The sequence below is a fragment of the Bos grunniens genome, chromosome 14 (genome assembly GCF_055505025.1).
Source record: "Bos grunniens cultivar Pamir isolate PY7600 chromosome 14, Bosgru_T2T1.0, whole genome shotgun sequence".
Lineage (NCBI taxonomy): Eukaryota > Metazoa > Chordata > Mammalia > Artiodactyla > Bovidae > Bos > Bos grunniens.
The window spans coordinates 8,712,707-8,784,795 of NC_141178.1; the positions used below are offsets into that span (position 1 = coordinate 8,712,707).

Below are 72,089 nucleotides of genomic sequence, written 5' to 3' on the forward strand. Positions count from 1 at the left end.
TGTTGACTGAAGAAATATTCACAACCTAAAAGTTGGAGTAGGTCTTATTTGGTGGGGTTTTTTAGGATTTCAGGACTGGGAGACCGCATCTCAAGTAGCCCTGAGACAACAGCTCTGAGGAAGGGAAGAGAAGAAGGAGAGGGAGGGAAGGGAGGACCCAGCTAATCTGAACACCAAAAGATTATTATTAAAGAAAATTAGATATCTCAAGCTAAGGAATTTAGTGCTTTTCTATATATGAAAAGTTGCAAGAGTCAGGGCTCACTGAAATCATTTCTTTCCTATGCATCTCAGCTATCCTGGCCAGTGTCCTGTGTTTTTCACATCCTGAGCTCCCTTGGGGTTCACCCTAGGGAGTGGCGGCAGCCACTTGCTGAGGGCTCTTAGGACGCATGCTGGAGGGCTGCAAATTGTGCATGACTGTGACATTCATGTTTACTGATGTGGCAGAAAATACTTCAGTTCTCAGCCATTCCGTTTAGATTAAAAACTAGAAATAGCAAACTATCAAACTTCCTCTCAGGAAAGCAGAAGGTAGAGTCCTGGGGCCCATGGTATGGATGAAATAAAGAGAACTAAGTCAGAAAGGCAATGATTTCAGCCTGCAGTCTTAGCTTATGTTAGGACAAGCCTTGCTAGTGGAAGGACAAATCAAGTGAAAATTTTCAGTTCCTAAAAACTATAGCAAGAAGCTGTGAGATGGTTGTAAGGAGAGAAATGAGAAACAGTCTCAAGGAGAAAGAGGGCTGGAAAATAAAACATACACAACCACATGCTTCTTTCCTAAAACTAATACTTGCCTGTGTGTCTTATTACACGCCACAAACCATTCACAAGTAGTCTTTATCTGCCTATTTTACAGAAGAAATACTAAAACTCAGAGATTCTAAGTTACTTGCCCAAGATTATTAAATGAAAATAGAAATTACAATCAGAGATGTCTCCTGTAGTTTGTAGAGATGATTATCCACATTAGAAAGACCAGGCTCAAAGGATCAAAGCTACGGAGAAAGAGTCTGCCCCTACATGTTTGTTCCCACCCCCCCCCCCCCCCCAGATTTTTAAGCAGCAATTTTAGGATGTTCCATTTGACTGATAATAGCCAAATTTGCATTGAAAAATCATTGAAGTAAGGAAGTAAACACCCAAGCGATTTCATGTAGATTATTTATTGCTACAAAAACAACTTGCTTGATACTTGATGGTTACAGGCTGAACAGATCTTGCTTTTTGTCCAGGAAATGAAAAACTGAAGGAATGCAAATTTGCCAGGCAAGGAACACATTAAGCTCATAAAATGAAAAAATGAAACCAACTGTGAGAAATTTTTTAGAGTTTTTTTTTTTTTTTTTTCCTGAGCAATCTTCTTTAGGCCTACATCCTGGTTTAATGATAAATGTTTATACCTTGTTGTCATCTATTTTGCTTACTGGCACCCTGAGGCTGACTACTAAAATGCTCTGAAATCTTTTATTCTCAGCCATAGTGAAAGCACTCAAGCATTTGAGCTACCTTTCAGAACCATTTTCAGATTCTATAGTCACCAAAGAAACCTGCTTCTGTGATGCTATGGAGATAGAATGGGCATCTAAAGCCCGTAACTGTGAAACTGTTTCCTATCTACTAAGATTGTGCCTATAATTAGTAGATACTATCAACAAGATGGTGGAATTTAGGCCCTTTGGGCTTCTCTGGTAGCTTAGCTGGTAAGGAATTCTCCTGCAACGCAGGAGACCCTGGTCCAATCCTGGGTTGGGAAGACTGATCAGCTGGGGAAGGGATAGGCTACCCACTGCAGTTTTCTTGGGTTTTCTTGATGTCTCAGACAGTAAAGAATCCACCTGCAATGTGGAAGACCTGGGCTCAATCCCTGGATTGGGAAGATCCCCTGGAGAAGGGAATGGCTACCCACTCCCGTATTCTGGTCTGGAGAATTCTGTACAGTCCATGGGGTCACAAAGAGTGGGATAAGACTGAGTAACTTTCACTTCCACATTGGGGCCTTTGGATTTACCTGGTGGCTCAGTGGTAAAGAATGCACCTGCAATGCAGGAGACATGAGTTTGATCTCTGGGTCAGGAAGATCCCCTGGAGAAGGAAATGACAACCCACTCCACTATTCTTGCCTGGGAAATCCTATGGACAGAGGATCTTGGTGGGCTATAGTCCGTGGATTTGCAGAGTCAGACATGACTTAGCAACTGAGCAAGCACATGTACACTGGGGCCTATGTAGTAAAGGAACTCCAGGAATCAATGACTAAAAAGTCAGGATTTAGCTTTATTAAAAAAAAAAAGATCTTAATTAAACCAGACACAGTAGGAGAAATGTTGTCTGATTCTACTTACATGAGGAACCCAGAATAGGAAAACTCGGGGAGACAGATGTATGGTAGCTATCAGAGTCTGGGTGGGTAGAGGAGAGATGGGGAATTATTGAATTCAAAAATAATGAATTCAAATGTATTCAGATAAATGAATACAGAGTTCCGGTTGGAAAGATGAAAAAAACCTGAAGATGGATATTGGTAATGTGAATGTACATTTTTGCCTCTTCATTGCATGCTTACAAATGGTTAAAATGGTAAGTTTCCTGTATATTTTATTTACCACAATAAAAAACTCTTAAGGCACAACAGTAATGCAATAATACCTGAGGAATGAAATACTTCCTGCCATATCAGCAAACAAGGATGTCCTCATCGGTGGTTGCATCCTCCAATGTGAGCTGGCGAGTCCTAAGGGCACTCAGGAAGAAGTACCTGCGACCTAGCAGCCATCAGGACTGCAGCCACTTCCCACAGTGAGCTCCAATGGGGCCAAAATGTGAAAAAAACCACACAGGATACTGGCCCAGGATAGCTGAAGTGCATATAGTAGGAATGGCTTCAGTGAGCCCAGGCTCTTGCATCTTCCCGCAGATAGAAAAGCACTCAATTTCTTGAGATATCTGATTTTAATTAAGAATAATTTTGATGTTCAAACTACCTGCCCTTTGTCGCAAAACTTCTCTATAACCTGGCGTCTACCCTCACCTCCTTGGAGCAGTTCTCTCAAAGTTACTTGAGATGCTGTCTCTTGGGCTTGACGTCCTAAAAATCCCCACCGAATAAAGCCTCCCAACTTTTAGATTGTGACTACTTTTTAAGTCGACATAAAAATGTATGGTGTTGACAGTTGCACTGGACAATGTGCTAAATGCTTTTCACCCATTCTCTTAGATAACTCTTAAAATAAGTACTAGAGAATGAAACATAAAAACTTAAGTCATCTATCTGGACTTCACACAGATAGTAAATGGTATAGGAGGCTTTGAACCTGGGCCTGTTTACAAAGCTCATGCTATATATGAGACTTTAGAGAACTTTTGTAAGTTTTTATAAAACTTTTATATTAGATGTATATTTCCATATCAAACCAAAGGCAAGGTTTAAATAAATAAAAACACTGAAGCTCAGTGTTCTGACAATTGGTTTTATTCTCAGGTGATGCTTTTTCAACTCTCCTTCATTTACAGAACCTCACACACATAACAAAAGCAAACTCAGGGGCCAGCACCCATCTTTCTGACAGTATAGCGTGGAATTCTGACAGTAAGATGGAGGAGAGGCAGAATGTATTTCTTCTTTCCCTTTCTGTTTCCGACTATTGTTTCTGATTATAGTGATGGCCTCTTTTATGAGTTCAAGAATGGACTTCTCACTTTGATTTTGCCCTCATATCACACTCTGCTCTCAAAACCATTCCCATCTCTACCTGGATAATCCAGCAGGGGCCCAACCTCCACCTAGAGGTGGGTAAATGACTGCAGCAGAGACAGAATCACTTTGAAGGAGTGTTGACTTTGCTACTACTTAAGAAAAACCTGCCTGAAGATGAGGCCAGTACATAGAAAACCAGAACCGAGAAATGGAGAGTTTCCTTGACACTGTTTTTAAAATGTCTGGCTTTTGTTCCAGGAATGCCTGGCACACAATGAGTACCGGGTTATATTTTCCGTGAAGTGACATTTTCTGACCAACATATGAGAACTCCAAGATCTTGATTTCTAAAATATGGCACTGAACACAGTCTCTTTTTAACCCACTTCTCCCACTCATTTAATCACTAAATATTTATTATGTAGCCGGTGAGACAACTTGATCACATGTCATAGTCTATGGTGAACATAGCATCAGAAACATTCACAGTATATTACAGGCCACAAGGGAAGCAACTCTGCCTCTGTGGGAAGAGAATTCCAGGTAAGGATGGAAGGTACAAGCCCTCAGGGGATTATGCTGGGTGGGTTCAAGGATATCATGGAGACCAGTGTGGACTGTCTCATTTTTTGCCTGCCTTTCTCCTGTGAAGGCTGTTATGCAGGCAATGTGTCCTTTAGTTTACCTTTTCCCTTTATTCCTTGGAGAGGTCTCTTTCATGCCTAAGGCTAAAAACAGGTGGCCCTTAACACAATCTTCCATCTGAATCTTTCCACACAACCCCAGACAAGCATTTTCAATTGCTTTCCCTGGCATCTCATGTGAATCACATACCCAGTTGTTTGGTCGCTCAGTTGTGTCCAGCTCTTTTGTGACCCCAAGGACTATAGCCTGCCAGGTTCCTCTGTCCATGGGATTTTCTGGGCAAGATAACTGGAGTGGGTTGCCATTTTCTTCTCCAGGGATTTTCCAGACCCAGGGATTGAACCTGTGTCTCCTCCATCACAGGTCGATTCTTTTACTGCTGAGCCATTGGGGAAGCCCAACAAAGAATACAATACCCTCAGCACTGAATTCACAGTTCCTGTAGCAACAAAGTTATAAAGTTCCAAGGATGGCACCCGTCAAGGTTCTAAACCAGAGTAACATGTGTAATTGGGCAATCATTCTCTGGCCATTGCAACCAAGGGGAAATTTTATTTTCCTTTTTGACTCACCTGCAATGTCGGGCTCCAGCCCCGGCTGATCCAGGGTATTCGAAGGGGAGACGGCTTAGGCGACTATTTAAATATTCATCAAAGATATAAAGAGTAATAGAATGAGGATAGCTCAGTAGGAAAATTCAGTGGAGAAAAGAGGCTGAGTAGCTTGGTTTACGCGGGAGACCAATAAAACTTCAAGACAAGAAGTTTGCGCCACTTACGTAGGCCACAGGCGTCCTTCCGTTCTCCCAAAGGAGAGGAGACACTGAGGCCTCCCCGGTCGGATCTTAGAAGCCCAGGCATAATTAGTAAGCATGGCGGGTTCCACACTCCAGATGGAGACTCAGCCAGAGTGAGAGAGAGAGACATGGGGAGACCAGTCTTTCGAGGAACTGATCCCAATTCTTTATTTTCCAGAGTCTGTTTTTATACACTGAGGTGTTATACAAAAGTCACGTGGGGACAGCAGTCCTGACTTTTATTAAAGTCAGGTGCTTCATACAAATGTATACAGAGGTCTTAGGGGTGTTACATCATCTTCTGGCCAGGGGGGCCTGCTGACAATTTATGACCCTCTCCTTGTGACAGTGGTCAGTCAACCAGAACACTTTTTTCTCCAAGGGTGATTATTCTTAAAACAGACGCCACCCAAATAAAGTTACATTCCTATAGGGTGAGGGTATAGTGGGTTTTAGTTAAGGAAAGAATTTACTTAGCCTAAGGTCTAATGTGATTAATATCAAAGGTTAATACTTATTTCTTCTATATATTCATTAATGTGTGTAAGGGCAGGGGATGTGGAGTCTTAGCAACAAACATTGGCTCAACAAATGAAAAACCCTTCACCAATACAATTTTTAATCAGCCCATTATACTAATAGTTTTCTGACTTTTCTAAGGAACCTGTTTTTAGAAGGTTTAAAGCATCTCGTGCCTCTCACGGTTGGGAGGCTGTGAGCAATCACATGTGGCCGGACAAGCCTGTCAGGCAGGCTAGAGAACCTTCAGAGGAGATTGTAGGTTGAAAAACTCCTATCACGCCCAGGAATTATTATTAACTGGAGCTCTAAGTTAACTCCTTCTCCGAAAGAGGTGGTGGGGGACAGCCCCCCGTAAAGTCAGAGGTGTAGGTGAGCACAAAGTAGTAAAGTAGGCAGGCTCTGGTTATGGGGGTAGATGCTCGAGGATTTCCAGGGGGACTCCTGAGGCTCAATCCCGCCTTTGCGTATGTCGAGCCTCCTTCCTCATGACCTTTGCCATGGGCGGAGTACCTCACTCTGGCCCCCAACACTGCAACATTTACCTTTACCTGAAAAGTTGTACTGAGGTAGAATCAGGAAAACCACAAACTGAAGCATGGATGAGCTTCCATGCTTAATGCATTGTGAGTAAATGATTTTAAACACTGTGAAAACACTGGAGTGGAAGTGTTTATGCATCACTACACTTTGATTTAAACCAGTTAGGATTGCTAGTTGTGTTCCTCCGTGCTGTTTCTAAGGGGCCCAGGGATTCTAAACTATTCAGTTTAGAATATTTCATCCTGGCATTGAAGTGATGTGAAGTCCCAAAATTCACTTCAGTTCTGTGCAAGGGCTTCTAAATAGCCCAAGTTTTTCCTTATTAAGACAGCATTCCTATTCTCTCCATATTTTTTAACTTTTTATTTTATATTGGAGCATAGTTGATGTGGTGATAGTTTCACCTGTACAGCAAAGTGGTTTAACTATACATATACATGTATCTGGGCTTCCTTGGTGGCTCAGATGGTAAAAAATCCTCCCAAATTGTGGGAGACTCAGGTTCAATCCCTGTGTTGGGAAGATCTCCTGGAGGAAGGCATGGCAACCCACTCCGGTATTCTTGCCTGGAGAATCCCCATGGACAGAGGAGCCTGGTGGGCTACAGTCCATGGGGTCACAAAGAGTTGGACACGACTGAGCGACTAATACATCTATCTATTCTTTTTCATTCCAATGAAGCCAGTTTTCATTCCAATCCCAAAGAGTCAATGCCAAAGAATGTTCAAAATACCACATAATTACACTCATTTCCCATTCTAGCAAGGTAATGCCCCAAATCCTTCAAGCTAGGCTTCAACAGTACGTGAACTGAGAACTTCCAGATGTACAAGCTGAACTTAGAAAAGGCAGAGGAACCAGAGATCAAATTGCCAACATCCATTGGGTTATAGAGAAAGCAAGGGAATTCCAGAAAACATTTGACTTCTGCTTCATTGACTATGCTAAACCCTTTGACTGTGTGGAGCAAACAAACTGAGGAAAATTCTTAAAGAGGTGGGAATACCAAACCACCATATCTGCCTCCTGAGAAACCTGTAAGCAGGACAAGAAGCAATAGTTAGAAATGGACATGAAACAATGGATAGGTTCAAAACTGGGAAAGGAGTATGTCAAGGCTGTTTACTGTCACCTTGTTTATTTAAATTATATGCAGATTCAGTTCATTCACTCAGTCGTGTCCAACTCTTTGTGACCCCATGGACTGCAGCACACCAGGCTTCCCTATCCTTCACCAACTCCCAGAGCTTACTCAAACTCATGTCCATTGAGTAGGTGATGCCATCCAACCATTTCATCCTCTGTCGTCCCCTTCTCCTCCTGCCTTCAATCTTTCCCAGCATCAGGGTCTCTTCCTGATGAGTCAGTTCTTTGCATCAGGTGGTCAAAATATTGGAGTTTCAGCTTCAACATCAGTCCTTCCAATGAACACCCAGGACTGATCTCCTTTAGGATGGACTGGTTGGATCTCCTTGCAGTCCAAGAGACTCTCAAGAGCCTTCTCCAACACCACAGTTCAAAAGCATCAATTCTTTGGTGCTCAGCTTTCTTTATAGTCCAACTCTCATGTCCATACATGACTACTGGAAAAACCATAGCTTTGACTAGACAGACCTTTGTTGGCAAAGTAATGTCTCTGCTTTTTAATATGCTGTCTAGGTTGGTCATAGCTTTTCTTCCAATGAGCAAACATCTTTTAATTTCATGGCTGATTATATGCAGATTATATACAGATTACACCATGAAAAATGCTGGGCTGGATGAATGACAAGCTGGAATCAAGACTACTGGGAGAAATATCAATAACCTCAGATATGCAGATGACACCACTCTAATGGTAGAAAGTGAAGAACTAGAGAGCCTCTTGAGGGTAAAAGAGGAGACTGAAAAAGTTGGCTTAAAACTCAACATTCAAAAAACTATCATGGCATATGGTGCCATTACTTCATGCAAATAGATGGGGAAAAAATGCAAACAGTAACGGATTTTTTTCTTGGGCTCCAAAATCACCGCAGATTGTGACTACAGCCATGAAATTAAAAGACGCTTGCTCCTTGGAAGAAAAGCTATGACAAACCTAGACAGAATATTAAAAATAGAGACATCACTTGGCCAACAAAGGTCTGTCTAGTCAAAGCTATGGTTTTTCCAGTAGCCATGTATGGATGTGAGAGTTGGACCATAACGAATGTTGAGCACTCAAGAACTGATGCTTTTGAACTGTGGTGCTTGAGAAGACTCTCAGAGTCCCTAGGACAGCAAGGAGATCAAATGAGTTAATCCTAAAGGAAGTCAACCCTGAATATTCATTGGAAGGACTGATGCTGAAACTGAAGCTCCAGTACTTTGGCCACTTGAGGTAAAGAGCCGACTCACTGGAAAAGACCCTGATGCTGGGAAAGATTGTAGGGGGGAGGAGAAGAGGGAGACAGAGGATGAGATGGTTGGATGGCATCACTGAGTTAATGGACATCAGTTTGAGCAAACTCTGGGAGACAGTGAAGGACAGGGAAGCCTGGTGTGCTGCAGTTCATGCGATCGCAGAGCTGGACACAGCTTAGTGATTGAACAAATAAACTGAAAAGACAGTGGAAAACTACTCAGGTTCCCTGTCCTTCCAGCTTTGGTCAACTTGGGAACAGGACTGTAAGAAATGAGTATGAAACAGACCATGTCTCAAAACATTTCTACTGAAAATGGCTTTATAACTATGAAAGGCAGAATAAACAAATCCACTCAAGGTTTCTACTTTATGGTGGTTATGAGTTTTATGCCATCCTAAGATAAAAATATTTATTAAAATATACTAGTCTAAATGTATACCTACTTTTAGAATTATGTAATTCTCAAATTGCTCTTTGTTTTGGTTCAGTATATATTCTATTCACTCTTTTCTATCCCACTTCATGCATATTTTGTAATTTTTAAGCCTTTCAAACAGCAGGTTAACCCACAGAATATTAGTCACTTTTAAGGCTAATCACTTAATTTGGATAGTCAACTTCATTGAAACATGACAATTACTAAATACAAATTTACCAATATATACACCATTTTAACACTACCACACCTATAACGCTTTCCCTAAAAATGTTCAATATTTAACTCATAATACAGTTAGTATTAAGATATGTTTTCCCCACACTCTGAGTACGGATAGGCAGCCTCAACCAAGGAAGGTGACCATGGCAGAAAGTACTGTACAGCCTCGCATAACGAATACACACACACTGCCAACGTATTTATTCAATGAGTGCTCCACTGTACCACCACAGCTGAAGGCAGCCTGCAATGTGTGGTAGCCTATTTGTGCTCTAGCAAGCAATCCTGATGTAAAATGTCTAGGAAAAATGTACATGCAACAGTATGGGATCAGCTCTTGATGAAAGTGAAAGAGAGTGAAAAAGTTGGCTTAAAGCTCAACATTCAGAAAACGAAGATCATGGCATTCGGTCCCATCACTTCATGGCAAACAGATGGGGAAACAGTGGCAGACTTTATTTTTGGGGGCTCCAAAATCACTGCAGATGGTGATTGCAGCCATGAAATTAAAAGACACTTACTCCTTGGAAGGAAAGTTATGACCAACCTAGAGCATATTAAAAACCAGAGACATTACTTTGCCAACAAATGTCGGTCTTGTCAAGGCTATGGTTTTTCCTGTGGTCATGTATGGATGTGAGAGTTGGACTATAAAGAAAGCTGAATGCCGAAGAATTGATGCGTTTGAACTGTGGTGTTGGAGAAGACTCTTGAGAGTCCCTTGGACTGCAAGGAGATCCAACCAGTCCATTCTAAAGGAGATCAGTCCTGGGTGTTCATTGGTAGGACTGATGTTGAATCTGAAATTCCAATACTTTGGCCACCTGATGTGAAGAGCTGACTCATTTGAAAAGACCCTGATGCTGGGAAAGATTGAGGGCAGGAGGAGAAGGGGACAACAGAGGATGAGATGGTTGGATGGCATCACTGACTCAATGGACATGGGTTTGGGTAAACTCCGGGAGTTGGTGATTGACAGGGAGGCCTGGCATGCTGTGGTTCATGGGGTCGCAGAGTCAGACACGACTGAGCAACTGAACTGAACAAACCAACAAGGACAATGTCATTCCAAGTACTAAGAAGAAAGTTTTATGGTGGCTGGAACGGGCCCTTAGGAAATAGTCATAGAAACAGGGTAGACGTCAATAGGAAATTAAGACTGGTAAAAGTCGTTTAACATTATGAAAGGCATCATAAAGATTTCTATAGCCTGGGCAAATGACTAACTGTTATTTGACTGGCAGGTAGCATTTCATGATTTGCGGATGTTAGAAAAAAAGCACACTGAAGATTGAGTGCCAATGTAAGATACCAAAATAATTTCTCCACAGGGCCTCTGCCATAACCATAACCACCCTCATCTAGGGTCAATTATGAGCATTATCACTTTTAGAAACATGTCCACCATTCCTCCTAAATTGCTCCCTCCCCTTGCAAATGGCCCTAAATTCATTAAATTACAGAGGGGAAGTAAGAGAAGAGAAAAGGAAAATAAAACATAACCTTTTATTTTCTCAGGCACACAAGTGATTTAGGATACCAATTATCAAGAGATTTTACTGATTTACCTTTAGAATTATCTATTTTAAACCTTTAGCTACCTTAGAAAATAGTTTACAGCAATCACTTTGCCATTCAGAAGTACCAAGTTATAATTCAGTTGCTGAATCAGTTAACAGTTTATAGTCAACATATGCGAGGTTACTGGAATTCCTTAGTTTTAAATATCCTGTGGAACAAGTTTTCCACTTCTTTTAAGTTTTTCAGGTTAAAGACATGACCACTAAAAAAGTATATCCTAAGCAGTTTATTATTAACAAAATTAGCAATGTAAAATTTAAAAACCAACTAGTGTTACTCTGACGACCATTCTGGTACACTAAGTGGCTTGTGTTTGAAACAAAATTCCATCACTGAAGTCAATAACTTAGTATCATTATTCCTGAGGTCCTCATTAAACCTCTCTTTTCCTCTGCACATGGTGACTGGTTTTGAACAGCATGGATTTACCATGTACCTCAGAATTTACCTGTATCAACCTAGCATATACATAGCAACTTTCAGCATTCTAAAGACAGTCCTACAACTGTAGATGTACATAAGCCACAGCACCCTTCCTAAGACCAGTTCCAATCAGCGTTGCACATTAACAAACGCATACTGGTATATGCTAATAGTCTCCACCACTTAGCTCAGTTAGAGCAATGGTAAATCAGAGTAGATACTGAATTCTATAGCTTCTCAAGGAAGGAAATGCTTTATAGTCATAAGCTTGACCTGATCATGGGAAAGTCTTCTTAGAAAGGTTTGCACTGGTTACAAAGTACATACAAGGAGAGTATGGCTGGCTCTGAACAAATCCACAAACTCACTTCTGAACATAAACTCAAAATATACATTCTAACGACAGAGATTTGGTTCTATTATTTTCACAAACCAAAGTATAGATTTCAAGTTATTTCACAAATCACATGATCAAATGAAAATGGACATGAAAACATGTAGTAAATTATTATGTACATGTTTTTAAAAGGGGATGTTGCTGTTTAAAAATAATTCACAAGACAAAACTTGGCAAAGAGTAAACAAAATCATTAATAATAAACCAGAAAATGTGGAAAACTAAGAAAAAGGTCCAAAGAATTAAAAACAGCACATATCTTTCAAAAGGTTTGAAACAAGTGTTTTGCAAGCTTTTAAAAATAAGCATAAAGCAACTTTAACTGTACTTTAAATGATTTGAGAATCCAAATCTTAAATGATTTGAGAAATAAAAAAAATCCAATATATATATATTATTTATATATATGTAAATATATATATTTAAGAAATCCAATATATAATATATATATTAATATATACTCTATGACTGGAGGCAATATTAGGGCAACATAAAAAGGATCCTATAGAAATTTGTTGCTGCCAGAAATCTGGCATGTGGGATTAAAGATGGAATGAATATAACATTGTATATGTTTTGTCAATACAGCATGTTTTGTACAATTTATAGACAGCACATATATTAATAAAAAAACAGCAACCAAATGCAGCTATCAAACAGCATGACTATAAGGGATAACAGTTTATGTGGAGGCTGGAAACAATGAACAAAAGGAAAACTGCAGTTTTAGATTAATGTTTTAAAAATAGTACATCCATACTATTTTAAGTAAAAATGGATGATTTTATTATATAAAATCATGTTGGCAGAATATAGAAAAGTTACTTCTCTTTTACCTTTACATATTTAAGTACTAAGCAAAATGCAACAGTTGGAAAAACTCATGACAAACTACCAATAGTTTTTCATTTGGCAAAATTATTCAAGTTACAAAATGCCAAAGTAAATAAATGCACTTCAAAATACATGAAGTGTAATACAAGTGTATGAAAGTAGTGATCTTAAATTATTAATTTCTTTATAAAAAAACTAAACAAACAGAAAGCACAAGATAGTTTCAAGTTAGACAAGAATAAATCAAATCATTGTTTATTAGGATAATTAAACTAAAATAATTATTAAAGAAACGAAACAATTAATTAGGATTTAAAAAAAGAATAACATTTCAATGGTATTTTTCTATCAATAAAAGAAGGAAAGATTTGTAGGTCAGTTGACTGCTATAGACCCAGGTCCCTATAAAATCATCTGGACTATACCAAAAGAACTTGGTATAGACATAAAAACAAACTTCACTGTTATTCAAAGGTGAGAAAACTTATTCATTATGAAGGAAAGGGAAATAATTATACCTGCAACAGGGCAAAAATTTATATACTAAAATGATTAAATGTATCCGTAGCATAAAATTAAAATAATTGCTTCTAAATAATTCTTTTGCACTTTAGTAAATCAGGGTAAAGATTTTACCCTAATGAAAAGGCAAATGGGAGGTCTCTGATAAGGTGGCACCTTCATAGCTAAAAAACAGATACATACCAGAAAATCTGCATTCATATCAATAATCTCCACTGTAAAATAAACTAATCATTAAGATCACAATTAAGCTACTTTAAAAATATAAGGTGATAAATGAATGTCATATGAATCATATACCAAATTATTATATTCTATACACATAAGTACTATTAATAAATACACTCAATTCATTCTACAGGAAAAAGAACTGAGACTTAATTTCACATTTCAGAATTCCTGAGTCTTATCAGAGGAAAACAAGTACCAAAAAACAAACAAAATAAGCCTACTCTATAGTAGGGCAAATATATAATACAAATCTGGGCATCAAGATAACATTACTTACAGTTGTAAAGCTGAAGACTATGGGGACAAATATATATGTACTTCAACAGAATTATAAACCTGATTTTAAAGCTTAATTTTTTAGATAGGCATTTTGATCAAACAAGGCCATCAGAGTGACATCTTCAGTGATTGTAAGCCCACCACTTTAAAGGAATAACATCTTTATTTCAAAGCCTAATAATGAATACAAAAAGAAAAGAAGTTTATTTTAATAAAATTTTCAGTAAGACTGTAATAGGACAGCCCTTTGATGGAAGACCTAAGGAGGCTAAAGCCAATGATGTGAAATTAGAACACAAGTTCTAATTTGAGCCACTACGCATTAAATAATTTCCCTTTCGCTTTGCATATTACACAGCAAAAATAAAAAAGGTATCTTAAGAGCACTTCAGTCCCACAATGTAGGATTTAAACTTGTGTGTATAGGTGTAACAATTTGATCCTTGCAAAAACACATTTAAACAAAAGTTCATGTCTATTTTCTAACTAGCAAGGAAAAGGAAAGCAAAGTAGTTCCAACTAAAACATTAAAAAAAAAACAAAACAAGACATGATTTATCCTTTCTGGAAACACTACAAAAGCAAAGAACATCCAATAATATTATACATTTAAAATTGCATACTTTTACTCATTTTTATAAGCAGGAAAGACACATACAACTATTCATAGTCTTTATAAATGAAGACACTAAACAGAAAAATATTTGGATTATTTTTCTGTTCGTAAGTACTCATAAAGAAAATGACAAAAAAAAAAAAAAAAAAAAAACCCAAAACCTAAAGTGCAGACTTATAGGCCACTAAGGGCATAATAAATGATAAAGAGCTGCAGCCAAAGGTGCATTGACATTTACACTTACATATCCAGAAAATGATTCCTGTTTTTAAAAACTGTGCAATTTAAAAACTAGTCATTTGTGTGTGTGTGTGTGTGCCATAAGACAATTAAAACTTGCATCCCTGCCCAGTAGTAAGGGAACTGCTAGATCTTGGACAGCACACTAGGCTCTTGACAATTACACATTTCATTAGAATTATACAATATTGATTCCATCTCCAGAAAATGTTAGGGTCCTCTTGTAGAATGAAGAGCCACTGATATTTGGTTGATTGCCTTTAACCAGAGAGGTTTTCAGTTCCATTTCGCAAGCTACAATAGCTGCATTCAATTCTACTTGAGCTCGATGAACTACATAAAACATGAGGCCTATACTTATAATAATCTGTGAATAAAAATAAAAATTACAGTTAACAATATTTTATATAGTAAAAAGGGAGAACTTTCTAAGCCAATAAATGTTGTCTTAGAAATATTGCAAACAGGATATTTATAATAATCTGTGAATAAAAATAAAACATTACAGTTAGCAATGTTTTACATAGTAAAAAGGCAGAACATTTCCAAGCCAATAAATATTGTCAGAAATGTTTCAAACAGGGCAGTTTTCAAACACAGTAAGGTAACATTTTTAAATAGTTTACACAAAGGTGTCATTTATTTCTTGTCTGCTGGGTGTAGAGGGCCAACATCTACACAGTGTTCCTAACAGTGTCAGGTTAACACAAAGCAAGCATATATCCCTTTTAGTCCATATTAAATGATGTTTGTTTGATGTCAAGCTTCTTTCTTTGTATCAAAAAGTTTCCTTCAATGAATAAAAAAATATATATTTCTACAATAAAGTTGGCTAAACTTTGTTAATGTAATTCATGTAGTATTACTTCTGTGCAAAACTATAAATGTCTGTAGGTATTTTTAAGTTGACTTAGAAACACTACTATTTGCAAATGACCTACCTGGTATAGCTGAAATGAAAAATATTAAAACACTTGAAAAATGAAATGCCAATAAGCTTTAAAAGAAATTAACAAGAGACTGTGAACATGAAGTTGTCTACCCTTTTCAAAATAAAAACACAGAAACGTGATAAGGGGAAAAATTCCAGTAAAAGGAACAGAAAAAGCACCAAGGCTCTAGTCTCAGTTCAGCCGCTCACTTAGTGATCTGATTTCAAGTAAGCGCCTGGGAACCACGTGGGCTTCTCCCGCTGTCCAGAAGCTGTGCTCCCTCTGTACTTAAAACATTCTACAGACAATTCAGCTCAATGACTGTCTAAGCAGTCTACATCTTCTAAATGATATTTATTCCAAAGTTCATTTGTAAAGCAGTTCTTCAGGGTTTGGAGCAAAATATTCTCAGTAGATGTTTAATGTTTCAGCATGCTTTCAAAAGCTGCTCTAAGCATAGTGATCCTGAAATACAATACTGTTTCAATTAAGCCTACCTATATTTTTATGGGAGAAATACTCCAGGTACAAATGTTGAGGGTGGAAGGGGAAGGTGGTGACCTACCTCACACTGATGGTGAGGCAGGTTAAGGAGATGAAGGAATCTGGAACTTGTACAAGGGATGTACATTAAGTGAGTACCCATTACTCAATACAATTCTAAGCAAAGTAGTTATTTTATCTTATTTTTTATGCTACAGGAGACAAAGATAATTAATTTTCACCCATAGTTAACATTTTTCTTTCTTTAATGTTACTATAGTTGATTTACAGTGTCGTGTTAGTTTCAGGTGTCTACTCATTCTCTTTTAGATTCTTTTCTCACATAGGTTATCACAGAATACTGAGTAGTTTCCTGTGCTGTACAGTAGGTCCTTGGCTGGTTCTCTACCTTATACAGAGCAGTGTTTGTGTGTTCATCCCAAGCTCCTGATTTATCCTCTACTCATCTCCTCTTTTGTAACTGTAAGTTTGTTTTCAATGTCTGTAAGTCTGTTTCCATTTTGTAAATAAGTTTATTTGTATCTTTTTTTTAAAAATTAAATTCCACATAGGAATATCAGAGAAGGCAATGGCACCCCACTCTAGTACTCTTGCCTGGAAAATCCCATGGATGGAGGAGCCTGGTGGGCTGCAGCCCATGGGGTCGCTAAGAGTAGGACACAACTGAGCGACTTCACTTTCACTCTTCACTTTCATGCATTGGAGAAGGAAATGGCAACCCATTCCAGTGTTCTTGCCTGGAGAATTCCAGGGACGGGGGAGCCTGGTGGGCCATGGTCCATGGGGTCGCACAGAGTCAGACGTGATAGAAGCGACTTAGCACGCATGTTGTTCTGTGTAGTGGCTGCACCAATTCACATTCCCAGCAACACTGCAGAAGGGTTCCCTTCAAATCAGTTATTTTAAACGTAGGCCTTTAAATCTTGCCATTGTTCTCTAGTATGTTATCTCTCTGGAAAATATAAGTTATACTTATTGAACACCCTAAGTCTGATACTATGTGGATGGTAATACCATAAAAAGAGATGGAAAAATGTTAGTTACCTAGTTGGGAGAGGGTGTGAATGAGATGCTAAGTTCTGCTCTGGATATGCTGAATTTGAGGTGCCAATTAGATATCCAAAGCAATTCAGTGAATAGGTCTAAAGGTATGGAAAGAAGACTAAGCTGAAGACGCATATTAGGGAGTCCTCACAATGTCCTTAATAATAGTAGCCACTATAGTAACTGCATTTGCCAAGAAGAAAAGTTTTCAGAGTGAGACTAAAAAGCTTTGGCTAGAGTCTTGAGGAGGACCAAGTTAGGAGTAAAAGGAGGAGGTGCTGATAAATGAGCCAGGAAAACAGTGAAAAAGCTCAAGATAGTGGTGTCAAAGAAGCTAAGAGAAGAAAACATTTTTAAAAAGCATAGTTGTGAGTCTTAGCTTGCTAAGATGAGAACTAGAAAGTGTATCTGATTTACAGAAGGTTAGTGATGAAAGCTCGAGGGAAGGATTTGGCAAGGCCATAGAAAGTAAGTTTACAACTAGTGAGAAAGTTTTTCAGGTTCCCCGCAAGGGTGAATTGGCTACCTCTTTACATGGGATTTTCTCCAGATGTCTTTCTGGAGCCCAGGGGTTGGAAATTTATACTGACTCTTCCTAACAGCCCAGTGAAGTGTTAAAATAATACAAAACAAAACCAAACCTTTTTACAAAGTTTCCCTACTAAAACAAAAGAATCAAACATAAGTAGAAAGACAGCCTTATACAAGAAAGTGATTTCTTCCACTGTTAACTGAAAAGCAGGCCAAGAGTATAAGCAGAACATAAGGTTAGGAGATTCCATAGCTGTAAATTGAGGGGTTTCCCATTTGAAGGCTTTTGATTTTTCTGTTAAGCAAGAAAGGTAATCTGTTGTGAAGAAGGAAGTTGGGGCAGGAGGAAGAATTTGTGAGGGGAGTGAGGATAAGTTTGAAAGTCATAAGGAAAATGGGGAAATGGGAAGACGAAGGGAACAGAATATACAGCAGTGTTGAGAAACCAGCTGAAGGCTTGCAACCATGAATTAAATATCACCAGTCTACTTAGATGCATTACTTCCCCAAAAGAGCAGGTGCAAGAGCAGATCAAAACTTGGATTTATCCAGGATTGGGTTTTGGTTGATGAGTACACACAAAAATATATGGAAAAGACTAAGTTGACAAACCATGGAATCTATGTTGAATTTCAGTACAATGAAGAGTTGTGCCTTCCTCTGAATATCTATGTGGTACTGCTCTAATGTTAATGGACACTCTGGATTCTCTTTCGGTGGCTATACTGGGAGGCAAATTTGTGGCTTACTTCTACCAAGTATGAGGAAGCTTATGATACTAACCCTTTCATGGATCATAGCTCTATCATGGCAAAGGGGCTTGTGTAACTCAATAAAGCTATGAGCCATGCCATGCAGGGCCTCTCAAGATGACGGATGACAGTGAAGAGTACTACTGTCCACTGGAGCAGGAAATAGCAAACCACTCCAGTATTCTTGCCAGGAGAACCCCATGAACAGTATGAAAAGACAAAAAGATACAAAACGAAAGATGAGCTCCCCGGGTTTGAAGGTGTCCAGTATGCTACTGGGGAAGAGTAAAGGGCAATGAAATAGCTCCAGAAAGACTTAAGAGGCTGGCCAAAGCAGAAACGATGCTCAGCTGTGGATGTGTCTGGTGGTGAAAGTAAAGTCCAACACAATAAAGAACAATATTGCACATGAACTTCAAATGTTTTTTGACCCTGTGACCTGTAGCCCATCAAGCTCCTCTGTGCATGGAAGTTTTCAGGCAAGAATCCTGCAGTGGGCAGCCATTCCCTTCTCCAGGGGACCTACTTCACCCAAGGATTAAGCCTGGGTTGCATGCGCTGCAGGCAGATTTTTTTTGTTCTACTGTGGGCAAGAATCCCTTAGAAGACATGAAGTAGCCCTCATAGTCAACAAAATAGTCCAAAATGCAGTACTGTGGTGCAGTTTCAAAAACAACAGAATTGTCTCGGTTTGTTTCCATGGCAAACCATTCAACATCACAGCAATCAAAGTCTATGCCCCAATCACTGAGGCTGAAGAAGCTGAAGTTGACCAGTTCTATGAACACCTACAACACCTTCTAGAATTAACACTAAAAAAGATGTCCTTTTCATCATAAGGGATTAGAATGCAAAAGCAGGAAGTCAAGACATATTTGAAGAAACAGGCAAGGTTGGCCTTGGAGTACAAAATGAAGTAGGACAAACGCGAACAGAGTTCTGTGAAGAGAACTCGCTGGTCACAGCACACACACTTTCCACAACCCAAAAGACAATTCTACATTTGGACATCATGAGACGGTCAATACCAGAATCAGACTAAATATGTTTTTTGTAGCCAAAGATGCAGAAGCTCTATACAGTCAGCAAAAACAGGACCTGGAGCTGACTGTGGCTCAGATCATGAGTTCCTTATTGCAAAACTCAGGGTTGAATTGAAGAAAAGTAGAGAAAACCACTAGGCCATTCAAGTATGACCTAAATCAAATCCCTCATGATTATATACTGGTGGTAGTGAATAGATTTAAGGCATCAGATCTGGCAGAGTGCTTGAAGAACTATGGACAGAGGTTGGTGACACTGTATAGGAGGCAGTATCCAAAACCATCCCAAAGAAAAAGAAATGCAAGAAGGCAAAGTGGTTGTCTGGGGAGGCTTTACAAATTGCTGAAGAAAGAAGAGAAGCAAAAGCAAAAGAAGAAAGGGAAAGATATACCCATCTGAATGCAGAGTTCCAGATAATAGCAGCGAGAGATAATGAAATCACTCAGTCATGTCCAACTCTTTGTTGACGCCATGTACCAGGCTCCTCCGTCCATGGGATTCTCCAGGCAAGAGTACTAGAGTGGGGTGCCATTTCCTTCTCCAGGGGATATTCCCGACCCAGGGATTGAACCTAGGTCTCCCCACCTTGCAGGCAGATGCTTTATCCTCTGAGCCACCAGGGAAGCCAGCAGGAGAGATAAGACCCCCTTAAATGAAGAGTGCAAAGAAACAGAGGAAAATAACAGCATCAGAAAGACTAGAGATCTCTTCAGGAAAACTGGAGATATCCAGGGAACATTTCATGCAAAGATGGACACAATAAAGGACAGAAATGGTAAGGTCCTAACAAAAGCAGAAGAAATTAAGAAGAGAATTAGACAAAAAAGGTCTTAATGACTTGGATAACCATGATGGTGTGATCACTCACCTAGAGCCAGACATCCTGGAATATGAAGTCATGTAAGCCTTAGGAAGCACTACTATGAACAATCTACTGGAGGTGATGGAATTCCAGCTGAGTGATTTAAAATCCTGAAAGGTTTTAGACTGAGTGCTGTTCAAGTGTTGCATTCAATATGTCAGCAAATTTTGAAAACTCAGCAGTGGCTACTCTCAGGACTGGAAAAGGTCAGCTTTCATTCCAATCCCGAGGAAGGGCAATGCCAGACAGTGTTCTACCTACTGTACAATTGTGTTTATGTCACAGGACAGCAAGGTTATGCTCAAAATTCTTCACTTTAGGCTAAAGCAGTATATGAACTGAAAACTTCCAGATGTATAAGCCGGGTTTCGAAGAGGCAGAGGAACCAGAGATCAAACTGCCAACATTCACTGGATCATGGAGAAAGCAAGGGAGGAGCTCCAGAGATAGGTTTATTTCTGCTTCACTGACTATGCTAAAGCCTTTGATTGTGTGGCTCAGAACAAACCATGGAAAATTCTTAGATGGGAGTACCAGACTACCTTACTCATTTCCTGTGAAACCTGTATGTGGGTCAAGAAGCAACAATGAGATCTCCTGCGTGAGCATAAAAAATCACAACTATGTTTTGAACAATCATTGACAAAAGGATGCTGGAATCCCTCAAAGAAAGGTACCCCATGTCCAACGGAGAAGCTGTAACGAGATGGTAGGAGGGGCACAATCACAATGAAATCAAACTCCCACAACCACCAGGCAGATGACCCTCAAACTGGAGAACAATAATACCAAAGAAGTTCCCACACAGCCATGAAAGTTCTAGGCCCAGATCAGGATTCCCAGCCTGGGCATCTGGGAAATGGACTAGGAGATGCCAGGGAATCTGACATTGAAGGCCTGTGGGATCTGACTGCAGGACTTCCACAGGACTGGGGAAACAGAGACTCGGCTCTTGGAGGGCACAAACAAACCTTGTGTTCACCAGGACCAAGAACAAAGGAGCAGTGACCCTACAAGACACTGAGCCAGACCTACCCAGGAGTATCTGAGGTTCTCCTGAGGTGGGGGTCGGCAGGGGCTCACCGTGGGGATGAGGGCACTGGCGGCGGCAGTCATGAGAGGTGCTCCTTGGTAGCGTTAAGTCCTCTTGGAAATCACCATTAGCCCTACCACAGACCCTGCAGACTCCAGGGCTGAGTCACCTTGGGCCAAACAACTAACAGGGAGGGAGTACGGCCTCACTCAGGAGCAGACAACTGTATTAAAGGTTTACTAAGCAGGCTCTGCCCACCAGAGCAAGACCCAGATTTCCTACAGCCAGTCCCTCCCATAAGGAAGTTTGCAGAATCCTCTTAACCTCATCCACCAAAGGGCAGACTGAGGAAGCAAGAATTACAGTCCTGCGGGTACAGAATGAGAAACACAATCATAGAAAGCTAATTAAAATGAAAAGAATTAGGATTACATCCCAGATGAAGGAACAAGATAAATTCCCAGAAAACAGCTGAATGAAGTGGAGTTAGGCAACCTTATAGAAAAAGAATTCAGGATAGTGATAATGAGGATGATCCAGGATCTCGGAAAAGAATGGAGAAAATGCAAGAAATGTTTACCAAAGACCTAGAAGAACTCAAGAACAAACACAGAGATGAATAATACACTAGAAGGATTTAATAGCAGAATAACTGATGCAGAAGAACAGATAAGTGATGTTGAGGATAGAATGGTGGAAATCTTGCTGCAAAAAAGAATATAGAAAAAATAATAAAAAGAAATGATGACAGGCTAGCCTAAGAGACCTCTGGGACAACATTAAACATACCAACATTCACATTATAGGTGTTCCACAAGGAGAAGAGAAAGATATAGGACCAGAGATAATATCTGAAGAGATAACAGTGGAAAACTTCCCTAACATGGGAAAAGAAATAGTCAACAAAATCCAGGAAGCACAGAGTTCCAGGTAGGATAAACCCAAGGAGGAACACATGAAGACACATAGTAATCAAAAATTAAAGATAAAGATAAAATATTAAAAGCTATAAGGGAAAAATAATAAAATATACAAGGGAACTCCTGTAAGGTTATCAGTTGATTTCTCAAAAGAAATTCTACAAGCCAGAAGGGAATGATACAATATGTTCAAAGTGATGAAAGGGAAGAACCTACAACCCAGAATACTCTACCCAGAAAGACTCTCATTCAGATCTAATAGAGAAATCAAAAGCCTTACAGACAAAAGTTAAGAGAATTGAGCAACACTAAACCAGCTTTACAACAAATGCTAAAGAACTTCTTTAGTCAGCAAACAAGAGAATGAAAAGCCTTACAAAAAATAAACCCAAAATCAATTAAGAAAATGGTAATAGGGTCATACATATCAATAATTACCTTAATGTAAATGGACTAAATGCACCAACCAAAAGACATAAACCGGCTGGGTAGATAAAAAAACAAGACCCAATATACACAGCTGTCTACAAGAGACCCACCTCAGATCTAGGAACGCTTACAAACTGAAAGTACGGAGATGAGAAGAAAGTATTCCACGCTAATGGAAATCGTAAGAAAGCTGATGTAGCAATACTCATATCAGACAAAACATACTTTATAAAAAGATGGTTATAAGAGACAAAGGACATTACATAATGATCAAGGGTTCAATCCAAGAAGATTTAACAATTATAAATACCTATATATGTACCCGGAGAAGGCAATGGCACCCCACTCCAGTAATTTTGCCTAGAAAATCCCATGGACAGAGGAGCCTGGTAGGCTGCAGTCCATGGGGTCGCTAGAGTCGGACATGACTGAGCGACTTCACTTTCACTTTTCACTTTCATGCATTGGAGAAGGAAATGGCAACCCACTCTAGTGTTCTTGCCTGGAGAATCCCAGGGATGGGGAAGCCTGGTGGGCTGCCATCTATGGGGTTGCACAGAGTTGGACACGACTGACGTGATGCAGCAGCATATATGCACCCAACATAGGATCACCTCAATATGTAAGGCAAATATTAACAACCATAAGGGGAGACACTAACAGTGACACAATCATAGTGCAGGACTTTAATAACCCACTTTCATCAATGGACTGATCATCTGGACAGAAAACTAACAAGGAATCAAAGGGCTTAAATGACACTTCGGATGAGCTGGGCTTTTTTTTGATCTTTATAGAGCATTCCATCCCAAAGCAGCAGACTACACATTTTTCTCAAGTGCACAGGCATATTCTCCAGGACTGATCACAAGCTGGGCCACACGGCAAGTGTTAGTAAATTTAAGAAAATCAAAATCAAGCATCTTGTCTGATCAAAATGCTGAGACTAGAAATAAACTATATAAAAAAAAATCTAAAAAAACAAAACACATGGTAGCTAAACAATATGCTACAAAACAACCAAAGGATCACCAAAGAAATCAAAGTGGAAATAAAAAATACCTAGAGACAAATGAAAACAAAAGCATAACACTTCAATACTTATGGGAAGCAGCAAAAGCCATTCTAAGAGAGAAGTTTACAGCAATACAATCTTACCTCCAGAAACAAGAAAAATCTCAAGTAAACTATGTAACATTACACCTAAAACAACCAGAGAAAGAAAAAACAAAATCTAAAGTTACTAGAAGTAAAAAAATCATAAAGATTAGAACAGAAATAGATGAAATAGAGAAAAAGAAAACTGCAAAGATCAATGAAACTAAAAGCTGGTTCTTTGAAAAAATAAACAAAATTGGTAAACTTTTAGTCAGACTCATCAAGAAAAAAAGGGAGTTGACTCAAATCAATAAAATAAGAAATGAAAAAGGAGAAGTTACAACTGATTCCATAGAAAAGCAAGTGTCACAAGAAACTACTATGGGCCAATAAATTGGACAATCTGGAAGAAACAGACAAATTCTCAGAAAGGCACAATCTCCCTAGACTGAACCTGGGAGAAACAGAAAATATGAACAGACTAATCACAAGTGCTAAAACTGAAACTGTGATTAAAAACCTCCCAAAAAACCAAAAGCCCAGGACCTGACAGCTTCACAGGTGAATTTTACCAAACATTTAGAGAAGAGTTGACACCTACCCTTCTGAAACTGTTCCAAACAACTGCAGAGGAAGGAAAACTTCCAAACTCATTTTGTGAGGCCACCATCACCCTGATACCAAAAGCAGACAAAGATACCTTCAAAAGAAGAAATTTACAGGCTTGTATCACTGTTGAATATAGATGCAAAAATCCTCAACAAGATAATAGCAATCCATATTAAACAATACATTAAAATACATGGTCAAGTGGGATTCATCCCCGGGATGCAAGGATTTTTCAACATCTTCAAATCAATCAATGTGATTCACCGTATCAACAAACTGAAAAGTGAAAAACATACAATCCTCTCAATAGATGCAGAAAAGCTTTTGACAAAATTCAGCACTCATTTATGTAAAAATTCTACAGAAAGTGGGCACAGAGGGTACATACCTCAACATAATAAAGGTCATATATGAGAAACTGATAGCTAGCATCATATTCAATGGTGGAAAGCTGAAAGCATTCCCTCTATGATCAGGAACAACAGGAGGATGTCCAGTACTGCCACATTCATTCAACACAGTTTTGGAAGTCTTAGCTATAGCAATCAAAGAGGAAAAAGAAGTAAAGGGAATCCAAACTGGAAAAGAAGTTTGACCCCAAATAGTCAAAGCAATCTTGAGAAAGAAAAACAGCTCGAGGAATTAGGCTCCCTGACTTCAGACTATATTACAAAGCTACAATCATCAAAACAGTATGGTACTGGCTCAAAACTAGAAATATCGATCAGAGGAACAAGACAGAAAATCCAGAAAGGAGACAGAGTCTGGCACACTGCAGTCCAAGGGGTCTGCAAACAGCTGGATATGACTTAGCTACTGAACAACAAGAACAACATGATACTGTACTCTTTCAACCTTAACATGTGCTTCATTCTTTTTTTATTCCCCCCATGCTAATTTTCCCTTCAAGATGACATCTTTCTCCTCTCCATTTTCTTTTAAACCTTTTATTTTATATTGAAGTACAGCTGATTGACAATGTTGTGGTAGTTTCAGGAAGACAGCAAAGGGACTCTGCCATACATATCCATGTATCCACTCTCCCCCAAACTCCCCTCCGATCCAGGCTGCCACAAAATCCTGAGCAGAGTTCCTTGTTCAGAGTTCTATACTTCTTTAAGCTAAACTTAATACTCCCTGAAATAAACTATAAATAACATCAATGTATCAAATCAAGACATAAATATGCCTTCACATTTTCTTTGTGGTGGTTGCTTTTTGTAAATGTCTGGGCTAAGAAACGTGTTTTTTTTTTTCCCTTTTGTTTTGTATCCTAAGCTTAAGTTTTCCAACTCAAGCTAAAGGGTAAGAAATCCCTTAGAAAAAGAAGATCCTATATTTTAAGAAGTACACTGACAAATGCATGAACTATTTTGTTCTATTACAATTTTACTGATTATATGAGTAATCTACTAAGATGCATGGAAATATAAAGTATCAAATAGTGAAAATCTTCTGAAAGCTACTAATATGAGGAATTCTAATTGCAATGTCATAAAAAAATGTTTTAAATTGTTTTCAGGAAACTAGAAAAACATAAAATTACTTAAATATACTAAAAAATGTATCTGAGAATGTAGCGTACATCAGAATCTTAGAGTACCTTGGGATGATTATAAACATAAATCATTAACATAGATACTACATAACACTTTGGCAATAAGGAGTTCATGATCTGAGCCATAGTCAGCTCCCAGTCAAAGAAACTAGGGAAAACCACTAGACCATTCATCTATGGCCTAAATCAAATCGCTTACGATTATACAGTAGAAGTGACAAACAGATTCAAGGGATTAGATCTGATAGGTAAAGTGCCTGAAGAACTATGGATGGAGGTTTGTGATGTTGTACAGAACACAGTGATCAAGACCATCCCCATGAAAAAGAAATGCAAAAATGCAAATGGTTGACTGAGGAGGCCTTATAAATAGTTGAGAAAAGAAGGGAAACTAAACACAAAGGAGAAAGGAAAGATACACGCATTTGAATGAAGAGCTTCAAAGAATAGCAAGGAGAGATAAGAAAGCCTTCCTCAGTGATCAGTGTAAGGAAATAGAAGAAAACAATAGAATGGCAAAGGTTAGAAATCTCTTCAAGAAAATTAGAGATATCAAGGGAACATTTCATGCAAAGATGGGCACAATAAAGGACAGAAATGGTATGGACCTAACAGAAGCAGAAGATAAGAAGAGGTGGCAAGAATACACAGAAGAACTATACAAAAGAGATCTTCATGACCCAGATAACCACAATGGTGTGATCACTCACCTAGAGCCAGACATTCCAGAATGTGAAGTCAAGTGGGTCTTAGGATGCATCACTACAAACAAAGCTAGTGGAGACGATGGAATTCTAGTTGAGCTATTTCAAATCCTAAAAGATGATGCTGTGAAAGTGCTGCACTCAATATGCCAGCAAACCTGGAAAACTCAGAAGTGGCCACAGGACTGGAAAAGTCCGTTTTCATTCCAATTCCAAAGAAGGACAATGTCAAAGAATGTTCAACTACCGCACAATTGCACTCACCTCACATGCTAGCCAAGTAATGCTCAAAATTCTCCAAGCCAGGCTACAACAGTACATGAACTGTGAACTTCCAGATGTTCAAGCAGAGGAACCAGAGATCAAATTGCCAACAATCACTGGATCATCAAAAAGCAAGGGAATTCCAGAAAAACATCTACTTCTGCTTTATTGATTATACCAAAGCCTTTGACTGTGTAGATCACAACAAACTGGAAAATTCTTCAAGAGATAGGAATACTGGACCACCTTACCTGCCTCCTAAGAAATCTCTATGCAGGTCAAGAAACAACAGTTAGAACTGGATATGGAACAATGGACTGGTTCCAAATTGGGAAAGGAGTACATCAAGGCTGTATATTGTCACCCTGCTTATTTAACTTACATGCAGAGTACATCATGTGAATTCATTCATGCTGGGCTGAATGAAGCACAAGCTAGAATCAAGATTGCCAGGAGAAATATCAATAACCTCAGATATGCAGATGACACCACCCTTATGGCAGAAAGTGAAGAAGAACTAAAGAGCCTCTTGATGAAAGAGAAAGAGGAGAGTGAAAAAGTTGGCTTAAAACTCAACATTCAAAAAACTAAGATCACAGCATCTGGTTCCATCACTTCATGGCAAATAGATGGGGAAACAGTGGAAACAGTGGCAGACTTTATTTTTGGGGGCTCCAAAAGCATTGCAAATGGTGACAGCAGCCATGAAATTAAACGATGCTTGCCCCTTGGAAGAAAAGCTCCGACCAACCTAGATAGCATATTAAAAAGCAGAGACATTACTTTGCCGACAAACATCCATCTAGTCAAAGCTACAGTTTTTCCAGTAGTCATGTATGGCTGTGAGAATTGGACTATAAAGAAAGCTGAGCACCAAAGAATTGATGCTTTTGAACTGCTGTGTTGGAGAAAACTCTTGAGAGTACCTTGGACTACAAGGAGACCCAATCAGTCAATCCTAAAGGAAATCAGTCCTGAATAATCATTGGAAGGACTGATGCTGAAGCAGAAACTCCAATACTTGGGCCACCTGATGCGAAGAACTGACTCATTGGAAAAGACCCTGATGCTGGGAAAGATTGAAGGCAGGAGGAGAAGGGGACGACAGAGGATGAAATGGTTGGATGGCATCACCAACTCAATGGATGTGAGTTTGAGCAAGCTCTGGGAATTGGTGATGGACACAGCCTGGTATGCTGCAGTCCATGGGGTTGCAAAGAGTCAGACATGACTGAGCAACTGAACTGACTGACTGACATAACTCATAGAAAGTTTAATATGTGATTAGCATGTTACATTAATAAAAATAAACCAACTGTAACAAAAACTCTAAACGTAGAGCAGGTTATCTTTTAGAAAATGTAGCTGTGAAGAAAAAAACAGTAAAGGAAAATAAAAACTGATTTTCTGAATATCATAAATATTACAAAATTTATGTTAAAGCAAGTCTTCTCTGACAAGCTTATTTATAGTTTAATGTAAATATTCCTGGGCTCATTTTGTTTACTAAATTTGTACTGTCTAAGCACAAAGAAAATTACCTCTAACTTTATCATAGTATTTTTGAAACAATATAGTGCCTCAAAAACTTGAGAATAATAGCATTAAGAGTAAATCTGTAACATGATACCATATATTCAAAAGCAGTATAAATTAAAACTTACAGTTCAGGAGATCACTAAGTCAGCTATCTAACTGGTATTATCTGCTCAGTAGACTTATGAGCATGGTCTCTAGAACCAACTGCCTTTGTTCAAATCCTAATTCTACCCCTTGCACAAATTACTATCTAATGGTGTGCTGGTAAACACACACCTCTGATCTTAGGGATCAGAGGTGGCAAGCTTGATTTAGAACACTTGCCAATTTCCATAATTGTAAATACCCCCTGTCATGACCAATTTCAAGCTACCAATGTAACATTACTGAACATTACTGAACAATGAACATTACTGAACAATTGGCTTTGATAATAGATAATAAGTATATACCTACTAAGGTCTTGGTAGGCATTAAATGAGCTTAAATATATGGCATATAAAGCATTCAATAAATATTAGCTATCATCATCATCACCATCTTACTAAACTATCAAAAATAATAATTTTATATTTTGGTAAATCCTAGGAATGAAATGTGTTACAAGCAAATGAAGTTTTAACTCCTTCAGCATGTAATTTAAGGCACTGAATAAATCCGCCTACTTAGCAGGATTTTCCCCTTTTATCAATCTCTTATATGAAATTATACGTACCTCAAACTATATTATAATTTGCACGGTAGTACTAATCTATTATACAAATATTATTTGAACTTGAAATAGAATAATACTTTTATACTTTATATAAAGCAATAGTTTCTAAAAAAATTTGTTCACATCAAATTGTCCTAGAAAGAAATTTACATTGCCAGTATAATAATCTAAAAAATATCAATAGAAAAGTTCAGTATCTTCAAAATTTAAAGATATAAAGTAACTAAGATTAAAAACCCAACTTCATCAAATCTCATTAAAACTACCTTTAGAAACACAGTATTAACAATAATTCATATAAATTCAGAATATTTGATTTAGTCATGATTTTAAAAATAATCACTGCAAAAAGAACCCTATTTCTGTCATTCCCTTTTTTGTGCTTAGAAAATTTTCAATAAGTGTCAATTCAGTTCTATGTATTTCCACATATTCACAAGATTAAAAATGTAAATGTCAAAATATGGAATAGTGTTGAAAGAATAATAAAAGATATGAAAAAGAAAAAAATCAAATTATTTTCAGTGAAATTTCTTAGATTTAAACTAAGAGACAACAAAAAAAGGCAAGCCTTGGCCTTAAACTCACCTGTAAACAAAAAACAAAATATCCACTAGCGCTTTGCTCTGCAATGACATCCTCCATGGTCCTCAGGGTGGTGCCCAGGTAAGAATTCAGGAGCTGGGTAGGAAGCAGGCCAGCTGAAGACGCCACCAGATAGTTGGGTAAGGAGAGGTCAGTGATCTAGAGGAGCATTAAACGGGATGATTCATTACCAAGTAAAACTTCAGTGTCACATAGAACTGTGCATGCAAGTCTTCCTAGCAGTTTTCTTTCAGAAGCAGAGAGAGCTGAACTACTTTTCAAAGCGTTCTGATTTTTAAACATGATTATACATGGAATATATACAGAATGTAAAAGATCTACAACGAAATAAAAGTTAAAGAAAAATTTTAACATTCTATTGCTCTGTCATTGAAAGCTGACATGTGTGACTATTGTTTTTTTCTTACACATAAATAAAAAGGTGCAGACACACACACATCACTTTGTAGAAACAGTTTTTAAAGTCTTCCTCATGTCATTAAATATTCTTCATGCTTGTTTTTGTGCTTAGTCACTCAGTCGTTTCAGACTCTTTGCGACCCCATGGACTGTAGCCCGCCAGGCTCCTCTGTCCACGAGGATTTCTCCAGGCCAGAATCCTGGAGCGGGTTGCCATGCCCTTCTCCAGGGGATCTCCCCAACCCAGGGATCGAACCCAGGTCTCCCACATTGCAGGCAGATTCTTTACCATCTGAGCCACCAGGGAAGCCCAAGAACACTGGAGTGGGTACCCTAACCCTTCTCCAGGGGATGTTACGGACCCAGGAATCAAACCGGGGTCTCCTGCACTGCAGGCAGATTCTTTACGAGCTGAGTTACCAGGGAAGCCCCTAAATATTCTTCATAAACCTAAACAGCAATGTGGTCACTGGGTTTTGAAGCCAGGTAACTCTAACTCTAAAATGACATTTAAGTACAGTCTTTGAATGTCAGTTTTTCCATCTGTAAAACATGCGATATGTGTAAATATCTTAACAAATGCCTGGCACATGATCAGCACTCAAAAAGGTACAAAGTATCATTATACATTTATACTACATAGCACAATTTAACCATTCTTTTCCTGTGGAACATTTAAACTGCTTCCTTAATTGTTTCTTTGTGTACATGTGACTATGTATTCTTTGGCTATTACAAATTGTTTAAAACCTGTATGAAAACCTTTGTGTATAACCTGTATGGGAGTCAGTATCTAAACTATTTCCAGTAAATCCATCTCATGGTATTCATGCCCTTGTGTAATCCTCTGCCCTAGAGTGTGGGCTGGACCTAGAGCTTTCTTCTGGCAAATAGACTATCACATAAGTGATGAGATGTTAGTTCCAAGATTAGGTTACAAAAATAACAAGACCTCCATCTCTCCCTCAGGAAGGTAAGTTACCATGCTGTAAGTAGCTCTTTGGAGAGGTCTCTGCTACAGCAAGGAATTGATGTCTTCAGCCAAAAGCTAGTAAATGCCTAAGAGCTGCCAACGGCCACCTGAGAGCGCCTGGAAGCAGATTCTTCCTCAGTTGTGTCATAAGGTGGCTGCAGCTCTGGTCAACATCTTGAGTACTGTGAGACAACCTGAATTAGAGGCACCTAGCTATTCTGTGCGCTTCCCTGGTAGCTCAGTTAGTAAAGAATCCGCCTGCAATGCAGGAGATCCAAGTTCGATTCCTGGATTGGGAAGATCCCCTAGAGAAGGGATAGGCTACCCACTCCAATATTCTTGGGCTTCCCTTGTGGCTCAGCTGGTAAAGAATCTGACTGCAATGTGGGAGACCTGGGTTCGATCCCTGCGTTGGGAAGATCTTCTGGAGGAGGGCATGGCAACCCACTACAGTATTCCTGCCTGGAGAATCTCCATGGACAGAGGAGCCTGGTGGGCTACAGTCCACGGGGTTGCAAAGAGCTGGACATGACTAAGCAACTAAGCACAGCATAGCTATTCTGTACAGGAATTCTCGACTGACAGAAGCTGTGAGATATTAAATGTTTATTAAGCTATACAGTCAGCAAAAACAAGACCAGGAGCTGACTGTGGCTCAGACCATGAACTCCTTATTGCCAAATTCAGACTGAAATTGAAGAAAGTAGGGAAAACCACTAGACCATTCAGGTATGACCTAAATCAAATCCCTTACAATTATACAGTGGAAGTGAGAAATAGATTTAAGGGCCTAGATCTGATAGATAGAGTGCCTGATGAACTATGGAATGAGGTTCGTGACATTGTACAGGAGACAGGGATCAAGACCATCCCCATGAAAAAGAAATGCAAAAAAGCAAAATGGCTGTCTGGGGAGGCCTTACAAATAGCTGTGAAAAGAAGAGAAGTGAAAAGCAAAGGAGAAAAGGAAAGATATAAACATCTGAATGCAGAGTTCCAAAGAATAGCAAGAAGAGATAAGAAAGCCTTCTTCAGCAATCAATGCAAAGAAATAGAGGAAAACAACAGAATGGAAAAGACTAGGGATCACTTCAAGAAAATCAGAGATACCAAAGGAACATTTCATGCAAAGATGGGCTCGATAAAGGACAGAAATGGTATGGACCTAACAGAAGCAGAAGATATTAAGAAGAGATGGCAAGAATACACAGAAGAACTGTACAAAAAAGATCTTCACAACCCAGATAATCACGATGGTGTGATCATTGACCTAGAGCCAGACATCCTGGAATGTGAAGTCAAGTGGGCCTTAGAAAGCATCACTATGAACAAAGCTAGTGGAGGTGATGGAATTCCAGTTGAGCTATTTCAAATCCTGAAAGATGATGCTGTGAAAGTGCTGCACTCAATATGCCAGCAAATTTGGAAAACTCAGTAGTGGCCACAGGACTGGAAAAGGTCCCTTTTCATTCCAATCCCAAAGAAAGGCAATGCTAAAGAATGCTCAAACTACCGCACAATTGCACTCATCTCACACACTAGTAAAGTAATGCTCAAAATTCTCCAAGCCAGGCTTCAGCAATACGTGAACCGTGAACTTCCAGATGTTTAAGCTGGTTTTAGAAAAGGCAGAGGAACCAGAGATCATAGAAAAAGCAAGAGAGTTCCAGAAAAGCATCTATTTCTGCTTTATTGACTATGCCAAAGCCTTTGACTGTGTGGATCACAATAAACTGTGGAAAATTCTGAAAGAGATGGGAATACCAGACCACCTGACCTGCCTCTTGAGAAATTTGTATGCAGGTCAGGAAGCAACAGTTAGAACTGGACGTGGAACAATAGGCTGGTTCCAAATAAGAAAAGGAGTTCATCAAGGCTGTATATTGTCACCCTGCTTATTTAACTTATATGCAGAGTACATCATGAGAAACACTGGACTGGAAGAAACATAAGCTGGAATCAAGACTGCCGGGAGAAATATCAATAACCTCAGATATGCAGATGACACCACCCTTATGGCAGAAAGTGAAGAGGAACTGAAAAGCCTCTTGATGAAAGTGAAAGAGGAGAGTGAAAAAGTTGGCTTAAAGCTCAACATTCAGAAAACGAAGATCATGGCATCTGGTCCCATCACTTCATGGGAAATAGATGGGGAAACAGTGTCAGACTTTATTTTTCTGGGTTCCAAAATCACTACAGATGGTGACTGCAGCCATGAAATTAAAAGACACTTACTCCTTGGAAGGAAGGTTATGACCAACCTAGATAGCATATTCAAAAGCAGAGGCATTACTTTGCCAACAAAGATTCATCTAGTCAAGGCTATGGTTTTTCCTGTGGTCATGTATGGATGTGAGAGTTGGACTGTGAAGAAGGCTGAGCACCGAAGAATTGATGCTTTTGAACTGTGCTGTTGGAGAAGACTCTTGAGAGTCCCTTGGACTGCAAGGAGATCCAACCAGTCCATTCTGAAGGAGATCAGCCCTGGGATTTCTTTGGAAGGAATGATGCTAAAGCTGAAACTCCAGTACTTTGGCCACCTCATGCAAAGAGTTGACTCATTGGAAAAGACTCTGATGCTGGGAGGGATTGGGGGCAGGAGGAGAAGGGGACGACAGAGGATGAGATGGCTGGATGGCATCACTGACTCGATGGACGTGAGTCTGAGTGAACTCCGGGAGTTGGTGATGGACAGGGAGGCCTGGCGTGCTGCGATTCATGGGGTCGCAAAGAGTCGGACACGACTGAGCGACTGATCTGATCTGATCTGATCTGAAGCTATTCAATTTTGGAGTCATCTGTTACACAGCAAGAATAATAGAATATGCAACTCCATATTATAGGATAGATCATTAGGAATGGAGTAACTAGATCAAACAGTAAAAACTGCTTTCCCAAAAAGTTCACACTGATTGACATTCTTATCAGTGAGTAACGTATGTGTGACCATTTCATCATACTCTGGCCAATTAAAAGTTTTAAATTTTAATCCTCCTTAGTTCCATGGGGTTGCAAAGAGTCAGACATGACTGAGCATGCACACATGCATTAGTTTGAGAGGGGTAAAAATGATTTCAATTATTGTTTAATCTGGCTTTCCTTGTAGCTCAGTCAGTAAAGCGTCTGCCTGCAGTGCAAGAGATCTGGGTTCGATCCCTGGGTAGGGAAGATCCCCTGGAGAAGGAAATGGAAACCCATTCTAGTATTCTTGCCCGGAAAATCTCATGGACAGAGGAGCCTGGTGGGCTGCAGTCCACGGGGTCACAAAGTTGGGGGCAACTGAGCGACTAACACTTCCTTACTGTAATTTTAATTTACGTTAGTTTTAAATATGCACTTTTCTATTTACATTTCTTTGATGGCTTTATTTGTTCACATTTATTCATTTTTACTGAAATGTTAAAGTGTTTTCTTATTTATTCATGACATTTATTCTTTGTATAAAAAGGCAACCTTTGCCCATGCTGTATGCTAAGTTGCTTCTGTTGCGTTAAGACTCTTTGCAAACCTATGGACCACAACCTGCCACGCTCCTCTGTCCACAGGATTCTCCAGGTAAGAACACTGGCGTGGGCTGCCATATTTTTCTCCAGGGGATCTTCCAGATCCACAGATGAAACCCACATCTCTTATGTCTCCTGCACAGGCAGGCAGGTTCTTTACCACTACTGTCACCAACTTTTGTCCATAATATGTAGCAAGTATTTTCCTCTGAACTGTCTCCTATTTTTTGTTTAGACATACAAACATTTCTAAATTTATATAACCAAGTATTATTGTTTCCTCTGATCTTCCATTGCTTTTAGCTTCAGAAAGTCTTTTCAGATCCCATTATTAAATTTCTCCCTATATTTCTTTTCTCAGTATATTTTCCTCTTTAATATTTACCACCAATTCCTTCTGCAATTTATTAGAATTAAAGGTTGATGATATATCCTTACTCCTCCCATTCCCCAGTAGCCAATTTTCCTAGTATCATGTATTGAATAATCAGTAACTTCTTCAGCAACTTGTGATGTTTATTATAAATAAAGTTACTGTATTTAAAGGAGCCTATTTGGGGTTCTAATACTGTCCACTGATAATCTTTTATATATATTTTAAATTAGAGGATAATTACAATATTGTGATGGTTCTGCCATACATCAACATGTCTACTGATATCTTAAATCTTGTGTTGAAACCAAATTATTGTAAAGACTATCAGTTTAATATCTCACAAGGAATTTCTAACTTTCAAATTCCTTTTCTTACTCTTCTTTTTAAAACTTCCATAACTATTCTTACCTATTCATTTTTGCGAATACTTTTTAGGATCACTCTGTCATTCAAAAAACTAGTAAATATTATACTAGGATTAAGATAAATTTATAAATTAATCTGGATAGAGATGCAACCTCCAGAATATTCAGTATTTTTATCAAGAAATGTTTTTATAATAACTTTAAATCTTCCATATTTATTACTAAAATTTGGTGGTTTTATTTATATATATCAAGCATTTCTTATTAGTTTATTTCTAAATATTTTATGTTACAGATATTGTGTGTGTGTACTCAGGCACTTTAGTCATGTCTGACTCTTTGTGACCCTATGCACTGCAGCCCCTCAGGCTCCTCTGACCATGGGATTCTCCAGGCAGGAAAGAACACTGGAGTGTGTTGCCATGCCCTCCTCCAGGGGATCTTCCTGACCCAGGGATCGAACCTGCATCTCTTATGTCTCCTGCATTGGCAGGTGGGTTCTTTATCACTAGCACCAACTGAGAAGCCCATAGTTGTTACTACAGCCATTAATTTTGAGAATAACTTCCATATCTTTATCTGGGTATTGCTGTTATATAAGAAAGCTAGTGGCCACTTTATTAAATTTTATTTTTATTAATATTAAAATCTGGTGTTTTAATGAGTTATAGGTTATTCTACAACTGCAGTCTAACCTAAAATTATGTAAAGCTACATTCATCTCTACTCATAGGTGATTAGTAGCAGACACACCACTGCTGATTTAGAAAGAATTCTGCAGTGTGACTGGTTGTTAAGATTCTGCTAAACAATGACTGACTCGGTGACTGCAAGATGCTCTGGAAGGTATCTGCCAGAGATAGACACAATGACACAACTTTTACCTTGAAGAATTTGCACACTGACAAGTACACACAGGCAGAAGGGGAGCCTTGAGAAGAACTGCGTGGGAAGTATTACAGAGTAAACAGGGACTAAAATCTCTGTAGGAGTGGGGGCCAAAGGGCAACACTGTGGGATAAGAGGAATTTGAACTGAACGTCACAAGCTGAACATGGGCTTCACAGGGGAAGACGGTGGAACGGAGAAGGGAAGGGGTTCCAGGAAGGGAATGAATGGGGTCAGCATGGCACTCAGGGTGAGGGCAATGCAGGGTTATCAGTAGTCAGCAGTGTAGTCTGGAGTGTTTAAAGTGCAAGGCGCTCCTGCAGAACAAAGACAGGGCAAGTCTTTGAGAGGACACTTGGGGAATGAGTTTGTACTCAGCAGAAAAGCTCTGAGGAACGTAATCCAAGAATGACATGAACGGGGCTAAGTTTTAGGAAAGTTCCTCTGCCAGTTTGGGGCACTTGCAGTAATGGAAAAACTTTCTTTAGAATTAAACATGTCCAATGTATAAAGTAAGTAAATATGACAAAAATCAATGTCATAAAATTATATTATAGTAATATTATGTGTTATGCAAGTTATTTTCTAAGTAAGTATTTAAAATGTCAGAATGCAAAGCTTCAGTTCATAATCTTTAAATGTAATTAAAGTTTCCCTAAAGAAAATATATATTTGACATTTATGGATGACAGCAATAACATCTAAATGGCTATTTTAAGAACAGATATTATAAATCTGAAACAACTCTGCCACTTAACTCTTTTAATGAGACCTTTGTCCAAAGCATACATGAAAGTTTACCAAACCTTTCATTACCAAATCTCACCCTACAGAAAAAGGAAGTGTTATGATTTACATATAGTTCTTTTTTGAAAAGCTGCATAGCTAAATAAAGCAAAGAAACTAATTTCAGCCAATCACAGTAGAACTGTTTTGCTAGCACATCAAATAATTTAGCCAATATATCAAAATAATAATGTACACAGGCACACACAGTTTTCAAACTAAGTGTATTAAAGATAAACAAATTTTAAATTATCCTAATATCACATTTCCTATAAGCCAAGATCATACTCAGACATCTGCATCCAATCTTGGACAAACATAGTTAACGTACAGCACTTGATCTCACAAAGAGATCCATCCAACCTTCTTTCCCTAGAAAGCCTTTACCCATGGACATTCTGTAAAATCATTTATTTATTATCTTTCGTCCACACTGGCTCTCTCTAGCTGTGGTGAGTGGGGGCAGTCCTTGCCGTGCGGTGGGGGCGTCTCTTGTTGGGGAGCATGGGCTCTAGAGTGCGGGGGCTGCAGCAGCCGCTGCCCATGGGCTCCGAGCACAGGCTCAGCAGTGGTGGCAGATGGGCTTAGCTGCCCCACAGCATGTGGGATCTTCCAGGACCAAGGATCGAACCTGTGTGCCCTGCACTGGCAGGCAGACTCTTAACCACTGGTCCAGCAGGGAAGTCCTACCCACTGACTTTAAAAAATACGTCTCCTTATCCTACTTTCCCAAAAGACATTAAATGTGAACCCAGAATAATCCTACTGGGAAGTCCTGCCTATTATACCCTGGGGACTTGACTCAGGACTGTTTTCCTACTCCAAAGACTCAGAAATCTCAATCTAGGATGTCAGTGTTATCCTGCTGGTTAGCTTCTATGATCAGAAATACTTCAGTGTGGCTTTCAGGGATGGTGAATGCTCCCTGATTGCCACCCTCCCATACTTTCACAACTCCAGAAGCACCGTGAAAGCACACACATTCTTATGCCCAGAAGTACTGTGATTCACTTGCCTTGGTGGGTAAGGGTTACTGTAGAATATTACCACATACCAGACAGATCCTGAAAACAAAGTGCCCATCTGAAGGGAAGAAAAAAGAGGGGGAAAAAACCTTAATCTTAAAGAGTAAGAACTGATTCTTCACTGAACACACATTTTTGAAGCTGATAATAGAAGAACTCTTATTATTCTTATTATCACTTGAATGTACAGATGATCACTTGAATGCGCACTGAACCTCAGACACGGTACAAAGCACAGCTCCTCTGGCAACCCTGCCTACACAGTTCCTCTACCTTCTCCATTTACAACTGTTTACACAATGGCTTTACAGGCCTTAACAAACTAAAAAACTTTATCATTTTTACACAGAATATCTTGACACAGATCGAATGAAGAATATAAAGGTGATCTGTGTATGGAAGACCTCAAATTTTATCCATAGTTTTGTGAAACGACATTAGTTTTGGCAAATCACACCTTCCTGTAGAGGTGTGTTTCCTAGTTTATATAAAAGCAATGTTGGTTATTGACAAAGTTATATTAGTATAAATTTCAATTAAAACATATATTTAGTAATATTATGCATAAAAAATCATGAATCCCCATAATAATTTTTAAGGAATGGTCAAAAGAAGTTAAAGTGACTGCAGTTTGATCTTTTCATCTACTTATTACTGATGAATTATATTTTATAATGTATATCCTCAAAATACTATCAGTATTTCAGAAACAGAAAGGAGGGAGAAAGAGTTAACAAATGGCAACCAGCTTTCACTTCTAGAAACATGAAATTTTAAAAACTGCTTTAAGGAAAAATACTATCATTCTCTTCCCTCCTCAAAATACTCCTTTTCATGTTTCCAATCTTAGCTGCCCTACCTAGACAGACAGCACTCTTCCCTCATCCCCACAACCAATCATCTACTCTTTCTTACAGATTCTACCTTCTACGTCCATAAGAAATCTACCCGTCATCTGTTCCTATTCTTGTTCAGTCTCCTCCTCTCTGGTCTTGGTACGTTAGATCTACCCACCACCACTCACAACCTAAGTTAAATTTTGCAGATATCTTTTAAAAAAGGGCAAATCCAATCCCGCTTAAACTTTTTCCTATTGCCATAAGAATGAAGTTCAGATTCATCAACATGCAAAGTACAAAATGACTGTGCGGTCATGAAAGTCATTCTGTACTATACTTAATGATCAAAATGTTCATTACATTCAGTAAAAAGTCTCAGAAATCATTTACAACATTCACTCACAATGTTATATAAAGAAAACACATGCACTAATAAGTGAAAAGACTAGAAAAATAAACACTAAAATGCTGAATGTTTTCCTCCTTATACTTACTATACTTTTCAAAGTTTTTACAATGAATACTTATTCATAGGCAGAAAAAAAAACACTTTTAAAATAATTTTTAATAAGACTCTCTGCCTCCAAAGACATTTTAATCTAGGAAGGGGTAATAAGATATACTCTATTTGTTACTATGATACAATAGGCTAGATATACAGGTTTGTGAATTCTAACCCTATATACGACCATGAAAACCACAGAAGCTGGTGAGATGACTGAAGAGACACAAAGAGAACACAGTTTTAAGGAAGTAACAGCCAGCTATATTCAGTGATTCTGTGAGGTCTACGGATGAGGTGGCAAGGCATTTTTCAACTTGGTCCTTATATCTCAACCTTCAGACTTAATGACTCCAAGCTCCTTCAGAACAGGCTATGTCTCTGTCATCTATTCCATCTGAACTGTACCAATGGCAATGAATCAGGATACTTTAATAGTAAGAAGAATCAGTATGCTTTAACAGCAAGAAGAACTAATCATTAGTTAAGCTGGCACAGTGTGTATTGTGACTCATACACAGAATAAGACTTTAAGATGAAAAAACATTTTTATAAAACATACCATCACCAAACTGTTACATACAAAGTAATGTTAAATAGTTACTCAGAACATTTGTCTTTTTAAGAGTAAACTCTGAGACCCTGTCTAACCTCTCTAATTTTACAAATAATAATTGGAGGCCAGATCATTAAATGACTTCACCAAAGTCACACAGGACCTGAGACAGAACTAAATGTCCCCAAACAGTCCATGAGACTAAGATTTTACCATTTTTCTGGTCTCATAGTCACTCGTCAAAAAAATATTTTTATTTAACTGCAGTAAATTTCAGTTCAATTGTGAACTAAATTATTAGAAGCAATTTATCTTTTTCTTGATTACTCAAGGCAAATTCTAGGGAAATACAATACAGTTTAGTTATATTTGCTTCAACTCTGTTTTTAATCTTATTTTACCATCATTATTTTAGCCAGTACACCAGTTTAACAGCTCCCTGCCCTCCCCCCAAACAAGCAAAAACACTCTCTGTTGCTGCTTCTAACCTACTCGGGGCTAATAAAAATAGCCAAAGTAACTAACAGTTTGGTAACATAAAATTCTTCAAAATGGTTCTACTGAGAAGTGAGCCAGGCTGATGGGTCAGGACTTCTACTTTTATATTTACTCATTTCTTTTTTTTTTTCCTTTTATTTATCTTTTCATTTTACCCACAATACATACATACATACATATATATATATATTTATTTATTTATTTATTTATTTAAAGGCTTTTGTTAAATACAAAGGTAAAAAGATACATATGGGAGCTTATGGGACTCTTCTTACAGTTTCAGGGGCTTGGACTTGGTGGTTATTTTACTACAGTGACTGTTTATAGCTCTAATGCAAACTTCTGTAAAGTCCAAGGTAGGAAATATTTTCGGCTTTGCAGGCCATAGGGGTTTTGTCACAACTACTCGACCTTGATGTTTTAGCTTAAAAAGAGCTACAAACTATACATCCACGAATAAGCATGGCTGTATTCCAATAACATTATTTACAGATGCTGAAATCTGAATTTCATGTAATTCTCACACACACACAAAACATTATTCTTTTGATATTTTTTCCAGTCATCTCCCTAGGATGATGCCTGATTCAACTGTGGAGAACCTGGCCCAGTGCGTGACACATGGGAGGTCCCAGGGCTAGTGCTCTGGAATTAGAACCAGGAGATCTCTGAGAAACCAGAAAGCTCTCTGCTGATCTTCTCAGATTAACAACAGAGCCTCAGGTAAATTCATGGCTCTACCATTTTCCAACTGCTAGGTAAATGGTACCTACCAGCTGCTAGGTACATGGGTCCTAGGCTATTTATTTCACCACTCTGCCTCAACTGCCTTAGTTCAATATGAGAATTAGGGTTCATATGAACATTAAGTAAGTAATGTGTACATGTTAGAACAACAGTGCCTGGCAACTACTAAGTACAACATAAAAAAATGGTTAACTTAAAAAGAAAAAAAAATTCTCTCAGTTTCAATGTCCTTATCTTGGAATGCAGAGGATGGAGAGAAGGAAATAGTAAGTAATGAGCAAGCTATACATTTTATCACAGCTATGCAGCAGGTAATGGCAAACACATTTCACAACAGAAAGCATGGCTCGAAGAGTAGCTCAAGATGTCAGAGTAAAGGTCAGAACTAAGTCTGACTTCAAGTATGTGATATTTTGTCCTCTATGTAACTGCCTGTAAGTCACTGGTAACTCCTCAAAGTTATGATTAAGCGATAGTATATATGTAAAATATATGTAAATTTTCTCTACATCCTGTAAAGTGTTATACAACATATGATCAAGAGGATCTTCCATGCTATGTTTTATGCTTTTATTTGAGGTTTCAACCATGAAAACATTTCCCATGTGGAATTAAGTTTTTCTATGATCAAAGTGAAAAAAGAGAATAATTTTTAGGCTCTCCTGTGGAACAACAGTAACAACAACATCAAACCCTTTTAGAAGTTGCAAGCACCAATATGCATACTGTTACCCATTAGAACCACTTATTATGTAATATATTTGGATTAACAGGGGCTTCCCTCCAAGCTCAGGCGGTGAAGAATCTGCCTGCAATACAGGAGACTCAGGTTCAATTCTTGAGTCAGGAAGATCTACTGGAGAAGGAAACGGCTACTTACTCCAGTATTCTTGCCTTAAGAATCCTATGGTCGGAGGAGCCTGGCAGGCTACAGTCAATTGGGTCACAAGAGTCGGACATGACTTAGCAACTAAACCGCCACCAAACCACCATATTTGGATTAAAGTTGATATTTCACAGGTGGTAGCTTTAAACTGTTGAAGTCCAGATATCTCCACGGGAGTATCTTACAAGAGACTTTACAATGATGCATTAATGCTTTCTAAATAGTTATTTTTATGAATGCTTACAGTTTTCAACTTTATCAACAAAAAGGAAATCCTGAAGTTTTGAGGCTACAGACAAAATCTGCTATGTTTAAGTCAGAAATAATCATGTTTACCTCTTAGAATGTTGAGGATGAAATACATTAACATATTAAGGGGTACTTAGTAATTGTGGAATGATAAGACAGAGAGGCTTGGAGAAGGCACCCCACTCCAGTGTTCTTGCCTGAAGAATCCCAGGGATGGCGGGGCCTGGTAGGCTGCCGTCTATGGGGCCGCACAGAGTCGGACATGACTGAAGCGACTTAGCAAGCAGCAGCAGCAGCAAGAGAGAGGCTAGAAGAAAGCTGAGGGTTGGGAAAATGTCCTGAGGGGAAAAGAAAACCCACTTGACGGTTTCCCTACATGGAGTACCAAGATTAGATTTGCATTCTACAAAGATCATTCTGGAGGGAGAAAAAACTGGAAATCCTTGCTGGAGACTAGATAGGAGGCTGAGGCTGAAATGCTGCCAGGGTTGTGGCAGTGGACTGGACTCAAGGATCTGGGAGGCAGGATCCAGAAGTCAAGGGCCAGAGTCAAAGACTACTGCCAAACACTCAACTTCTCGCTCCTTCCCGGCACACACATTGCCTCTGTGAAGTCAGCTGTGGCCATGCCACTTGTTCAGGCTAGTAAAGAGTGAGATTACTTCTAGGTGAAAGCATTAAAAATCAGTACAGAATTCACTATGTCACATACACCAAGTGAAAGACGGTGGCTCCGTCAACCTGGATCCCCAAATAAAAATAACATAAAGCAGAGACTCCCGACTCCTTCCCCAAAGCTGAACCTGGATCTGCGCCAAGTAAGGAAACAAACCTTTGCTTTTTTTTTTAATACTTAAGGAACATATATTTATGAGAAATCATGAGGAAAAATATGGCATCATATGCAATATAGAGTCTACTTAATTAAAACATTTTTTAAAGGATATATCATAAATGCTAGGAGCATATATAGCCCTCCAAATCATAAAAGTGGAATTCAAAATATAAATTAAATTTATCTCCCTTCACTATAAATAATAATATAAGCTGCACTTTTTACAAATCTTTTGCTTTTCAACCCAGTGAGGTTTGGGGGTTGTTGTTGTAGCGCCATTTAGCCTATCCTGAGTGAAGCAGTAAGAAACAGTCATTCTAGATATGTGCCCAGATAAGAACAGTACTTAGAAACACTCACAGACAACACATCTAGAAATCTGTCTTAATGTACAATAATACCTACAGATTCAAGATTACATCAAAAACGTTGGTAGATGGGGGCCTTTATTTCCCACAGGAAAAATGAGTACATTTTAAAAAGTAGAAATGATTCTAAAATGTACTTCAGAAATTATATTTCTTATGATCTAACAATTCATACTATAAAGTGTTATGTATTTAATTTCCATTTCAAAAGTGAAGTGTCAATTTGTTCATCCCTTTTTAGCGCACATGGGAGCAGGAAAGAAAGTTAAGAACAGACAGCAAGCAAGGGAGAGCCTTTTTCCTTCTTCTATATATTCATCTTTTACAATCGGCTCCTGCCTCTAAAATATAAAAACTACCTCCACCATAATAATAATTGATATTAATTTTTGAGAAATGAGCATGTGCCAGGCAAATACTCAATGCCTTCCCTGCATTAGCTTATTTGAGCCTCATAACTCAGCATAGATTGTCAAGGACTGTCTATTTCCAAACCCTGTGCCTCTCATGACCATTACCTTTCCTCATGAGCATTGATTAAAGGTCAGTCAATCATGGACACTGAAGATGAGTTTTAACTGGAATGGAGAGGAGGAAGGACAATTTTAAAAGACAGGTAGGGAAGAAGAAAAAGAAATATGCCTGGAAAGGGGGCAGCTTTGGGTAGCCATAGGGGTATAAGGACAGAAAGGATAGAATCAGAAAGAGGTTCTAGAAGGCAGAAGCAAAAGCCAAGCTAAAATAAAAATCAGCATTAACTAAGCTTTTTTTTCACTCACATACCCTGGGTGAATTCAGTAAACAGTTTCAGTTGCAGAAGCTATTATGTAGATAGTTAAAAACAAGAAATGAACAAGATATAATAGACTATATCCAATAGGTCCACAAGCCACCTTGCTTAAGGCCAAGAGTGAGAGTTTGACACAGTACCATGAACTTTTTCAGATAATCTGGGGTTTATAACTCAGCTCCACCACTTGGTCCTTAGAGACCCTTCATGGATTACACTCTTGTCAAGGCAAAGGGGCCTATGTAACTCAGTGAAGCTGTGAGCCTGCTGTGCAGGGCCACCCAAGATGGATGGGTCACAGTGAACAGTTCTGACAAAACGTGGCCCACTGAAGGAGGAAACAGCAAACCACTCCCGTATTTTTACCACGAGAACCCCATAAACAGTATGAAAAGGCAGAAAGACAGGATAATGGAAGATGAGCGCCCCAGGTCAGAAAGAGAAGAAAGAAAGTGAAGTCACTCAGTTGTGTCCAACTCTTTGCGACCCCATCGACTATAGCCTACCAGCCCCCTCTGTTCATGGGATTTTCCAGGCAAGAGTACTGGAGTGGGTTGCCATTTAAGGAGTCCAATAAGCTACCGGGAAGAGAGGAGGGCAATTACTCATAACTCCAGAAAGAATAAAGCGTGGAAACGATGCTCAGCTGTGGATGTGTCTGGTCGTGAAAGTAAAGTCCAATGCTATAAAGAACAGCATTACATAGGAACCTGGATTGTGGTGCTGGAGAAGACTCTTTAGAGTCCTCTGGACTGCAAGAAGATCAAACCAGTCAGTCCTAAAGGAAATCAACCTTGAACATCCATTGGAAGGACTGATGCTGAAGGTGAAACTTCCATACTTTGGCCACCTGATGTGAAAAGCCAACTCATTGGAAAAGACCTTGATGCTGGGAAAGACTGAAGGCTAAAGGAGAAGGGGATGGCAGAACATGATATGGTTAGATAGCATCAATGACTCAACGGACAGGAATATGAGCAAACTCCAGGAAATAGTGAAGGACAGAGGAGCCTGGCATGCTGCAGTATGTGGGGTCACAAAGAGTCGGATATGACTTAGCTACTGAACCATCACCACCATCACCACTTGGTAGCTGGGTGATCTTGAACAAGCTCCCAGATGCCTCCATGTCTTCCTCAGTTAAACTATGCCAATAATACCTATTTCAAGAGGCCAGTTTTCTTTTTTCCTTCTTTTCTCTTGACCCCACAAGGCCAAACTGAGATCTGCCTCTTGTCAAGTTCGTTTTCAATTAATTACCTTAAATTACTTCCAAGTACAAAGTATAAATTACATGTTTAATATATTTGATTATTTTTTAAAACTTATATAGTTTTAATTAACAAATTATAATGAGCCCACATTATATACCCAGGACAAAATATAAAATGAAGAAATGGAGTCATGGGTTAAGACTCTATCTGCAAACAATTATTTAGTACCTAGGTGATCCTGGATAATAACAACAGTAATGACGACATGAAATTAAAAGACTCTTACTCCTTGAAAGGAAAGTTATGACCAACCTAGACAGCATATTAAAAACCAGAGACATTACGTAGTTGACCATTACTTGGTCTGTCTAGTCAAGGCTACGGTTTTTCCTGTGGTCATGTATGGATGTGAGAGTTGGACTATAAAGAAAGCTGAGCAAGCGTCAAAGAATTGATGCTTTTGAACTGTGGTGTTGGAGAAGATTCTTGAGAGTCCCTTGGACTGCAAGGAGATCCAACCAGTCCATCCTAAAGGAGATCAGTCCTGGGTGTTCATTGGAAGGACCGATGCTGAAGCTGAAACTTCAATACTTTGGCCACCTGATGCGAAGAACTGACTCATTTGAAAAGACCCTGATGCTGGGAAAGATTGAGGGCAGGAGGAGAAGGGGATGACACAGGATGAGATGGCTGGATGGCATCACCGACTCGATGGACATGAGTAAACTCTGGGAGTTGGTGATGGACAGGGAGGCCTGGTGTGCTGCAGTTCATGGGGTTGCAAAGAGTTGGATGTGACTGAACTAAACTGAACTGAATGACGACAAAAGCCAGAATGTTTGTTATTCCAGGCTTAGTAGCATTTATTTAAGCAACTGTCTCAATAATCCTATAAAGAAGGTAACATTACCTTCCCACTTTGCATATAAGAAAGTGAACCATAAAGAGGATAAGCAACTTGACCGAGGGGCAACAGATTCATATTCTATGGCGAATTCTATGGAGACAGCAGAATTTCAGATCATCAGCCCTGTGTTCCGGACTATTAGATAATAATCTATAATATACGTATAATCACTCTCCATAGAACTAGTTTAAAGATTAGAAATAATATGTGGAAGCAGTCCAGGACAGTAGGCACACAGTTGGTAGACAAGAAAATGCACAAGGAAATAAGCTATACTGGAGAGGATGCAAACTAACAGAATGAAACTATTCAGGTTCCTTAGTTCCAACCCTCTTTCAAAGTTTAAGGATACTTGATCGATTATTAGCCAAGGCTGGGTCAAAATTCAAGCTTATAGGAAGCTGTGAAAAGGTAAAAATTTAAGGGAGAGAACTTACTAAACCACCTGTAAACATCAAACTTTCCGTGTACAGAAAACGCCTTATCTATTTCCATGTCGCCTCAAGCCTCACTCTAGTCATTGCTGCAGTTGGTTAGAATCAACATGAGATTTGCAAAAGGCATTTAAAAAGAAAAGGGTAGGTTGGTTAGAAATATTCTTAACATAAAACAAAATGAGAAAGTTTCTAGAGATAACTATTTTTGAAACAAATTTGTCAGGTTCACTAATGATTCCTGTGGATTTGAGTGCTAAAACTCTTTCTTCACACAGAGTTTTTTTTTAGGTCTAGTTGGGTTGAGTTTCTGGGCATCTATATGAAAATTCTTTGAACTTCAGAATCACTGAATTTGAAGAACACAGTAACTAGTTTAACCCCTTCACCTTAAAAAAGAGGAAAGCAAGGGCACATAGCCAGTGGTAAAGAACCTGCCTGCCAATGCAGGAGACATGAGAGACACAGGTTCGATCCCTGGGTCAGGAAGATACCCTGGAGAAGGGAATGGCAACTCATTCTAGCATTTTTGCATGGAGAATCCCATGGACAGAGGAACCTGGTGGGCTACAGTCCATGGACACAACTGAAGTGACTTAGCATACAGCATGCGCTGAAGACACTAAGTTTGTAAACACTGGATCCTTTTTTTCCCCAATGGGATGGTCCTCAGTAGCAGAGTTCCATTCTTCAATCATTTACTAGCAGTGTTTCCATTACTCAATCATTTACAACGCGATGTACATTAGTTAAAAACACCTTAACTGAATAAGCAAAGGATATGAATACAAGACAAAAAAAAAAGTGTACAAGGTGTATAAAAAGACATATATTCTCAATTGGGAAAAAGGTTACCTGTCCAATTTTGCTTTATCTACTACCAAGTGATTTTAAAATGAATTCCTCCAAAGAAAGGTAAAAAGGAGGCTCCCCCTCTTATTACACTGTATTAAAAAAGCAAATTACTCGATGAAAAAAAATCCTATTAAAAATTTTAGGAAACTCCAAAATAGAGTCCACTTTCTCCTCTATTTACCCAAACTCTTCCGTTAGCCCCACATTGTTAAAAACCTGAGCTAAAATACTGGATGCATTTTGGCAAGTTAGAGGGAAAGCCAGCCTTTATTTATTCCCTGACTGGTGCGACAGCTGCTACAGAGTAAGATGACAAATGTTTAAAATAGCTATTTCTACTCCTCTCCTCTCATAGTTGAGAGAGCTCATTTCTAACCAAATTCATATGTCAAAAAAGGAGTAGTTCTTTCTCTACCAAATCTCCTATTGAGGGGGCCCGACACAGATTGGCTTTATCTGTTTGAAATGTCTCAGGGTACGTCAGAAAGTAATTTCCACTTCTGTTAATGTCACTCCTCTGCCGGCATTCCACAGGACGGAGCACCCTCCCAGGGCCGCCCCAAGATCGCTCAAAACAAACAAAAAGACTTGGGAGAACAGCCCAGTGGCACGCCACTTACCGAGAACACTGCGTTCTGCAGCCCGAAAGGTATGGGGGTGAGCCTGGCCAGCGCCACCACTTTGAGGCCGCTGCCCCCCTCCACGACGCGGATGACGGCGCTGAGTTTCTCGCTGCTCTGGATCCTGGCGGCTACCCAGGCGGTGAGCAGCCGCTTGCAGACCACGTGGGCGATGAAGGTGCCAATGAGGACGCCCACCACCATCAACCCCATGCCCAGCACGAAGCCGTACAGGTAGCCGGCCGCCACGTTGAGCACGATGTAGCCCCAGCCGCAGGGGAACGAGACCACGATGAAGCCCACGACGAAGAGCAGGACCCCCAGCAGCGAGTCGAGGCTCTCGGCCCAGAGCAGGAGGTGCTGCAGGTAGCGGCGGACCAGGGCCAGGGAAGCGAAGCACACGGCGGCCAGCACGCAGACCAGCACCAGGCTCCGGCACCAACAGGTGCTGCCGAGGCAGCAGCAGCGCCAGCTTCTCACCTCGGCCACGTCGACCACCACGCCGCCGCCCCCCGGGCCGCCCGCTAACGCCCCGCCCGGCCCCGGCAGCTCTGAGGCGTCGGAGGGAGCGTGGCGCTCCAGACAGGCGCCGAGCAGCGCCCCCGGGGCGGCCGCCGCCACCGCCGCCGCGCTCGCCCCGCCCCCGCGCGGAGGCAGACGCTCCGCCGGGCCGTCCCCGCCGGCCGCCCGCGGCAGGGCCCAGCCGGCTGGCGGCGGCGGCTCGGTGTGGCCCGGGAGGGCGGCGGCGTACTGCAGAAGCCGGGGCAGCGACTGGAGCAGGCTGCCGCCGGCGCTCCACATGCCTCGGCCCAGCGCCGGGCCCTCCTCAACCGGCTTGCGGCTCCGCCGCCGCGGCGGCCGCGCTAGTCAGGCGGCGGACCTTCATAGCGCCCCGCGCGCGTGGCCTGACTCGCCGCGTTCTCTCGAGGGGCAGGAGAGGGCCTCAGGGAAAAAAAGCTGAGGGCTCGCTGACGGAAGGATGACGCCGTGAAGAGGGAGAAAACTCCCGACGCCACACAGTGGAGGCCGCCTCTCCGGGGGCCGAGGGGGCGGGGCGTCAGCACGCGGGGGCGGGGCCTGGCTCGAGCTATATTTGGCCCCGCCCCCGTGACGGACAGCGCCCCGCCCCCGCCAGGGTAATGAGGAGGCTGGGTAGCGGCGGCGTCTGGAGGGCTGACGCGCTGAGGGAGCCTCTGGGAGGAGAGAAACCGCAGAGACTATGGGGGCGCCAGAGAAGGACAGGGGCTGCAGTGAGGTGGAGAGTTGGGTAATGCGCGAGGAACCCTGCAGGGGCCTTCCCGGCCTTCCTAGGAGGCGCAGGAGTGCCTGCCTGTCAGGGCAGTGACAGGCCCGGTCCCAGTCAGCCAGCCGCTTGGATTCTCGCCCAATACCTGTTGGCTGTTTCTGCAGTAACCTCTGATCGTTTATATCCACAGCCACTGTGGTGATATTAGAGGGAAAAGAGTTCTTCATCTGCGTTAAGGAGGCTTTGCTCATTTTTACCTCCCCAGGTAGTGAAATCTCCGTGCAGGTTTCAGGTCGTCGTTTGGTACTTAAGGAACTTAAGGAATTAAGTATAAAAGCCCAACCTCGACAGAATGCCACTTCTGACCCAGAAGTCTTTAATTGAGCGCCAGACACCTGGGCTAGCGACTTCTCGAAAAGATACACCGAAGAACATTCTTAAGGATTAGCCGTACCAGATGACTCCTTCTCATGCTGCTTTCCTTTCTTTTTTTTCCTAGACTCTAAGGTTAGTGTTCCTCAGGCGCTCTTTCCTTCTATTTAGAGCTCGCCGAGCCCTCTCATCTGAGCTCATAGATTTGATCCCACTTGGTATAACCCCCAAGTCTATCTCTTCCGTCCCTCCCTTGCACTCCAGCCTGTGGACACACCTAGATGGAATTTCTGTAGGTACCTCAAACTCAGCATAGCTCTGGTGCAAAAAGGACGTAGGAACTGGTCAAGGAATGATGCTAAAGCTGAAACTCCAGTACTTTGGCCACCTCATGCGAAGAGTTGACTCATTGGAAAAGACTCTGATGCTGGGAGGGATTGGGGGCAGGAGGAGAAGGGGACAACAGAGGATGAGATGGCTGGATGGCATCGCTGACTCGATGGACATGAGTCTGAGTGAACTCCGGGAGTTGGTGATGGACCGGGAGGCCTGGTATGCTGCGGTTCATGGGGTCGCAAAGAGTCGGACACGACTGAGCGACTGATCTGATCTGATCTGAACTGGTCAAGTCATTAACCCCTGAATCTTAGTATTTGTTTTTAAACTGCAAAATGAAGATGATAGTACAATTTTACCTCATAAAACTGTTGTGAGGATTAAATAAAATAATAAAGATACTTGACACTATTCCTGGAATCAGTATTCAGCCATGAGAAGGTATCTCATAGTTTAAAGTGTTGTTCCCCATAGATTTGCTCTTTCTTTTGAGTTTCTTGTCTCAGTGGACGATCTTCCAATTACCCGCCAAATAGCCACCAGGACACTTTGAGACCTACTGATTAGGTACTTGCTTTCTCTTTCATGTCATTCCTCTCAAGCCATTGGGTTTGGCCAGAGTCAGTTAAAGCTTTTCAAAGGTATCAGGCACAAGCTGCTTCACCTTTTTAAATTCCTGTAGTTCACCTGGAGGAGCAGCTTCCTTGTTTAGCTAAAGTTATACTTCCTCTCTAGAAACTTCCAACACTACCTTCCCATTACCCAGTCACACCCAGTTTGTTGTTTCGTTCCCATTCTCATTCTTCTTTCTACTTATTATATTTGTCCATTATGTTGAGATTTTTTGTTTGCATCACTGTTTCCCTCTTTAGACTGGATTTCTTTAACATGGGCCCATTACTTATTTAATCTTAATAAGTAAAGAAACAGTAAGTACTCTATATGTTTTTCTGAATGAATAAGTTACAGTTTACAGGGGAGGATAAGAAAGCCAGACAGGAGGCTAACAGAATTGTTTGGGCAAGAGTCCATGATGGACTAAAGTAAGGTAATGGTCATGGAGTTAGTAGAATGGGGATAAATTAGAAGTTATAGGCTTGGCCACCGATTGGGTGTTAGGAGAGAGAAAGAGTCAAAGCTAATACCTGGGTTTTCTATTTGAGGTAGTGGATAGATAATGGAGCCAATGACCAAGAGAAAAAGTACAGAAAGTTTCTGAGAAAGGTGAAAGTACAGAAAGTTGTGAGAAAGGTGAAACTGGAAATGTCTATGATATCATCCAGTTGTGACATGTTGGTAGATGGTTGACAATGTGGATAAAGAGAGAAAATGGGGCATCTCTCCTAGAAATTTTGACATTGGTATATAGACAGCAGTTAAGCCATGGTTTGGGTGAGTCAATGGTGGTGGATGTGCCAAATATCTTCTGTTGTCTTTCAGGTTCATGGTAAAATTGCATTTCCCAGCCTCCTTGTGGTTGGGATGAGATACATGACTCATTCTGCCCTTGAATTATGAACACAACATTTAATTGTTGATGCAAGACCTTCCAGAACCCTTTTCCTCTTTGCCATGGCAATCAACAATGTTCCATACTATTTGCTGTATTAATCTTGGTCTTGGAAGGATAATGCAGAATAGTGTTGCATCCACCTTGTGATGGGCTATTTAAAGTCAGTGAGAAGGCAACTTTGGTTGTTTTAAGTAACTGAGATTTGAGGGGTTTTGTTGTTGTTTGTCTCAGAGTAAATCTTTGTCACTTCTTAGTGAATGAGAATAGTGAAACCTTGGGGACACTACTGTACTCATTAAATTATTTTGCATGCAAGAAAGAGAGACCAAAAAGCCACTTTAATTAAAAGGGTTGGAAGCAGGAGTATTTATATACATATATGAGCAGCTATTAGGAACTGAAGCACCTCTAAAGAAAAGCTGTTCTTTTATTCCCATTGTATCTCTGTTTTTCTCTGCCTCTTTGATCAGTTCTCACTCTACTGAGTGCTAGTTAACCCTTTTCTTATCCTATAATCTGCATTTCATAGGAGCACAATTCAGTTGCAAGAGTTCATAGCTCTAAGCCATGTCATGGGCTGCCAACAAGCCTGTGGTTGAACCACTCTTGTATCAGGTGCCCATCGTGATCCAGACAGTGCCACCACTTTGGAAATACCACTTCTGAAGATGGGAACTCTGGTCAGGGCAGTGTAAACTATAATGGGACATTTCCATTCTTGTCCCACTACAATTTATTTTTCAATAAATTGTGAAATTAAGAAAGTTATATTTTACAAATGGAAATTAGATATGTCTTAACCTGCAAACACCCTAACTTCCCACCCTCTGCCTAAAACCTTTCTGTTGCTTTTGCAAAAACACCCAACTCCTTGCCTGGCCTACAAAGACCATTATGATCTAGCCTTTGTCTACATTCCTACTTCCTCTCTTACAACCCTTCCTTCAGTCACAATGGCCTTCTCTCTCTCTCTTAAATAAACCAAACTGGTTTCAACCTCAGAAGCTTACAGTCTTTCTTGGCTGATCTCTCTTGTGTCAGTATTCTTCCCCTTCCTCTTAAAAAGCTTTCTTATTATTCCTTTCTTCTTATTATTCACTTTAAGCTCTTCTGCTATCACCTCGTATATGTTAGTCATAATACTCCTTTCCTTCATTGCATCTACCATTTGAGACAGTCTTGTGTGGATAATGTGTTACCATCTGTCTTCCCAAGGAGAATGAAAACACCATGAAAATGAGCATCTTTTCCTGTCTTATGATCCCCTATATCCTGAGAATAGTCCCTGGTATGCAAAATACTGTTTAAGTGAATGAAGGAGATGATAGGGACTGTGCTTGTCTGCTGGTTATTTGTTGCTGATCCTCCATCTGGATTCATTCTCTACTCTTTCCTGCCTTGATGTGAATCTCAGGGGTTGACTTCTGGAGTTTGCCATCACTCAATCTTCATTGTGCTCTGGGTTTCCAGTTAGGTTTGACCAATGAGAGGCACCAGAAGACTGGAAGATAGTACAGTGAGAGGTGATCAAGGTATTTATCTCTGTCCAACCCAGCTTCACTATGTTTTCTTAGTAACTGAATTCTTCCATGTCCAAAGGTCTTGTTGAGTGGCCTTTTAGTTTCTAGTTCTTTCCCAACTCTGGTAATGGTTTCCTGATGCTTCATCCCTTGTAATACTCCTTTGATTAGACACTTCATTATGGCTGCTAGATCAGTGGAGAACTAACTCCAGAAAGAATGAAGACATGGAGCCAAAGCAAAAACAACACCCAGTTGTGGATGTGACTGGTGATGGAAATAAGGTCCAATGCTGTAAAGAGCAATATTACATAGGAACCTGCAATATTGATTCACAGGTCCATGAATGAAGGTAAATTGCAAGTGGTCAAATGAGACAGCAAAGTGAACATTGACATTTTAGGAATCAGCAAACTAAAATGGACTAGAATGGGTGAATTTAACTCAGGTGACCATTATATCTACTACTGCGGGCAAGAATTCCTTAGAAGAAATGGAGTAGCCATCATAGTCAACAAAAGAATCTGAAATGCAGTATGTGGATGAAATCTCAAAAGCAACAGAATGATCTCTGTTCATTTCCAAGGCAAACCGTTTAATATCACAGTAATTCAAGTCTATGCCCTGACCAGTAATGCTGAAGAAGATGAAGTTGAACGGTTCTATGAAGACCTACAAGACCTTCTAGAAATAACACCCCCCAAAAAATGTCCTTTTCATAATAGAGGACTGGAATGCAAAAGTAGGAAGTCAAGAAACACCTGGAGTAACAAGCAAATATGTCCTTGGAGTACAGAATGAAACAAGGAAAAGGCTAGTAGAGTTCAGCCAAGACAACGCACTGGTCATAGCAAACACCCTCTTCCAAAAACACAAGAGAAGACTCCACACATGGACAACACCAGATAGGCAACACCAAAATCAGATTGATTTTATTCTTTGCAGCCAAAGATGGAGAAGCTCTATACAGACAGCAAAAACAAGACCAGGATCTGACTGTGGCTCAGATCATGAACTCCTTATGGCTAAATTCAGACTTAAATTGAAGAAACTGGGGAAAACCACTAGACCATTCGGGTATGACCTAAATCAAATCCCTTACAATTATACAGTGGAAGTGAGAAATAGATTTAAGGGACTAGATCTGATAGACAGAGTGCCTGATGATCTATGGACAGAGGTTCGTGACATTGTACAGGAGACAGGAATCAAGACCGTCCCCAAGAAAAAGAAATGCAAAAAAGCAAAATGGCTGTCTGAGGAGGCCTTACAAATAGCTGTGAAAAGAAGAGAAGTGAAAAGCAAAGGAGAAAAGGAAAATGAAAAGCAAAGGAGAAAAGGAAAGATATACTCATTTGAATGCAGAGTTCCAAAGAATAGCAAGGAGAGATAAGAAAGCCTTCCTCAGCGATCAATGCAAAGAAATAGAGGAAAACAATAGAATGAGAAAGACTAGAGATCTCTTAAAGAAAATTAGAGATGCCAAGGGAAAATTTCATGCAAAGATGGGCTCGATACATGCAGAAATGGTATGGACCTAACAGAAGTAGAATATATTAAGAAGAGGTGGCGAGAATACACAGAAGAACTGTACAAAAAAGATCTTCATGACCCAATAATCATGATGGTGTGATCACTCACCCTCACCTAGAGCCAGATATCCTGGAATGTGAAGTCAAGTGGGCCTTAGGAAGCATCACTACAAACAAAGCTAGTGGAAGTGATGGAATTCCAATTGAGTTATTTCAAATCCTAAAAGATGATGCTGTGAAAGTGCTGCACTCAATATGTCAGCAAATTTAGAAAACTCAGCAGTGGCCACAGGAATGGAAAAGGTCAGTTTTCATTCCAATCCCAAAGAAGGGCAGTGTTGAAGAATGTTCAAACTCCCCTGCAGTTGCACTCATCTCACGCACTAATAAAGTAATGCTCAAAATTCTCCAAGCCAGGCTTCAGCAACATGTGAACCATGAACTTCCAGATGTTCAAGCTGGTTTTTAAAAAGGCAGAGGAACCAGAGATCAAATTGCCAACTTCCAGTGGATCATGGAAAAAGCAAGAGAGTTCCAGAAAAACATCTATTTCTGCTTTATTGACTATGCCAAAGCCTTTGACTGTGTGGATCACAATAAACTGTAGAAAATTCTGAAGGAGATGGGAATACCAGACCACCTGACCTGCCTTGTTGAGAAACCTGTATGCAGGTTAGGAAGCAAAAGTTAGCACTGGACATGTAAAAATGGACTGGTTCCAAATAGGAAAAGGAGTACGTCAAGGCTGTATATTGTCACCCTGCTTATTTAACTTATATGCAGAGTACATCATGAGAAACGCTGGGCTGGTAGAAGTACAAGCTGGAATCAAGATTGCCGGGAGAAATATCAATAACCTCAGATATGCAGATGACACCATCCTTATGGCAGAAAGTGAAGGAGAACTAAAGAGCCTCTTGATGAAAGTGAGAAGAGAGTTAAAAAGTTGACTTAAAGCTCAACATTCAGAAAACTAAGATCATGGCATCTGGTCCCATCACTTCATGGCAAATAGATGGGGAAACAGTGGAAACAGTGTCAAACACTATTTTTTTTGGCTCCAAAATCACTGCAGATGGTGATTGTAGCCATGAAATTAAAAGATGCTTACTCCTTGGAAGGAAAGTTGTGAGCAACCTAGATAGCATATTCAAAAGCAGAGACATTACTTTGCCAACAAAGGTTCGTCTAGTTAAGGCTATGGTTTTTCCCGTGGTCATGTATGGATGTGAGAGTTGGACTGTGAAGAAAGCTGAGCACTGAAGAATTGATGCTTTTGAACTGTGGTGTTGGATAAGACTCTTGAGAATCCGTTGGACTGCAAGGAGATCCAACCAGTCCATCCTAAAGGAAATCAGTCCTGGGTGTTCATGGAAGGACTGATGTTGAAGCTGAAATTCCAATATTTTGGCCACCTGATGCGAAGAGCTGACTCATTTGAAAAGACCCTGATGCTGGGAAAGATTGAGGGTAGGAGGAAAAGGGGACAACAGAGGATGAGATGGTTAGATGGGATCACCAACTCAATGGACATGGGTTTGGGTAGACTCCGGCAGTTGGTGATGGACAGGGAGGCCTGACATCTACGGTTCATGGGATCGCAAAGAGTTGGAGACGATGGAGCAACTGAACTGAACACATCAATGGACAGATCTTCCAGACAGCGAATTAATATGGAAACAGATATTAAATGATATAATAGAACAGTTAGATTTAATTGATATTTTCAGGATATTACATTTTAAAAAACCAGAATACAAACCTTTTCAAGGATAAAGGGAACATTCTCTGGGATTGACCACATACTTGGGCACAGAACTAACCTCAACAAATTTAAGAAATTTCAAGCCTCTCCTCTTACCATGCATGCATACTAAGTCGCTTCAGTCATGTCCGACTCTGTGTGACCCCATGGACAGCAGCCCACCAGGCTCCTCTGTCCCTGGTAGAATACTGGAGTGGGTTGCCATTTCTTTCTCCAATGCATGCATGTATGCTAGGTCGCTTCAGTCGTGTCTGACTCTGTGCAACCCCATGGACAGTAGCCCACCAGGCTCCTCTCTCTACAGGATTCTCCAGGCAAGAATACTGGAGTGGGTTGTCATTTCCTTCTCCCCTCTAACCAAAATGGTATGAAATTAGAAATTAACCACAGGAAATGAGGGGGGGAAATGCCTGTTTTGGAGACTAAACAACATGCTACTAAAATTCCAATGAGCCAACAAGGAAATCAAAAAGGAAATTAAAAAATACCATCAGAGAAATTACAATGAAAACACAACCAAAAAAATCTATGTCATGCAGCAAAAGAAATTCTTAGAGGGAAGTTCATAACACTACAGGCCTTCAAGAAAAACCCAAGAAAAATTTCAAGTTAACAACCAAACCTACCATCTAAAAGATTCAGAAAAAGAACAAACAAAACTTAAAGACAGTAGAAGGAAGGAAATGATAAAGATCAGGGAGGAAATAAATGAAATAGAGATTTAAAAATATAGAATAAAATCAATAAAACCAAGACCTGGTTCTTTGAAATGGTAAATAAATTTGGCAAACCTCAGACCAGGCTCACCAACAAGAAAAGAGGGAATCCAAATCAAATAAGAATTTAAAAAGGAGAACTCTCAACTGATACCACAGAAATACAGAAAACCCTAAGAGATTACTATGGTCAATTATATGCTAACAGAATTGACAATCTAGAAGAAATGGACAACTTTCTAGAAAAATAAAGCCCATCAAAATTGAATCATAGATGATTTGAGCAGACTGATCACTATAAGTGAAATAGAATCTGTAGCAATAATAATAATAATAAAACCCCTATAAACAAAAGTCCAGTTCCAGATGGCTTCAAAGGCAAATTCTACCAAACATAGAAGTCATACCAATACTTTTCAAACTCTTCCAAAAAATTGAAGAGGAGGGAACACTCCCAATGACATTATATGAAGCCATCATCACTCTGACACCAAAACCAGAAAAAGACACCACTCAAAAAGAAAATTACAGGTCAATATCTTTGATGAATATACACAAGGGAATACTACTCAGCCATGAAGAAGAATGAAATAATGCCATTTGCAGCAACATAGAGATGACTAGAGATTATCATACTAGTGAAGTAAGTCAAAGAGAAGGACAAATACTGTATGATGTTACTTATACATGGGATCTAATATTGGCACAAATGAACCTATCTACAAAATAAATAGACTCCTAGGGAACAAACTTTTGGTTGCCAAAGGGGACTGGGGTAGGGGAAGAAAGGACTTGGGAGTGTGGGATTAGCAGATTAAACTATTATATATAGGATGGATAAACAGCAAGGTCCTACTGTATAGCATAGGAACCTGTATTCAATATCTTGTGATAGATCATAAAGGAAAATATATACATAAAAAGAATTCATATATGTGTATAACACTAACTTTGCTGTACAACAGAAATTGGCACAACATTGTAAATCCACTACACTTCAATTTAAAAACTTATAACAAGAAGAAAAGAACTTGAAGGGCAAACATTCTATATGTTTTAGCAATAACTATTAAGTACCAAGAAATCATATGAACACTTTTAATATGTTTGTTAATTCCTCTCTTCTTTGGAAAACAGTTTCTTCAATAATTGGTTAAATAAAGGTGAATAGGTCTTGAATTTAGTTAATAACTATCAATAAGTACAAGAACTAATACTGCCATGTATAAGAAAACTGAAGTTTAAAATAAAATACTATGGTTAAATTTTTGTTGGTTTGCACAAAATAATCTGACCTATCTATCTCCTTTAAAATGGAATACAAAAGATTAGAAGTTAGGATTATTGTGGATCTGGACTCCTGTTTTTGTATATTTGTTCTTACAAGTTGATGAAATAACATTCCCTTCTAACCAGTGAAAATCTCCAATTTAAGGTTTAAAACTGTTTAACAAAGAGAATTTTTCTTAAGTGAAGGAATTATTGCTCATAATTCCTCCTCACATCCCAGTTTATAAAATCCACCTTTTAATATTTGGGCCTTCCCTCATGTCCCATGAGGGAATCTGCCTGCAATGAAGGAGAGCTGGGTTTGATCCCTGGATTGGGAAGATCCCCTGGAGAAGGAAGTGGCAATCCAATCCAGTATTCTTGCCTGGAAAATCCCATGTACAGAGGAGCCTGGTGGACTACAGTCCATGGGGTGGCAGAGTTGCACACAACTAAGCGACTAACACTAACATTTACTGGAGCCATTTTTCAGGTTAAAACAATGCAACAATTTGTCCTGTGGTCACAACAGGAAGAATGCTTTGAGCATTATACCTATAGCTTTGACTATGTGGACCTTTGTTGGCAAAGTAATGTCTCTGCTTTTGAATATGCTGTCTAGGTTGGTCATAACTTTCCTTCCAAGGAGTAAGCGTCTTTTAATTTCATGGCTACAATCACCATCTGCAGTGATTTTGGAGCCCCCCAAAATAAAGTCTGACACTGTTTCCACTGTTTCCCCATCTATTTGCCATGAAGTGATGGGACCAGATGCCATGATCTTAGTTTTCTGAATGTTGAGCTTTAAGCCAACTTTTTCACTCTCCTCTTTAACTTTCATCAAGAGGCTCTTTAGTTCTTCTTCACTTTCTGCCATAAGGGTGGTGTCATCTGCTTATCTGAGGTTACTGATATTTCTCCCGGCAATCTTGATTCCAGCTTGTACTTCTTCCAGCCCAGCATTTCTCATGATGTACTCTGCATATAAGTTAAATAAGCAGGGTGACAATATACAGCCTTGACATACTCCTTTTCCTATTTGGACATCAGGCACCCAGAAAAGCAGCCCATTGTCTTCGGAAGAAGGTAGGAAAAAATATAAAAGACAAAAAGAGAGACAAAAGAGGTAGGGACGGAGCTCCATCCTGCGAAGGGAGTCTTAAAAAGAGAGAAGTTTCCAAACACCAGGAAACACTCTCACTGCTGAGTCTGCGGCGAGCCTTGGAACCACAGAGGGCAACATAAACCAGGAGGAAAAATAAATAATTAAAACCCACAGATTACGTGCCCAACGGTAACTCCCCCAGCAGAGAAGCAGTGCAGACGCCTGCACCACTAGCAAGCGGGGGGTGGGCAGGGAGGCGCGGGCTGCAATGCTTAGAGTAAGGACCAGGCCTGAATGTCCTGAGGGCAATCTGAGGAAACTAACTTGGGCTAGTAAACCAGACTGTGGGATAGCTACCACGCGAAAAACCCTGACCTAAGACACCTCAGGCCCGTTCACAGAACAAAGGACTGAACAGAGCCAGCCAGCTGCAGACCAACCCCCTCCGGTGACAGGAGGCCAGAGCCAGAAGTGGGCAATCGCAGCCCCAGAGAGGCATTATCTACCAAACTGCAAGCAGGCTTCTTTGCTAACTAAGACTTCTTGGGGTTCTGGACAGTCAACATCCGCCTGAGAAGGTGCGTCAGTTGTACACCCAGAAAACCGAGAGGCAGGGACGGGGGAGGCGATAAGTTGCAGCGACGGCACTTGCCAAACACCTCATCACCTGAGTTGCTTGGATCTGGGAAGGGCACAAAACGCAGGCCCAAACGAGTCTGCGCCTCTGAGGACTACCTGAGTTCCTGAACCTGAGCGGCTTAGACCTGGGAGGTGCATGCAACCCAGGGCCAGCCTCGGACGGTTCCAGCAGAGCAACCTAGAGCCTGAGCAGTGTGCGCAGGGAGGACACATGCACAGTGAGCAGGGGCAGGCCCAGTGAGGCTGAGACACTGGGAGCACACGCCAGTGTTATTTGTTTGCAGCGGCCCTCCCTCCCCACAGCGAGACTGAACAAGTGAGCCTAAAAAAGTGTTCACCACTGCCCCCTTGTGTCAGGGCGGAAGTCAGACACTGAAGAGACCAGCAAATAGAAGCTAAAACAGAGGGAACCGCCTTGAAGTGACAGGTGCAATAGATTAAAACCCTGTAGTTCATACTGACTATGTAGGAAGGGGCCTATAGACCTTGAGAAATATAAGCCAGACCAAGGAACTATCCGAAAATGAACTGACCCCACACTGCCCACAACAACACCAGAGAAAGTCCTAGATATATTTTTACTATCATTTTTTTAATTAAAAAAAATTTTAAGTCCTCTATTACTTCTTTAATTTTCATTTTTATAACCTAATATTACTTTGCAAAAAAAAAGAGACCCCATTTTTTAAAGCAAACTTCATATATATATATTTTTTATAATTTTTGTGACTTTGTTGTTGTTGTTTTTTCTTTAATATTGTATTTTTGAAAATCCAACCTCTACTCTAGATTTTTAATCTTTGCTTTTTGGTATTTGTTATCCATTTTGTACTTTTAAGGACCCAATCTTCAGTATCCATTTTTACTTGGGAGTGAGATTACTGGCTTGACTGCTCTCTTCCCCTTTGGACTCTCCTTTTTCTCCACCAGGTCGCCTCTATCTCCTCCCTCCAACTTCTCTTCTCTACCCAACTCTGTGAATCTCTTTGTGTGTTCCAGACGGTGGAGAACACTTAGGGAACTGATTACTGGCTGTCCGATTACTGATTACTGATCTGTCTCTCTCCTTTTGATTCCCCCCTTTATCCTCCTGGCCACCTCTGTCTCCTTCCTCTCTCTTCTCTTCTCTATATAACTCCATGAACATCTCTGAGCGGTCCAAACTGTGGGGCGCACATAAGGAAGTGATTACTGGCTAGCTCACTCTCTCCTCTTTTTGATTCCACCTCATCTCATTTGGGTCACCTCTAACTCCCTCCTCCCTCTTCTCTTCTCCATGTAACTCTGTGAACCTCTCTGGGTGTCCCTCACTGTGGAGAAACTTTTCATCTTTAACCTAGATGTTTTATCAACAGTGCTGTATAGATGGAGAAGTCTTGAGGCTCCTGTAAAAATAAGACTGAAAACCAGAAGCAGGAGGCTTAAGTCCAAATCCTGAGAACACCAGAGAACTCCTGACTCCAGGGAACATTAATTAACAGGAACTCATCAAACGCCTCCACACCTACACTGAAACCAAGCACCACCCAAGGGCCAACAAGTTCCAGAGCAAGACATATCACACAAATTCTCCAGCAACACAGGAACACAGCCCTGAGCTTCAATATACAGGCTGCCCAAAGTCACTCCAAACCCACTGACATCTCATAACTCATTACTGGACACTTCATTGCACTCCAGAGAGAAGAAACCCAGCTCCACTCACCAGAACACCAAGACAAGCTTCCCTAACCAGGAAACCTTGACAAGCCACCTGTACAACCCCACCCACAGCAAGGAAACTCCACAATAAAGAGAACTCCACAAACTGCCAGGATACAGAAAGGCCACCCCAAACACAGCAATATAAACAGGATGAAGAGACAGTGGGATACTCAGCAGGTAAAGGAACAGGATAAATGCCCACCAAACCAAACAAAAGAGGAAGAGATAGGGAATCTACCTGATAAAGAATTCCAAATAATGATAGTGAAAATGATCCAAAATCTTGAAATCAAAATGGAATCACAGATAAATAGCCTGGAGACAAGGATTGATAAGATGCAAGAAAAGTTCAACAAGGACCTAGAAGAAATAAAAAAGAGTCAATATATAATGAATAATGCAATAAATGAGATCAAAAACACTCTTCAGGGAACAAATAGTAGAATAATGGAGGCAGAAGATAGGATTAGTGAAGTAGAAGATAGAATGGTAGAAATAGATGAATCAGAGGAAAAAAGAAAAACGAATCAAAAGAAATGAGGACAATCTCAGAGACCTCCAGGACAATGTTAAATGCCCCAACATTCGAATCATAGGAGTCCCAGAAGAAGAAGACAAAAAGAAAGACCATGAGAAAATACTTGAGGAGATACTCGTTGAAAACTTCCCTAAAATGGGGAAGTAAATAATCATCCAAGTCCAAGAAACCCAGAGAGTCCCAAATAGGATGAACCCAAGGCGAAACACCCCAAGTCACATATTAATCACATTAACAAAGATCAAACACAAAGAACAAATATTAAAGGCAGCAAGGGAAAAACAACAAATAACACACAAGGGGATTCCCATAAGGATAACAGCTGCTCTTTCAATAGAAACTCTTCAGGCCAGGAGGGAATGGCAGGACATACTTAAAGTGATGAAAGAAAATAACCTAGAGCCCAGATTACTGTATCCAGCAAGGGTTTATTCAAATATGAAGGAGAAATCAAAAGCTTTACAGACAAGCAAAAGCTGAGAGAATTCAGCACCACCAAACCAGCTCTCCAACAAATGCTAGAGGATCTTCTCTAGACAGGAAACACAGAAAGAGTGTATAAATTCGAGCCCAAAACAATAAAGTAAATGGCAATGGGATCATACTTATCAATAATTACCTTAAACGTAAATGGGTTGAATGTCCCAACCAAAAGACAAAGACTGGCTGAATTGATACAAAAACAAGACCCCTATATATGTTGTCTACAAGAGACTGACCTCAAAACGGGACACATACAGACTGAAAGTGAAGGGCTGGAAAAAGATATTTCATGCAAATAGAGACCAAAAGAAGGCAGGAGTAGCAATACTCATATCAGATAAAATAGACTTTAAAACAAAGGCTGTGAAAAGAGACAAAAAAGGACACTACATAATGATCAAAGGATCAATCCAAGAAGAAGATATAACAATTATAAATATATATGCACCCAACATAGGAGCACCACAATATGTAAGACAAATGCTAACAAGTATAAAAGGGGAAATTAACAATAACACAATAATAGTGGGAGACTTTAATACCCTACTCACACCTATGGATGGACCAACTAAATAGAAAATTAACAAGGAAACACGAACTTTAAATGATACAATAGACCAATTAGACCTAATTGATATCTATAGGACATTTCACCCCAAAACAAAGAATTTCACCTTTTTCTCAAGTGCACACTGAACCTTCTCCGGGATAGATCACATCCTGGGCCATAAATCTAGCCTTGGTAAATTCAAAAAAATTGAAATCATCCCAAGCGTCTTTTCTGACCACAATGCAGTAAGATTAGATCTCAATTACAGGAGAAAAACTATTAAAAATTCCAACATATGGAGGCTAAACAACACACTGCTGAATAACCAACAAATCACAGAAGAAATAAAAAAAGGAATCAAAATATGCATAGAAACGAATGAAAATGAAAACACTACAACCCCAAACCTGTGGGACACTGTAAAAGCAGTGCTAAGGGGAAGGTTCATAGCAATACAGGCATACCTCAAGAAACAAGAAAAAAGTCAAATAAATAACCTAACTCTACACCTAAAGCAACTAGAAAAGGAAGAAATGAAGAACCCCAGGGTTAGTAGAAGGAAAGAAAGAAATCTTAAAAATTAGGGCAGAAATTAATGCAAAAAAACAAAAAACAAAAGAGACCATAGCAAAAATCAACAAAGCCAAAAGCTGGTTCTTTGAAAGGATAAATAAAACTGACAAACCATTAGCCAGACTCATCAAGAAACAAAGGGAGAAAAATCAAATCAATAAAACTAGAAATCAAAATGGAGAGATCACAACAGACAACACAGAAATACAAAGGATCATAAGAGACTGCTATCAGCAATTATATGCCAATAAAATGGACAACTTGGAAGAAATGGACAAATTCTTAGAAAAGTACAACTTTCCAAAACTGAACCAGGAAGAAATAGAAAATCTTAACAGACCTAACACATGCACAGAAATTGAAACTGTAATCAGAAATCTTCCAGCAAACAAAAGCCCAGGTCCAGACGGCTTCACAGCTGAATTCTACCAAAAATTTAGAGACGAGCTAACACCTATCCTGCTCAAACTCTTCCAGAAAATTGCAGAGGAAGGTAAACTTCCAAACTCATTCTATGAGGCCACCATCACCCTAATACCAAAACCTGACAAATATTCCACAAAACAAAACAAAACAAAACAAAACAAAAACTACAGGCCAATATCACTGATGAACATGGATGCAAAAATCCTTAACAAAATTCTAGCAATCAGAATCCAACAACACATTAAAAAGATCATACACCATGACCAAGTAGGCTTTATCCCAGGGATGCAAGGATTCTTCAATATCCGCAAATCAGTCAATGTAATACACCACATTAACAAATTGAAAAATAAAAGCTATATGATTATCTCAGTGGATGCAGAGAAAGCCTTTGACAAATTTCAACATCCATTTATGATAAAAACTCTCCAGAAAGCAAGACTAGAAGGAATGTACCTCAACATAATAAAAGCTATATATGACAAACTCACAGCAAACATTATCCTCAATGGTGAAAATTGAAAGCATTTCCCCTAAAGTCAGGAACAAGACAAGGGTGCCCACTTTCAGCACAACTATTCAAGATAGTTTTGGAAGTTTTGGCCGCAGCAATCAGAGCAGAAAAAGAAATAAAAGGAATCCAAATTGGAAAAGAAGAACTAAAACTCTCACTGTTTGCAGATGACATGATCCTCTACATAGAAAACCCTAAAGACTCCACCAGAAAATTACTATAACTAATCAATGAATATAGTAAAGTTTCAGGATATAATACAACACACAGAAATCCCTTGCATTCCTATACACTAATAATGAGAAAATAGAAAGAGAAATTAAGGAAACAATTCCATTCACCACTGCAATGAAAAGAATAAAATATTTAGGAATATATCTACCTAAAGAAACTAAATACCTATATATATAAAACTATAAAACACTGGTGAAAGAAATCAAAGAGGACACTAATAGATGGAGAAATATACCGTGTTCATGGATTGGAAGAATCAATATAGTGAAAATGAGTATACTACCCAAAGCAATTTATAGATTCAATGCAATCCCTATCAAGCTACCAACAGTATTCTTCACAGAGCTAGAACAAATAACTTCACAATTGGTATGGAAATACAAAAAACCTTGAATAGACAAAGCAATCTTGAGAAAGACGAATGGAACTGGAGGAATCAACCTGCCTGACTTCAGGCTCTACTACAAAGCCACAGTCACCAAGACAGTATGGTACTGGCACAAAGACAGAAATATAGATCAATGGAACAAAATAGAAAGCCCAGAGATAAATCCACGCACCTATGGACACCTTATCTTTGACAAAGGAGGCAAGAATATACAATGGAGAAAAGACCATCTCTTTAACAAGTGGTGCTGGGAAAACTGGTCAACCACTTGTAAAAGAATGAAACTAGAACACTTTCTAACACCATACACAAAAATAAACTCAAAATGGATTAAAGATCTAAACATAAGACCAGAAACTATAAAACTCCTAGAGGAGAACATAGGCAAAACACTCTCCAACATATATCACAGCAGGATCCTCTATGACCCACCTCCCAGAATATTGGAAATAAAAGCAAAAATAAACAAATGGGACCTAATTAAATTTAAAAGCTTCTGCATAGCAAAGGAAACTATAAGCAAGGTGAAAAGACAGCCTTCAGAATGCGAGAAAATAATAGCAAATGAAGCAAATGACAAACAACTAATCTCAAAAATATACAAGCAACACCTGCAGCTCAATTCCAGAAAAATAAACGACCCAATCAAAAATGGGGCAACGAACTAAACAGACATTTCTCCAAAGAAGACATACAGATGGCTAACAAACACACGAAAAGATGCTCAACATCACTCATTATCAGAGAAATGCAAATCAAAACCACAATGAGGTACCATTTCATGCCAGTCAGAATGGCTGCTATCCAAAAGTCCACAAGCAATAAATGCTGGAGAGGGTGTGGAGAAAAGGGAACCCTCTTACACTGTTGGTGGGAATGCAAACTAGTACAGCCACTATGGAGAACAGTGTGGAGATTCCTTAAAAAACTGGAAATAGAACTGCCTTATGACCCAGCAATCCCACTACTGGGCATACACACCAAGGAAACCAGAATTGAAAGAGACACGTGTACCCCAATGTTTATCACAGCACTGTTTACAATAGGCAGGACATGGAAGCAACCTAGATGTCCATCAGCAGATGGAAGAATGGATAAGAAAGCTGTGGTACATATACACAATGGAGTATTACTCAGCCATTAAAAAGAATACATTTGAATCCATTCTAATGAGGTGGATGAAACTGGAGCCTATTATACAGAGTGAAGTAACACATATATATGGAATTTAGAAAGATGGTAACGATAACCCTGTATGTGAAACAGCAAAATAGACGCAGATGCATAGAACAGTCTTTTGGACTCTGTGGGAGAGGGAGAGGGTAGGATGATTTGGGAGAATGGCATTGAAACATGTATAATATCATATATGAAATGAATTGCCAGTCCAGGTTCGATGCGTGATACAGGATGCTTGGGGATGGTGCACTGGGATGACCCAGAGGGATGGGATGGGGAGGGAGGTGGGAGGGGGGTTCAGGATGTGTACACCCGTGGTGGATTCATGTTGATGTATGGCAAAACCAATACAATATTGTAATTAGCCTCCAATTAAAATAAATAAATTTATATTAAAAATTAAAAAAATAATGAAAAATAATGAAAAAGGAAAAAAAAAGGAAGGGAGAAAAGCCCATACAAAGTGCATTACTATCAGGTATTTGCTCCTAAAAGACAGAAAACTAAGATGACAAAAACAGGCCTTTTTTATTTATTTGAAATTAAAAGCCTTACAACTGAAACAAAATCTTACAATCTTGTTTTTAGTTTTAATTGAAAAGTTCAAGCTAGTCTAAAGCTCCTAAGAGCTTATTTATCAGTCCTTTGCAGTGGCTAGCCCTTCACCTGATTCACAGTGACATCACCACTGGCCAGAGACATTATTAATAATTATCCACCAAGATATGGGAAGGTAACTATTAGAAAGACAAAAACATTTGCTTTAAGTTATATGTGAAATTTTAAAATATTTTGATTGATCACATTGAAATTTTGTCAAATGAAATACATTTTATACTTGCAAAAATAAAAAATAAAAACTCTCATATTCTGAGACAAATTGAAAAAAATGTTTCACTGGGTGAAACAGTGATTGCTATTATGATGCATAATTAAATGAAAATAAGGGCAAGCATAGACAAATACTAAAGAAAAACTTTATTGTGCAAATACATATTTTCTTGAAAGTAACCTTGGAAGATGTACCTCCCAGCTGAGTTTACACAAAGGTGTTGTTTATTGAAGCCAGTAGGAGTTATGATCATAAGATTTTTAAGGATTGCTAAAACCTCATAGAAAGGTCTATATGATTTTTTTGTCTTAAACAGGAGTTCTTGTTTCCACATTCAGTTTTTTTGCTAATTAATTTTTGAAACACCAGTTACCTAAAAATTAGGGGATGATCATTATTTTGGTTGTAAACTATCAGTTACACTGTTTGCTTTTGCACCTGCTTTGCAATTATTTTTAAACTATTTACATTTTAGTATAATACCAGATAACCTCATGTCATGTTTTGGTAATGTCTACATAGATATTTCATCAATGGGAGGGCTACTGGCCATTGTGGATCAATCAGCTGGTAAATTGTGCTTATTTGAAGTTTTCTGTTTTTAGCCTCATGATTTATTTACATGACTTTTGGGGATAGTTAAAGAAAAAAAAATACCAGAATTAAAAACAATTCATAATACTTGTCACAAATAGAGGAAATGTATTATAAAGAATAAACCAGTTTTAGTGTATCAGATTTGATGTAGGCCCTATGCTTTGCTGCCTATATAAATTGCCTTCTTTAGCTTACTTATCTCCAGATGTTGCCAAAGAACCTCAACCTGTCAACCTCAACCCCTCAACCCCAGCTCCATTCATACCTTAAGATAATCTGAATCAAGCTGGCATCCCCCACACCCAGAGAGTTGTTCAGCAAGCAAATGAAAATACCAGTTAGAAGATAAGAGATAAATTCAGCAAGGGGATGTATAGTTTAGAAGGCCATGCCAGTGGGTAAGATCTAGGAAAAAGTAGAACTGTTATCAGCTATCTAAAATCCATGCCCTTTTTGAATAAATACAACACCTCCTCACTGTATTCCCTAATCCTTATCAAAGCCTCAATATCCACAGGTTTTAGCTTTAGTTTGTGTGGTCTATTTTCTTTCTTTCTTTTTTTTTGCCAAGTTATGTCAAGATCCTTTATTCCTTTTTGTTAAAACCGGTCACAACACTAAGCTTCTGGCCCATCCTGCTGATACACAAGCCACAGATGCTTGCTCAGCAGTTGAAGCCTTTAGTAGCATGTTTGAAAAGTGAATAAAAATCCATACAAAACAAATATTCAAATAGTTTCCATAGGAACACAGATAAGTGTGACCCCATCTCCCAGTCTTGCATATTGGTGCACCTGTGCCAACCCTATTCACATAGACATCTCAGAACTAGCAGTAATTAAATGGTACCCCCAAACCCTTAAATCAAGCTATACCCGCAGTTAACAACTACAAGAGTGGCATCTACATGTTAATACACGTGGAAGCGCAGGCTGCTGAGTGCCGCTCTCCTGGGCACAGGACATGGGCAGGGGACCGACGTCTGGCTCCTCCACTCTGGGCGGAAGTCTTGGGTCCGGATCTGCTGCATCAGTTGCCATGTTGGCCCTGACATCACATAGTAGATGGTGGGTCTCTGGAATCCATTGAAGGTAGAAGCAGCAGCAACAGTGTAATCACCCATGTTCTCAAAGAGCATCCAATCACCCACATGCATCTCGGGCAGGTTACAGCGCTCAACAATGCGGTCCAGGCCGTCACAGGTCGGTCCCCAGATGCTGGATGAATAATACTTCTCATCTGATTTGGGTCTCTTCTGCAGAAGAGGCTTCACGTGTGCATGATCGTAAAGGATACAGTTGAATGACCCATATACTCCATCGTTCACGTAATACATAAATGTCCATTCACTTGACTCCTCTTCGTCATCAGAACCTGTCTGTTCCTTTAATACAAGTTTTTTGGCAATGATATTAACTGCGAGCGTGAAAGCTGATGCAACATAGTATCTGCCAGGCTCAGCTATGATTCTCGCTCCAGAGTCTGATGGAAAATACTTGTCCAGTGCTGGGTTGATTACATTGGTGATCTCTTCAAATTTAAGCTTTACATCCTCGGATCCAGGAAAGCCACCACCAATTTCAAGCAGATACATGTTGAAACCAACCTCAGCGCCCATGTCAAAGACACAGCGGGCATCAGAGATGGCCTGCACAAAGGTCTCAGGATCAGTACAGCCACTTCCCACGTGGAAGCTGACACCAATGACATCGATACCTAGCTCTTTCGCCCGTTCCAAAAGGGCGAAAGAGCTTTTTTTTTTTTTTTTTTTTTTTTTGAGAGTGGCACCAAATTTAACACTGAAGCGACAGACTGCTTTGGAATCATCAGTGGTGATCCGCAAAACCAACTTGGCCTTTGGATGTGCCCTGGCAACTTTCATCAGCTCAACTTCACTATCAAAAGTCATCATCTGGACTCTGTTATTGGTAGCATACTTAATCTGAGACACTTGTTTACATGGATTTGCATAGATAATCTTCTCTGGGGGCACCCCGAGACTCTGCACCAATTGTATTTCAGTCTTGCTGACACAGTCAAATCCTGTCCCAATGGCAGCGAGTGTCTTCACTACGGTTCTGCTATCATTGCATTTGACTGCATAAAAGGGGGTGACCAGAGGAAGAGCTTTCAACCATCTCAGATGTTTCTTCAGAATGTATTCCAGGTCCGCAACATAGAAGGCATCCTTATCATCAGAAGAAACTTCATTAATTTTTTGGTCTAGAATGTCCTTGGCAGTAAAGCCTTCATCCAAGAAATAGCAGTCAAACTCTTCATTACTAAAGCTGTTCATGGTTTCTTGATGTCTTTTTGAGACACAACAAAATAGGAAACGTAAAAGAGATGGAATTTAAAGGGATTATGTCAACTTTTCACAAAGGCAATTCTCCAGGAATTCCAAGTCTACCGAAGATGCGTGTGCTCTCTGCGCAGCAGTGGAAATGTTCGATAAACACACAATCTGCTGTCCACCTCAGAGCGCAGGGGCAGGGGCGCGCGGGCCAAACCCATGGAGACAACGCGCCGGCCGCCCCGCCGCCCCCGTCAGCCGCTAGCCCGGCCGCCCGCCGCCTCGCTCCCTCCCGCGGAGGACCGCCGGCCCGAGGTGGCGCCGGAGCGCTGGCAGGGGGCGGCGGCGGCAGAGGCTGAGGCGGAAGTGACCTGTGTGGTCTATTTTCTAAAACTAGTATTTTTGCTTCACTTTCAAATTACTATAAAATTTAATATGCATTTCCAGACTCAGTTCGTTCAGTTCAGTCAGTCATGTCCCACTCCTTGCGACCCCCATGGACTGCAGCACGCCAGGCCTCCCTGTTCATTGCCTTCTGGAGTTTACTCAAACATGTCCATCGAGTCAGTGATGCCATCCAGTCATCTCATCCTCTGTAGTCCCCTTCTCCTCCTGCCTTCAAACTTTCCCAACATCATGGTCTTTTCCAATGAGTCAGTTCTTTGCATCAGGTAGCCAAACTATTGGAGTTTCAGACTAGAAATGATAAATGAGAAGAGCAGCGAGCTGAGCATGGCAGCTTTACTAAAGTAATAGCCGTGGCTTCCTACTCATCTCATAGGATTGCTAGGAGCTGCAAACAAAACCATACAGGTTGAATCCTCTGAGGCTCAGTATACAAAAGTCAGAATTTACAGGATGCTCTTGCAGGAAACAGATAACTATTTCTAAACATACGTGCCATGGACAATCTCTAGCGTTTGTTTTGGGAAACCCTGGCATGTTATAGCAATTGGTGGTTTTATTCATTGTACAATATCAATCATATGGTTGCAGTATGACTCAGCCATATACATTTTATTACTGGTATTCAGATCATTTGCATCTAACTTAATGGGTAATAGTTCTTTAATTCTAAGCCTAGCAAGGCAGACAGAGAAGCTCATGAACGGTTGTGGGTAGTGGCACAGGTCTCATATGTTCGGTATGGGGAGTCTTAAGTTCATTATCAAGATTTTGTAAAAATTTTACTGCTCTGTATAATTCTGCCTTTGAGAGGCCTTTACTGGGATCAGTATCAGTAAAATACTGCAAACAAAAAGAGCATTTAATTATTTAGCTGCCTCACATCTTGGTTGTGGTGCACAGGAACTTCAATTGCAGCAATGAGAACTCTCCATTGCAGCGTGCGGGATCTAGTTTCCCAGTGAAGGATCAAGCCTAGGCCTTCTGCGTTGGAAGCACAGAGCCTTAGCCACTGGGACCACCAGGGAATTCCCACATTTTCACTTTTAAATCAATTATTCATGCTTACATTGTTTAGAAATTTGAATGGGATTGGGGTGCTATAGTCAGTATCTTTTGTAGATACTGATCATTAAGTTCAGGGGTACCTCTGAACTTAGTTCAATCAATTAACTCCTTCCCTCATACTTCTGAGAGGTATCTTCTTATAAAGCAGATTTCAAGGGCAAAAAT

General features: G+C 39.9%; 1 protein-coding gene and 1 pseudogene across 5 annotated transcripts; both read right to left on the bottom strand.

The window, feature by feature from the left end:
- Positions 1 to 5,284: 5,284 nt before the first annotated feature.
- Positions 5,285 to 49,111, bottom strand: TMEM64 (transmembrane protein 64). Of its 4 annotated transcripts, XM_086335883.1 has the most exons (4): positions 48,128 to 49,070; positions 29,495 to 29,650; positions 24,119 to 24,217; positions 12,409 to 14,735 (listed from the first exon to the last, which is right to left on the bottom strand). In XM_086335883.1, the coding sequence occupies exons 1-4, from the start codon at positions 48,926 to 48,928 to the stop codon at positions 14,547 to 14,549; spliced, it is 1,245 nt and encodes a 414-aa protein (XP_086192009.1). In that variant the 5' UTR covers positions 48,929 to 49,070; the 3' UTR covers positions 12,409 to 14,546. The 4 variants fall into 4 exon arrangements, with proteins under 4 accessions (XP_086192011.1, XP_086192010.1, XP_086192009.1 ...); XM_086335885.1 differs by lacking the exons at positions 12,409 to 14,735; positions 24,119 to 24,217 and adding an exon at positions 5,285 to 7,238; XM_086335884.1 differs by lacking the exon at positions 24,119 to 24,217 and having other exon boundaries at positions 10,738 to 14,735; positions 48,128 to 49,111.
- Positions 49,112 to 67,686: 18,575 nt separating this feature from the next.
- LOC147359014 (ornithine decarboxylase pseudogene) lies at positions 67,687 to 70,635 on the bottom strand (annotated as a pseudogene). Its single transcript, XR_015140473.1, has one exon. The product of XR_015140473.1 is annotated as an ornithine decarboxylase pseudogene (transcript).
- Positions 70,636 to 72,089: the final 1,454 nt, after the last annotated feature.

Bases quoted from the DNA above. Each gene is read 5' to 3' on its own strand.
- TMEM64 (XM_086335883.1), bottom strand. From the start codon at position 48,928: ATGTGGAGCGCCGGCGGCAGCCTGCTCCAGTCGCTGCCCCGGCTTCTG. The intron at 24,218-29,494 runs GTGAGTTTAAGG...CTTCTTTTGAAG, and splicing joins ATTTTGTTTTTTGTTTACAG to GTATCTTTGTCTGCTTTTGG. The intron at 14,736-24,118 runs GTAGGTGTCAAC...TTTTATTCACAG, and splicing joins TTTGGAACAGTTTCAGAAGG to ATTATTATAAGTATAGGCCT.